Source organism: Pelobates fuscus, chromosome 4 (assembly GCF_036172605.1).
Source record: "Pelobates fuscus isolate aPelFus1 chromosome 4, aPelFus1.pri, whole genome shotgun sequence".
Taxonomy (NCBI): Eukaryota; Metazoa; Chordata; class Amphibia; order Anura; family Pelobatidae; genus Pelobates; species Pelobates fuscus.
Window position 1 is genome coordinate 351,947,256 of NC_086320.1, and position 72,089 is coordinate 352,019,344.

At 42.2% G+C, this 72,089-nt stretch overlaps 1 pseudogene; it reads right to left on the bottom strand.

Moving 5' to 3' along the window:
• Positions 1–24,985: 24,985 nt before the first annotated feature.
• LOC134609476 (patched domain-containing protein 3-like) lies at positions 24,986–39,200 on the bottom strand (annotated as a pseudogene).
• Between the last annotated feature and the right edge of the window lie 32,889 nt (positions 39,201–72,089).

Genomic DNA, 72,089 nt, shown 5'->3' on the forward strand with positions numbered 1-72,089 from the left:
TCCTCCCCCTCCCCTCCCATAGTGTACTTTCCTCCCCCTCCCCTCCCCTCCCATAGTGTACTTTCCTCCCCTCCCATAATTACTTACCTGTCCTGAAGCGTGGGCCGGCTTCACACCGTGCACCGCGGAACAGGAACTTTAATTTAAGGTTCCGGTTTCCGGCGGGACTGAAAGGAAGTGTGCACACTATTGTGCACACTTCCTTTCAGTCCCGCCGGAAACCGGAACCTTAAATTAAAGTTCCTGTACCGCGGTGCGCGCTGTGAAGCCGGCCCACGCTTCAGGACAGGTAAGTAATTATGGGATATCGGCGTATAACACGCACCCATGATTTTTCCCCTATTTTCAGGGGAAAAAAGTGCGTGTTATACGCCGATAAATACGGTACTTCAGCGTATATACGCAATTCAATTTTATTAATTTGGACAGGAACAGATAGACATTTAAACATTTTGGTTTACTGCTAAAAAGTACCATAACAACTTGGCGCCCAACGTGGGGCATCGGGCTATGTCCGGCCGGTGAGCCGTCCTAAGGAAGACAAGGGTGGACGGAGGAATCCAGGGGGAAGGAAAGGAGATTGATCACCTCCAGGTACACGGTAGAGACTTCTGCAGAGCCACCGGTATGTTCCGGCCCCTTTGATTGACCCGTCCACGTGTCTGTGACTGCTTCCCGGGAGGACATCAAAGACAGGTAATATCTTGCCCGGTGTCTCGTTACTCACTTGTTTACCTGCATTTTAGTCTATCTGTTGCCTGGGTGTGTTTGAATTGTTTGCCTGTTTCCCCATTTTGAGATAAAGGGGGGTGGACCTGCAGGGGATTTGCCTGGGGTTCTCTGTTTTGCTTGTTTTCCCCTTTTTGGGATAAAGGGGGTGGACCTGAGGGGACTTGCCTGGGTCTTCAGTTTGTCTGTCTATCTGTTTGTATTTTACCCCTTTTGGGATAAAGGGGGGTTGACCTGTGGATGCGTTCCTGGGGGTCTTCTTTGCCTGTTTACCTCTTTTAGGAGCCTCGTGGCTGTGGCTGTAAGGAAAAAGGGGATTGTTGGAACTGTGGATTTTGTGTAGACTCATAATTTCCTGTGATCCTTCTTGTGACACTTTGAGAGTCCAGCTAGCCTCATTGTGCACGTGGTAACCCACAGCTTCGAGTGCTGGGGCTAGTGGAATTCCAAGTTTGGTAACCACTGCCCCGAGTACTGAGGCTGGGGGGATTCCAGTTTTGGTAAACCTCAGCTTCAGCTGGGGGGATTCCAGTTTTCTTTTGGTAACCACAACCCCGAGCGCTGGGGTTGGTGGAATTCCAGTTTTCCGTTTATTTGTGGTAGGGGACTTAGTCTTGTGGCAGGGGACTCTGTTTCCTGGGGGGATTCAAGTAGGCATTGCTTGTTTTCCGCATCACGTGGTAGTGAGACTTATAAGCGGGTTTTATAGGGGCACTACGGGAGTGATGATAGAGGTGGCCACATTCTTGTGGACTGCTGAGTAGAGGGAGGCTGACGGAATTCGGACCGGTGTCAGTTGTTTTCCGTGGCCGCTGGTAGTGAGACTTATGAAAGTCGTTCTCCGAGCGGAGACACTACGGGGTTGAGGGAGGTGACTTTGGAGTAAGCACACGAGTAAAGGAAAGGGATTATTGTTGATTTCATTTGAACTGTGATGCATGCACTGTATTTCAATTGTATTGTTGTCTTGTCTGTTTAATTAGGAGTCTCATGAACTCCTGTGTCTGTCTCTAAGGATTTTCCTTGCCTTTCATCTTTTCTACACTTCCTATATTATTATACTATCCACTCCCATTTCTCTTAAAAGAGAAGTGATTGGTCACACACTTCTCACCTCGCTCCAATCTGTGTCTACCACCCCGGGTAGGCGGATTCAGTGACTAGTCTACGTTTTGGGAAGACGCACCTGAGAAAGTCCCACGGTTCTCGGGTGGCAGTCGAGCATTGTAGACGTTCCTGTTCAATTTTCTCTCTCTCTCTCTATATCTAGGACGCTGGTATAGGGGTAAAGGGACTATGGGACAGGATTTAGGTAAGCCCAGTAAGGGCTGGTTAGCATGTGATTTGGTAGAAAACAGAGAGGGTGAGGAGATGGTTAAAGGTGTTGAAAAGATTGCAAAAGTATGTAAAATTGCTGTACCGACATGTGGAAGATTGCAACCAGAAAGTTGGCGCAAGTTACTGGCAGAAATGAAAGGCAAGCTTACAGATAATGATTTATTAAAGACTGCTGAAGCATGGTACAGAGTAGCGAAGGCTATTCAGTTAGAAGGTTGGGTTGAGGAAGAGATAAATCACAAAGGTGTGAAATTGTTTGTGTATCATAAGAATTGTGTTGCTGGGGTTTACCCTCAGCCAGCGCCCCAAAATGGCGCCCAGGGGATGTCTATCCCCAAGGTTCAGTCAGCAGTAGGTGATAGCCAGCTGACTATGTTCCCCACTCCCAATCCTCCCGAATCCCATCCCATCACCTCCCCTGTCTGCCCGGTCCTGAATTCTGATGGATCTTTCTTTACCCCTTCCCCGTCTCTAACAGTCCCATCATCCTCATCCATCCCCACGCTACCTTCCATGCCTAATCCTAACATTTCATCTGCCATTTCCTCCCTGCAATCCCTCTCCGTAGCTAATCCCCTCCCATCAGCATCCACCCAACTAACTACCCCTCCTTCCCTTGCTCCGACTCCTCCTTCTGCACCCATCCCTACCAATCCCGTCCTGTCTCCTCCCATAACCGGCTCCACCCCAGTCCAATACCCTACCTCCTTAAATGTACCTACCCACCCTACTCTACTGCCCTCCCCTGCCTGGCCCTACCCCTTCCCATATCCCATGGCCCTGCCCTACCCCGGTTACCCTCCCTTTCCCCAAGCCACTCCCCAGGTTCCGGTCATGCCCAGTCCGGCTCAGTCTGCCCCGGAAGTGCCCATATCAAACATGGCCGCCACTTCTTCCCTTAATCCTAATGCAACTCCTTTTCCCGCCTCCAATATGGCGGCCCCCAGTTCAGCCCTGATGCCGGTAATCCCCGGTGACTACCTGTCCCCAGGTTATGACTCGCTAGCCACCCCTGCATCTGGGGCTCTTTCCCATCCCCCGATCCTTTCACCTCACGCGGGCCCTGCACCACGTAAGAGAGCCAATATCATAGAATTCGATGACGAAGAGGAGGACAGGGTGTCCCATGTCTCATCGGAGGTTGCTGCGGGAGCCTCAGCTCATCGTTCTATCGATGACCCCTTCGGCCACAAGGGTCGGGGAGAACGGGCCCCTCCTAAGTATGTTGCTTTCAACCCCACTCAAGCTAGTGCTCTAATGAAATCACTCCCTGACCCAGAAAAGAAGCCTATGCCCTTTTACCGAGGGATAGTTCAAATTCAAAAGACTTATTCCGCCGCATGGCGTGATCTACTCAGCATTTGTGCTATTAAAGCAGGGGATGCATATTGGCCAAGCATGGCCCGTCACCTCAGTACAGATCTGCTTTCCAGTGATGTTGATTACCCCTCCGGGGTAACCTTTTGCACCCAATTAAGAGAATGGGCTAAGGACAAACTTGCAGATCAGGCCGCTGGCCTTACTGATGTTATTCAAGATAAAGGAGAATCAGTGGAAAGGTTTCATGCAAGACTGTATCAAATGTTTACAGATTTGGGGTTTGATCTTACTGACAAGATTCATTCACAAATGCTGTCAGGTGCGTTTGTCCAAGGTGTTAAAGACTCTATACGCAAGGGAATCATTGCTGCACGCCCTGAATATAAGGTTGTTCCCCTGGATACCCTGCTTTTAGTTGCTAGAGGTTTGGAATCTGCTCAGACCCCAAGGAGACCCACTTCAGCTCCTCTCATGGTATCCCGCTCCACTCCAGTCCCAAGAGGTACCAGACCGGACATTGCTTTAATTGTGGAGCAAAGGGGCACTTTAGAAGTGACTGTCCAGAACCAAAAAAGGAGCCAAGGGAGCCCAGAAAGCCATCCAAGCCTGCCCCGGCTCCCAAAGCCACCAAACAGGTTCCAATAGTTGAGGAACCCGATGAATAGGAAGTTGGCAAGCCTGTGTCCGTAACCACTGTCATGGCAGTGTCTACAGGGGATAAGGGGGGGCCACTTGCCACAGTGACTTTGCCCATTGAAGGCCACCCTACCACATTTCTAGTTGACACAGGTGCTGCCCGTAGTGTTCTGCGAGAACAAGACCTGCCAGACCCATCCTTCCTGTCAAATATTGATGTCTCTTGTGTTGGAGTGGATGGCCAGCTAAGACATAGCCCTTTAACAACTCCACTACGAGTTGGCTCTAGCCTGCTTGCTCGCTTTGTGGTATGCTCCACATGCCCAATTAACCTGTTAGGTGCTGATGTCCTCTCACGCCTGCAAGCATCCATCACCTTCACCCCAGACGGGCAGGTAGAAATGTCTACACCTCTATCTGAATCAGACACCTCAGCCCTGTGCTCCTTGCCTCTGATGCTGCATTTAGAAAAGCCCCGTGAGGAAGCAGCAGAATTAAGGTCTAATTTCCCAGAGGTATTAAAAACACAGGTGCCCGCCAAGTTATGGTCCTCAGGCCCAGAGGACATAAATGTTCCCCCTGTGGTGGTAAAGCTTATTCCAGGAGCTAAGTTACCAAGAAAGCCACAATATCCATTAAAACCAGCACAGGCTGCTGCCATTTCTATCCACATCAAGGCACTCTTGGAGAAGGGTGCCCTGGTAAAATGTAAATCTGAATGCAACACCCCATTATTCCCTGTGAAAAAGAAAACTCCAAAGGGTGAGCCAGAGAAGTACAGGATGGTTCAGGATCTCCGTGCTGTCAATGAAGCTACCGTCCTGGACACCCCTCTTGTACCAAATCCCCATACTCTGCTCTCTGGAGTCCCACCATCTGCAAAATTTTTCACAGTCATTGACCTAGCCAATGCCTTTTTCAGTGTCCCACTGGACCCATCCTGCCAATACCTGTTTGCTTTCACCCATGAGATGCAACAGTATACCTGGACTGTCATGCCCCAAGGGGCACAAAATTCTCCAAGTCAATTTGCAAAGGCCATGGCCACCATCCTTGACCCATGGCAAGCCGAGCACCCAGAAGTTGTTCTGCTCCAGTATGTGGATGATTTGTTGCTCTGTGGAGATGATATACCCACTACTGAAAATTGCTCAATTAGTCTCCTTTGCTATTTGGCAGAACAAGGATGTAAAGCTTCGCTCATCAAGCTCCAATTCTGCCAACCTTCAGTAATTTTCCTTGGACATTGCCTATCTCAAGGTACCAGACATCTTACTCGGGACCGGGTAAGAGCTGTACTGGACATTCCACCTCCAAGGACTTCAAAGTCTCTTCATGCCTTCCTAGGCCTCATTTCCTACTGCAGAGCATGGATCCCAGAAGCCTCTCTGCTTATGCAACCTCTCTATGATGCTCTTAAGTCTGACCCATTCTGTTTGACCAATGAAGCTCTGGACAATTTCAATGCTCTAAAACGTGCCATTGCTTCTGCTCCTGCCTTGGGCCTACCTGACTACTCCAAACCTTTCAAATTATTTGTCTCCGAAAGACAAGGCCATGCAACAGGAGTTCTCACCCAAACTAATGACTTAAGAGGCCGCCAGAGGCCTATTGGATATTTCTCATGTCAACTGGACATTGTGGCCAGAGGGACTCCCTCCTGTCTCAGGGCTGTTTTTGCTGCAAGAGAGCTCATAGAAAGAACCTCAGACCTGGTCCTTGGCCACCCTCTGGTTGTTTTGGCCCCTCATGACATTTCTGCCATCATCAACCAAGTCCAGCTCAAGCACGTGTCTCCAGCCAGACACCTACGCCTACAGTGCCATCTTCTTCTGCCTGACAACATTTCCATCCAAAGATGTCAAGTTCTTAACCCGTCCACTCTTCTTCCACTCCCTGAGGGGGGTATCTATTATGGATTTATCACGGATGAAACCTACATTTACCTGCTCTGTGGATGTATCAAGAAAGTCATGCATCCACATTTGACATTTTATGAAGATGAGACACCTCTTTGTGAAGGCCCGGATTACGCCTTCTGTACCATGTGGTACAAGCCGAACATTACTCCTGAACCTTGCTATGAAGATGAGCTTTACCACTGGACTGATGTAAAGCTCACTGCTCAAGATTTCTATTGTGACTCTGAAGGCAATAGCATGGTCTTGGTCCAACTACCTCAACAACTCAACTACCTCTACCGCCATTGGGATACTGCTATCCCACATATTCCTGTTACCAAATTGAAGACAAGGTCATGGAATGATCTTGGGCCCATGGCAAAGCTATGGGCCACCATGGATGAAGAACAGCTACAGGAAAATGGTATTGTCAAATACCCAACAACTGACCTTCTGGAAGCATGGCCACGCCACTTCCTAGAAAAAGAATTTCAAGATCTGGTCATAGTGAATGATTATGACCCTGAAACACCTCATGACTGTTTTGAACAGATGAAAATGGAGACAGTGCACCTACCAACTGTGCATGAGAATCCGTTACCAGATCCAGATTTTACCCTGTTTGTGGACGGTTCAAGATATGCTGATGAAGAAGGAAGATATCATACAGGATATGCCGTAACCACAACAGATGAAGTTATCAAATCATCACCCTTACCGCCAGCAATGTCTGCGCAAGAAGCTGAATTACAGGCTCTGACTTCAGCATGCAAAATTTCCGAAGTAAAACGTTCCAACATCTATACAGATTCAAGATATGCTCTGGGCGTGGCACATGACTTCGGCCTAATTTGGAAGACAAGAGGATTTCTTACCACCGCCGGTACACCAGTCAAGCATAGTACTGCAATCAAGGAGCTAATGGATGCCCTCCTACTCCCTAAAGAAGTGGCCGTTTTGAAGGTAAAGGCCCATGGGAAATTGGATACAGATGAAGCAAAGGGCAACCATTTGGCTGATCAGGCTGCTAAGCTAGCGGCCAGGGATCTGCAGGAAGTGGATGAAGAAGTGTCCGGACAAGAAGAAGAAGCCCCTATTTTTGCTCTGCAAACTCTTCCTACTGATTTGCGAATTTTGCGAGAACAGCAAGCTGCAGTCACTCCTGAAGAAATCCAGAAATGGAAAAAGAAAGGAGCTGTCCAAAAGGACGGAGTATATTACAACAACTTCAAATTTTGTCTTCCCAGAAAATTATATCCAGCAGTTGTCCAATGGGCACATGGGCCTGCACACCTGTCAAAAGAATTGATGACCGCCCTCATACAGAAGTATTATGAAGCACCTGGAATTACAACATTGATCAATAGCTTCTGCAAGGCCTGTGTCATTTGTGCAAAATGCAATCCAGGAAAACCAATCAAGGTGCCTGCAAAACACCTGGCGAAGCCCATGTACCCCTTTCAGAGAATTCAAATTGACCACATCCAAATGCCCAAGAGTGGGCCCCATGAATATGCACTAGTTATAGTGGACATGTTCTCAGGCTGGCCAGAAGCCTACCCAGTGGCCAATATCACTGCAAAAACAACTGCAAAGCGCCTACTTACAGATATTGTATGTAGATTCGGACTTCCAGAAGTCATTGAGAGTGATCAAGGCCCAGCCTTTACAGCAACGGTGACTAAAGAAATTTGGACTGCTCTAGGGGTGACTCTAGCCTTCCACACCCCTTACCACCCACAAAGTAGTGGTAAAGTGGAGCGCATGAATGGCACTTTAAAAACCAGAATGTTAAAAATGTCACAAGAAACAAAGATGCCCTGGCCAGAAAGCCTGCCAATAGCTTTATTTAGTGTTAGGCACACACCTAGAGGGAAGCATTCACTGTCCCCATATGAGATTCTATTTGGGACAGCACCCAGACTAGGTTGTTATTATCCGCAGCAGTTGCAGCTCCAATCAGATGTTTTAGTAGATTATGTAACTGAACTTGCAAGTGCCTTAAACAAAATACATGCCCAAGTTTTCTCTTCAATTCCAGATCCCGATTTGGATACAGGTACCCATAACCTGCTCCCCGGAGATTGGGTTCTGGTCAAGAAGTTTGTACGGAAAAATACCCTGGAACCAAGATTTGACGGCCCATTCCAAGTTCTCCTGATTACCGCAACCTCCGTCAAACTGGCCGGCAGGCCACATGGGATCCACGCTTCCCACTGCAAGAAGTCTCCTGCCCCGGAGGAAGCAAATACCGTACAAACATGTACCTCTGGTACACCTTCTCCCTAATTAGCCTAATAAAGGCCCAGCAAGTAGCCATCACCAAATATATTAGTGGGTATACCTTCTGGTACAATTCATCATGCACCCATGTGGCTACTTATACCTTTGACTATTGTGATATTGTAGAATGCCCATTTCCCACCTCACAAATCCAGAGTATCTATAGAGATATCCCTCATTCAAAAGACCCATATGTTTGTGTAGTTGACAAGCAATGGGGGCACAATTGTGACCATTGGGGGGCGGCGGGATGGAATGCCGGGCCTGCCTGGGGTTACAAACCAAAAAGTGCCTTATCTAAAGTAGATGATCATGGTAGATCCCTTCTCCAGAGAATGACTTTGAGAAAGCCTGGGGGGGGGGTACACCAATGAAATTAATCCTTAACATTGAGCATCCAAGCCCCACGGATGCAGACCAGTATGTGATGGGAATGTATTGGAAAAAGGGTTCCTACCGTAAATTAGGGCATTTCTACCTCAAAGATATGTGCAACTCTTCTGAGTGGCAAGGGGCCACCCATATGGTCCCCAACCCATTAAAACCTCATATCCAGACCTTTCAAGACATGATGGCCATTGCTAACCCCACCTTTGAAGATACCATGGCCGCTGAAACAGGTTTTAATGATGTTAACCTATGGTTAGAATGGATGAAATACAATGCTAATAAGCATAACAAAACCGCATGCTATGTGTGTGGCGGTGCCCGGCCTCACCTGGGTACTGTGCCTTTAATCCTGCCAGTAGATATAGAAGAATGTGTTCTAAGCCTTTTTGCCTATCACTATGATTTTAACAGGTCCATATGTATAGCATGGACAAAGGAGTATCCTCTCCTAACTAAGGATGTCAAACCCCCAGATGGTATTACCGTGTATAAAGGTAATTACACTTGTTATGCTAATTATGATGGAATTGGTAAATTCTTGGGTAACTTCGCTAAGGGGTATTGTGCTACATACAGAAATGTCTCTATGAACTTGTTGCAGTTTCACACCAGGTCATTAGGGGATATTTACTGGTTGTGTGGGGATTTATAGCTAAGATCCAGAATGGACAAAGAGTGGTGGGGGGAGTGTACTTTGGCTAAGGCCATTATGCCTATACATATCATCTCTGACACACACCTCGTCACCCATGAGTCCAGGCACACTAAGGTTAAGCGTGACGCCCCAGTAAAAGGAAGTTTTGATCCTCATGTGTATATTGATGCCATTGGAGTGCCTAGGGGGGTGCCCAATGAGTTTAAAGCAAGAGATGAAGTTGCTGCAGGATTTGAATCACTTTTTGCCATAGTTACCACAAACAAGAATTTAAATTGGATAAATTACATTTATTATAATCAACAACGTTTTGTTAATTATACCAGAGATGCCCTCCAGGGGTTGGCCGAACAGTTGCAGGCCACATCCCAAATGGCTTTCCAGAATAGAATGGCCTTAGATATGATCTTAGCCGAAAAAGGAGGGGTTTGTAAAATTTTGCCCGACACCATGACATGTTGTACCTATATCCCAGAAAACACAGGCCCTAATGGTAAAGTCACATTAGCCATAGAAAAATTAAATGACCTGTCTGAAGAGTTAAAAAGGAATTCTGGGATAAAAGATCCCTGGGAAAGATGGTTTGGTTGGATGACAGGATGGCAAAAGGCTTTAATGCATATTGGTATGGCTATACTAATTTTTCTTTTTATCTTTGCTCTTCTCTTTTGTTGTATCCTCCCATGTCTGAGAAAATCCCTCATGAAGACTGTTGACCAAGCGGCACCCACTTTCACCCATCTCGAAGTTGATGACCAAGATTTCCAAGACATCAACTCACCCTGTCTGCCGCTGCAAACAATCCCTTTTGTTGATAAAGTGCAGGAATTCTAGGAAGGGACTAGCTTAGGGACAGCATCTGTCAGTGAATGGTAAAGGCACCGTGTGGAGAAGTGGTGGGTTAGCTGCCATGGGACACCCATGGGTGTGAAGTGTTCGAGAGCCATACTGACGGATGAGTTAGCCTATCAGGGTCAGATCTAGGGACAGTCTTGCACTTTGCATTAACACCTAGCTAGCGGCCACGGGGTTTCTGTGCCTTTGGGTTAACACGTCTTCCTGGTACTAACTTAATAAAGGTTTATCTCTTAGAATCTAACATTTCATAGGGGGGACTGATGTGGGATTATTAAAAAATCCTTATTGTACTTATATTCAATTATAGCACTAACTCCATTTTAACCTCATATTGTGAATCCTCCATTTTGTCCTCCTAACCTGACTTCTTCATTCCTCCATTTTGTCCTCATAACCTAACTTGTTCATTTTAAAACTACCTTACTTGACAGAATTTCCCAGCACATCTAATACAATAAGACAAAGACTGTATGTTCTAACAAAGACATGATTAACACAGGAATTGCTGACTTTTCCTTAACTTGCAACATAGTATAATTTGAAGGCCATGAGAACACAGTAGTAATGAAATGTTCTATTCATAAGAGACCTTGCACCTGGCCACGAGGCCTGAGATCACCGACTGTGTAAAATGACGCTCAAGACCCCCTTGTCCCCACCCGTGTCCAGAACAATCCCACCTCTTGGTGGGTGGGCACGGGACTAACCACTTAGTTTTTTAGCCAATTAATAATATTGATAGGAGGACACTAATCCCGACACTTAACAATTAATCCAATTAATGATGTTTATTTGCTGATAATCTAATAATCAATGATGACGTAAAATGCCTCTTAAAAGGGCCTGCGCGCCCGCTTTTTAATCACTTGCCAATAAATTTTCTCGAAGTTATTTTAACCTGAACCTTGTGTGTCAGACTTAATTACTTCAGCGTATATACGCAATTCAATTTTATTAATTTGGACAGGAACAGAGAGACATTTAAACATTTTGGTTTACTGCTAAAAAGTACCATAACAGCTGTACTAAGACTCCCTGCAAAAGAAACAGAGAGTGCATCGTTCCTGATAGCTGTACTAAGTCTCAATGTAAAAGAAAGAGAGAGGGCGTTGTTCCTGATAGCTATATTAAGTTTCCCTGCAAAAGAAAAATAAATTGTTGAGATATAAAAGATATAATAATTATTTTATTTATTAATAAACGAGAAAACATTAACAAAAGTGTGTTTTGTTGTGATCATTGGTTTGAAATGCTATTACAATCTGTTGTACTCTTAATAAACCTTCACACATCGTGTCTGTCTGGCCATTTACCTGGGGACACTTTACATCTGTCCACTCACCCTAGGAATCTTCCCATTCAGTCAGTCTGCCTATTCCCTCTGAGTCTCCAAGGATTTGCTTATTCAGTCTGAGAATAAATCCATTCAAGGAATGCTGAGATTTCAACATCCCGTCTTTGCCCCCACATATCTCTGTAATTTGCGCTTTCATCTCTCAAGGCCTAAGAACCTGTGCAACTCTCCTGGAGCCAAGCAAATCTGTCTGTCCAGTCTTTTTTAGTAGCCACTTAGTCACAAACACTGGCCACAGTTAGCATTCATATTTGTTTGTGTGTTAAAAATGCAAAAAACAATTATGAACGCTACCTTTAGCCAGTGTTTGTGACTAAGTGGCTGCTAAAAAAAGGCTGTACATACCCCATTTACAATACCTTGGGTAATCTTCTTTTGCAAATGGTATGCCATCATGGGGGTAATTCTCATTCCTGGGCTACCATAAGCTCTTAAAGGCAACATAACCAATATCTGCAAATTTCAATGAAAAAAACCCAAAAGTAAAATCAAGCCTTATATTTGACCCTGTAACTTTCAAAAACACTATAAAACCTCTACATGTGGGATACTGTTATACTCGGGAGACTTTGCTGAACACAAATATTAGTGTTTCAGAACAGTAAAACCTATCACAGCAATAATATCATCAGTGAAAGTGCCGTTTGTGTGTGAAAAATGAAAAAAACGTCACTTTCACTGACAATATCATCGTTGTGATTTGTTTTACTGTTTTGAAACACTAATATTTGTGCTCAGCGAAGTCTCCCGAGAAAAACAGCACCCCCCATGCACAGGTTTTAGGGTGTCATAGAAAGTTACAGGGTTAAACACAGTGCTAGCAAATTAAATTCTCTGGACTTTTGCAATCAATAAAATGACATAATTATGTAAAAATATTACATAAATATGCACATATAATTTAAATATATATACATATTTATATATTTGAAGTCCACGTGTATATTTATGAAATTATTTATGTGATTATGTATATGGACATATGTATATTTCGTATTGTTTTTATTTATTTATATATACATATATATCATTTCATTTTAAGTATATTTTGATATAAAAATATATATTAATATTAAAATACTGTTAGAATAAAATTACACACACATATCTATATATATATATATATATTTTTTTTTTAAATTAGAAATTATTTTTACATTTTTTTATTTACTTATTTATATTTTATAATAATAAATATACATGTATTGTATCTATATATAATATGTATCTTACATAATGATTTTTTTTTACACAGATTGCTTTATTTTATTTTATTTTACACATGTCAGTCCCCTTCAGCACAGACAGACCCCTGCAGGCAGATACACAGGCACCTATTGCGGCTGGGGGATCCTAATTTGCTGTGGGGAGACTGTCTGGGCAGACAGGCAGTCCCCCCAAGACCAGGAGAAACACCGATCACCGCCGGGGGAACAGCAGTGATCAGGTAAGTACCTAATACCGTTATGACGGTTCAGGACCGTCACCGGTCCTCAAGGGAATGTTTCCGATGACGGTCCTGAACCACCATCAGTCCCTAAGGGGTTAAAGAGACACTCCTGTAGCGGAGCTCCTATATTCTGACCAAGTACCTTTACCAAGTCAGCTTCCTCACTGCCACCAGGGGATTCTGGAGCACTTTAGGCCCAGTCTTCAAAGCTTAACTGGGGACCAGCCAAGAGGTCAGAAAACACTGTTACTGGAATTCTTGAAGAAACCAAAGAGAACACACAGTCCCCAATGGAACTAACACACACTACTTTATTTAGCCTTAGTGACTTGTCCTAAAAAATGTGGTGAAATATATAAATATAAACAAATATGTATACCTTAAAGAGCAAGAAACATAATAATGCCTCAAATATAGAACACATTTACAACTTTCCAAACTATGAAAAAAAACTGCGATATACAGGTGCAACTGTATTTTTAATTTCCTAATTTTCATATTGTAATTATACAAATCAATGCCTTTTCCAGTTTCACCATCAGAAAGCAAGGGAAAGTCATCACAAGAAAATAAAAAATCCCTTTACAACAACAGTGGCAAACCCAAAGCAGGGGAGAAAGCAGCTCGAAACCCCCCTGTACATGCCTTCCTATCACGAACGTGTGATAACCCAACACGCAGTATGTAAACACACAGAAAACCCAAACACGTATTACCGAACCTTAGAATGGTCGGGTTTAACGTAGGTAAGAAAGAGCAGTCAAAGAATAGCCAGAAGTCAGGATACCAGAAATCAGGAGGTCAAAATACAAGCAGAGTCAGGGAACCAGAAAACAGGAAAGTCAAAAGCCAAACTGAATCAGTACACAGAAAATACAATATAAACACACAGATAACTAAATAGCACTACGGGGAACTCAAGGAACCACAATAGGGCAAGGAACAAAGCAAAAGACGCCCCTTTTATAACAGAGCATCTTTTGCTTTAAGACCACGCCCCCAATACGTTCTGGGCCGGTATTATTGACACAGGGTCGTATGTGCCGCGTCATGAAAATGGGCGTGATTCACAGTCAGTGGAAAGGATGGTAACCTGCAGTCCTCCCCAAGTGCAAAGGTAATGGAAATTACAACTCCAGACCCCTAAAGCACGTCAGCTTGTTGAAGTGCTTCATGTGCGAATAGTATGTCCTCTTTTTTTCATTTTACAAAAAGTGCATTTTTCAATGAGAACTGCAGAAAACCAGTTCTGTTACTTCCTGGTTTGGTTAGCTCATTGGAGCTAAATTCAAGAGGCAGGCAATTGCACAGATCCCCTGCCTTGGAAAGACTTTACATTGTGCTGCATTGGAAGTATGTGATTGGACAGCCACAGAAAGTCTGGGCGGGTTTAGAAAGCAAAGGTTTGCAAATGCCGCAGACAAGAGATCTGTAGTTCTCGCAAGCTGATTTTAGAAATATTACAAATGAAAAAAAAATGCAAAATTAAATGTATGCAATGTATGTTTCATTGGGGGTATAACTACTAACGCGGAACCTCCTCGATAGCAGGAACTATTTCAACCGTAGGACTTTCTTTTTGGGACAACGTGAAACAAAAGTTGTGGAATCCTTGTTGGGTAGCTTTCATCTGTTCAGAGTTACTCACTTCCTGCTGCAGAGAACCAGCATCGCATTGTTGAAGGTTCTGCACTGCCATGTTCCCACGGCCGGCGGCTATCTTAGGTAGGTTCTTTCAGATTAGGCTATAGGCACTCTAGTAAACTCAGGTAATCTCTTAAACCACTCCATGTGGGGACCAGAATTACCCCCACAGATCCAAAGGGGTGGATGAATAGGGCACTAAAATGTCGTCACAGGAGCTCAGTTTGCACCAGGATGTGAGATCGGCCGCCTCTCTCGTTCACGCCACGCACTGTGCATCACTGTATACAGTGAATAGCTTCGTCAGTCAGTTGTCAACTATTAGGTAGAACCACTCCAATCTCTGTAAGAGGGCTAAACAAAGCGGAAAATAGCAATACAGATAGGTTGGCAAGGAGCTCTTTTACAACATGTCTGTTCAGCATTTATTATTTAAAATGTATTATTTAAACATACTCCATGTTTAATGACCAGTAAATGATTAGAAGCAGGAGCAATTATTTTCCTAAAACCAAACATATAATTCATCATAATGTAAATCACACACATGCTGGGTGTCCTCATTCCTCGTCCAAACTGACAATTATGTAAGAGTTATTCACTAAGCTCTGCAATGTCCCTGCATAATTTTTTTCCAAATTAGCAATTTGAACCTGGATTTTGCCATTCAGGCATGTAATTCACTACAATTCAGAATCCAATCAACAACTTGTTGCGTGCGTATGTTTTACACACACATGCAATATATCACCATAGGCTTGATATGGTAAAATAGGTTTATTTAACCTACATACATATATTTATTGAGTGTGCCCTCACCACAAATTTCCTATTTTGTCTTGATAGCTACCAGACACTCAGCATCTCAGGGCTATCTGAGGCTTGTCTAGTATTTCAACATATACATCTAGTGGCTACCAGGAACCCTAGTGATAAAAATCCCTATGAATCTCCCCTTATAAATAGCACAGACTACCCACATAGATCACTATCCGGCAAAAACTATATTTAAAGAAGCTCTGTAGCGTTTGGATATCTGCCCCTGCAAACTTTTGTTTTAAATCACTTTTTAGCCCTCAGCACGTCAGTCACGACATGGCCGCCCCACCTCATTTGCTGAGAGCATCCATCTTGACAATATCAGACAATCCAATGATTCCCCATTGGGCACATGTGAGTGGGTGGAGCTCAAGGCCCATCCAGCTGTGATAGGGCCACACTACTGACTAGCCTGTCAGTCTTGTAGCTGGCTCCTCCCTCTCCTGCTGACTGAGCTCAGAGTAAGCTGAAGAGCAGCCAATCAGAGCGCATGTAGGAATGAGGCTTGTATGGGCATGCTGCTGGAAACTGCAGGGGGGAGAGACATACAGCTGTCACATGGTACGTTAGAGAAATAATTACTACTACATATTCTTTACATTATAAGGCTCGCTCACCTGCTGTTATCTACACTGTCATCATGATGAGCCTGAATCTGGCTGAGATTAATGAGAGTTGCAAGCCAAATGAGATGCACCGGATTAGAGTTACCTTAAATTAAAATATGATGGGAATGACAAGTTATGTAAATATATGGAATTAAGAGTGTAGGACTACAGAGCCCCCAGTAATGTACAGCGTGTACTGGGATATTACAGAGCCCCCAGTAATGTGCAGTGTGTACTGGGATATTACAGAGCCCCCAGTAATGTGCAGTGTGTACTGGGATATTACAGAGCCCCCCAGTAATGTGCAGTGTGTACTGGGATATTACAGAGCCCCCAGTAATGTGCAGTGTGTACTGGGATATTACAGAGCCCCCAGTAATGTGCAGTGTGTACTGGGATATTACAGAGCCCCCAGTAATGTGCAGTGTGTACTGGGATATTACAGAGCCCCCAGTAATGTGCAGTGTGTACTGGGATATTACAAAGCCCCCAGTAATGTGCAGTGTGTACTGGGATATTACAAAGCCCCCAGTAATGTGCAGTGTGTACTGGGATATTACAGAGCCCCCCCCCCCAGTAATGTGCAGTGTGTACTGGGATATTACAGAGCCCCCCAGTAATGTGCAGTGTGTACTGGGATTTTACAGAGCCCCCACTAATGTGCCGTGTGTACTGGGATATTACAGAGCCCCCAGTAATGTGCCGTGTGTACTGGGATATTACAGAGCCCCCAGTAATGTGCAGTGTGTACTGGGATATTACAGAGCCCCCAGAAATGTGCAGTGTGTACTGGGATATTACAGAGCCCCCAGTAATGTGCAGTGTGTACTGGGATATTACAGAGCCCCCAGTAATGTGCAGTGTGTACTGGGATATTACAGAGCCCCCAGTAATGTGCAGTGTGTACTGGGATATTACAGAGCCCCCAGAAATGTGCAGTGTGTACTGGGATATTACAGAGCCCCCAGTAATGTGCAGTGTGTACTGTGATATTACACAGCCCCCAGTAATGTGTAGTGTGTACTGGGATATTACAGAGCCCCCAGTAATCTGCAGTGCCAGTGTGTGCTGGGATATTATAGAGCCCCCAGTAATGTGCCTCGTGTACTGGGATATTACACAGCCCCCAGTAATGTGCAGTGTGTACTGGGATATTACACAGCCCCCAGTAATGTGCAGTGTGTACTGGGATATTACAGAGCCCCCAGTAATGTGCAGGGTGTACTGGGATATTACAGAGCCCCCAGTAATGTGCAGGGTGTACTGGGATATTACAGAGCCCCCAGTAATGTGCAGGGTGTACTGGGATATTACAGAGCCCCCAGTAATGTGCAGCGTGTACTTGGATATTACAGAGCCCCCAGTAATGTGCAGCGTGTACTGGGATATTACAGAGCCCCCAGTAATGTGCCTCGTGTACTGGGATATTACAGAGCCCCCAGTAATGTGCAGTGTGTACTGGGATATTACAGAGCCCCCAGTAATGTGCAGTGTGTACTGGGATATTACACAGCCCCCAGTAATGTGCAGTGTGTACTGGGATATTACACAGCCCCCAGTAATGTGCAGTGCCAGTGTGTGCTGGGATATTACAGAGCCCCCAGTAATGTGCCTCGTGTACTGGGATATTACAGAGCCCCCAGTAATGTGCAGTGTGTACTGGGATATTACACAGCCCCCAGTAATGTGCAGTGTGTACTGGGATATTACACAGCCCCCAGAAATGTGCAGTGTGTACTGGGATATTACACAGCCCTCAGTAATGTGCAGTGTGTACTGGGATATTACACAGCCCCCAGTAATGTGCAGCGTGTACTGGAATATTACAGAGCCCCCAGTAATGTGCAGTGTGTACTGGGATATTACAGAGCCCCCAGTAATGTGCAGTGTGTACTGGGATATTACAGAGCCCCCAGTAATGTGCAGCGTGTACTGGGATATTACAGAGCCCCCAGTAATGTGCAGTGTGTACTGGGATATTACAGAGCCCCCAGTAATGTGCAGTGTGTACTGGGATATTACAGAGCCCCCAGTAATGTGCAGTGTGTACTGGGATATTACAGAGCCCCCAGTAATGTGCAGTGTGTACTGGGATATTACAGAGCCCCCAGTAATGTGCAGTGTGTACTGGCATATTACAGAGCCCCAGTAATGTGCAGTGTGTACTGGGATATTACAGAGCCCCCCAGTAATGTGCAGTGTGTATTGGCATATTACAGAGCCCTCAGTATTGTGCAGTGTGTACTGGGATATTACAGAGCCCCCAGTAATGTGCAGTGTGTACTGGGATATTACAGAGCCCCCAGTAATGTGCAGTGTCAGTGTGTACTGGGATATTACAGAGCCCCCAGTAATGTGCAGTGCCAGTGTGTGCTGGGATATTACAGAGCCCCCAGTAATGTGCAGTGTGTATTGGCATATTACAGAGCCCTCAGTATTGTGCAGTGTGTACTGGGATATTACAGAGCCCCCAGTAATGTGCAGTGCCAGTGTGTGCTGGGATATTACAGAGCCCCCAGTAATGTGCAGTGTGTACTGGCATATTACAGAGCCCCAGTAATGTGCAGTGTGTACTGGGATATTACAGAGCCCCCAGTAATGTGCAGTGTGTATTGGCATATTACAGAGCCCTCAGTATTGTGCAGTGTGTACTGGGATATTACAGAGCCCCCAGTAATGTGCAGTGTGTACTGGGATATTACAGAGCCCCCAGTAATGTGCAGTGTCAGTGTGTACTGGGATATTACAGAGCCCCCAGTAATGTGCAGTGCCAGTGTGTGCTGGGATATTACAGAGCCCCCAGTAATGTGCAGTGTGTATTGGCATATTACAGAGCCCTCAGTATTGTGCAGTGTGTACTGGGATATTACAGAGCCCCCAGTAATGTGCAGTGCCAGTGTGTGCTGGCATATTACCGAGCCCTCAGTAATGTGCAGTGTGTGCTGGGATATTACAGAGCCCCCAGTAATGTGCAGTGTGTATTAGCATATTACAGAGCCCTCAGTAATGTGCAGTGTGTACAGGGATATTACAGAGCCCCCTGTAATGTGCCTCGTGTACTGGGATATTACAGAGCCCCCAGTAATGTGCAGTGTGTATTGGCATATTACAGAGCCCTCAGTAATGTGCAGTGTGTACTGGGATATTACAGAGCCCCCAGTAATGTGCAGCGTGTACTGGGATATTACAGAGCCCCCAGTAATGTGCAGCGTGTACTGGGATATTACAGAGACCCCAGTAATGTGCAGTGTGTGCTGGGATATTACAGAGCCCCCAGTAATGTGCAGTGTGTACTGGGATATGACAGAGCCCCCAGTAATGTGCAGTGTTTACTGGGATATTACACAGCCCCCAGTAATGTGCAGTGTGTACTGTGATATTACACAGCCCCCAGTAATGTGCAGTGTGTACTGGGATATTACAGAGCCCCCAGTAATGTGCAGTGCCAGTGTGTGCTGGGATATTACACAGCCCCCAGTAATGTGCCTCGTGTACTGGGATATTACACAGCCCCCAGTAATGTGCAGTGTGTACTGGGATATTACAGAGCCCCCAGTAATGTGCAGTGTGTACTGGGATATTACAGAGACCCCAGTAATGTGCAGTGTGTACTGGGATATTACAGAGCCCCCAGTAATGTGCCTCGTGTACTGGGATATTACAGAGCCCCCAGTAATGTGCCTCGTGTACTGGGATATTACAGAGCCCCCAGTAATGTGCAGTGTGTACTGGGATATTACAGAGCCCCCAGTAATGTGCAGTGTGTACTGGGATATTACACAGCCCCCAGTAATGTGCAGTGTGTACTGGGATATTACACAGCCCCCAGTAATGTGCAGTGTGTACTGGGATATTACACAGCCTCCAGTAATGTGCAGTGTGTACTGGGATATTACAGAGCCCCCAGTAATGTGCAGCGTGTACTGGGATATTACAGAGCCCCCAGTAATACGCAGTGTGTACTGGGATATTACAGAGCCCCCAGTAATGTGCAGTGTGTGCTGGGATATTACAGAGCCCCCAGTAATGTGCAGTGTGTGCTGGGATATTACAGAGCCCCCAGTAATGTGCAGTGTGTACTGGGATATTACAGAGCCCCCAGTAATGTGCAGTGTGTATTGTCATATTACAGAGCCCTCAGTAATGTGCAGTGTGTACCGGGATATTACAGAGCCCCCAGTAATGTGCCTCGTGTACTGGGATATTACAGAGCCCCCAGTAATGTGCTGTGTGTACCGAGATATTACAGAGCCCCCAGTAATGTGCAGTGTGTACTGGGATATTACACAGCCCCCAGAAATGTGCACTGTGTACTGGGATATTACACAGCCCTCAGTAATGTGCAGTGTGTACTGGGATATTACACAGCCCCCAGTAATGTGCAGCGTGTACTGGAATATTACAGAGCCCCCAGTAATGTGCAGCGTGTACTGGGATATTACAGAGCCCCCAGTAATGTGCAGTGTGTACTGGGATATTACAGAGCCCCCAGTAATGTGCAGCGTGTACTGGGATATTACAGAGCCCCCAGTAATGTGCAGTGTGTACTGGGATATTACAGAGCCCCCAGTAATGTGCAGTGTGTACTGGGATATTACAGAGCCCCCAGTAATGTGCAGTGTGTACTGGGATATTACAGAGCCCCCAGTAATGTGCAGTGTGTACTGGGATATTACAGAGCCCCCAGTAATGTGCAGTGTGTACTGGCATATTACAGAGCCCCAGTAATGTGCAGTGTGTACTGGGATATTACAGAGCCCCCCAGTAATGTGCAGTGTGTATTGGCATATTACAGAGCCCTCAGTATTGTGCAGTGTGTACTGGGATATTACAGAGCCCCCAGTAATGTGCAGTGTGTACTGGGATATTACAGAGCCCCCAGTAATGTGCAGTGTCAGTGTGTACTGGGATATTACAGAGCCCCCAGTAATGTGCAGTGCCAGTGTGTGCTGGGATATTACAGAGCCCCCAGTAATGTGCAGTGTGTATTGGCATATTACAGAGCCCTCAGTATTGTGCAGTGTGTACTGGGATATTACAGAGCCCCCAGTAATGTGCAGTGTGTACTGGGATATTACAGAGCCCCCAGTAATGTGCAGTGCCAGTGTGTGCTGGGATATTACAGAGCCCCCAGTAATGTGCAGTGTGTACTGGCATATTACAGAGCCCCAGTAATGTGCAGTGTGTACTGGGATATTACAGAGCCCACCAGTAATGTGCAGTGTGTATTGGCATATTACAGAGCCCTCAGTATTGTGCAGTGTGTACTGGGATATTACAGAGCCCCCAGTAATGTGCAGTGTGTACTGGGATATTACAGAGCCCCCAGTAATGTGCAGTGTCAGTGTGTACTGGGATATTACAGAGCCCCCAGTAATGTGCAGTGCCAGTGTGTGCTGGGATATTACAGAGCCCCCAGTAATGTGCAGTGTGTATTGGCATATTACAGAGCCCTCAGTATTGTGCAGTGTGTACTGGGATATTACAGAGCCCCCAGTAATGTGCAGTGCCAGTGTGTGCTGGGATATTACAGAGCCCCCAGTAATGTGCAGTGTGTACTGGCATATTACAGAGCCCCAGTAATGTGCAGTGTGTACTGGGATATTACAGAGCCCCCAGTAATGTGCAGTGTGTATTGGCATATTACAGAGCCCTCAGTATTGTGCAGTGTGTACTGGGATATTACAGAGCCCCCAGTAATGTGCAGTGTGTACTGGGATATTACAGAGCCCCCAGTAATGTGCAGTGTCAGTGTGTACTGGGATATTACAGAGCCCCCAGTAATGTGCAGTGCCAGTGTGTGCTGGGATATTACAGAGCCCCCAGTAATGTGCAGAGTGTACTGGGATATTACAGAGACCCCAGTAATGTGCAGTGTGTGCTGGGATATTACAGAGCCCCCAGTAATGTGCAGTGTGTACTGGGATATGACAGAGCCCCCAGTAATGTGCAGTGTTTACTGGGATATTACACAGCCCCCAGTAATGTGCAGTGTGTACTGTGATATTACACAGCCCCCAGTAATGTGCAGTGTGTACTGGGATATTACAGAGCCCCCAGTAATGTGCAGTGCCAGTGTGTGCTGGGATATTACACAGCCCCCAGTAATGTGCCTCGTGTACTGGGATATTACACAGCCCCCAGTAATGTGCAGTGTGTACTGGGATATTACAGAGCCCCCAGTAATGTGCAGTGTGTACTGGGATATTACAGAGACCCCAGTAATGTGCAGTGTGTACTGGGATATTACAGAGCCCCCAGTAATGTGCCTCGTGTACTGGGATATTACAGAGCCCCCAGTAATGTGCAGTGTGTACTGGGATATTACAGAGCCCCCAGTAATGTGCAGTGTGTACTGGGATATTACACAGCCCCCAGTAATGTGCAGTGTGTACTGGGATATTACACAGCCCCCAGTAATGTGCAGTGTGTACTGGGATATTACACAGCCTCCAGTAATGTGCAGTGTGTACTGGGATATTACAGAGCCCCCAGTAATGTGCAGCGTGTACTGGGATATTACAGAGCCCCCAGTAATGCGCAGTGTGTACTGGGATATTACAGAGCCCCCCGTAATGTGCAGTGTGTGCTGGGATATTACAGAGCCCCCAGTAATGTGCAGTGTGTGCTGGGATATTACAGAGCCCCCAGTAATGTGCAGTGTGTACTGGGATATTACAGAGCCCCCAGTAATGTGCAGTGTGTATTGTCATATTACAGAGCCCTCAGTAATGTGCAGTGTGTACCGGGATATTACAGAGCCCCCAGTAATGTGCCTCGTGTACTGGGATATTACAGAGCCCCCAGTAATGTGCTGTGTGTACCGAGATATTACAGAGCCCCCAGTAATGTGCAGTGTGTACTGGGATATTACAGAGCCCCCCAGTAATGTGCAGTGTGTATTGGCATATTACAGAGCCCTCAGTAATGTGCAGTGTGTACTGGGATATTACAGAGCCCTCAGTAATGTGCAGTGTGTACTGGGATATTACAGAGCCCCCAGTAATGTGCAGTGTGTGCTGGGCTATTACATAGCAGTAATGTGCAGTGTGTACTGGGATATTACAGAGCCCCCCAGTAATGTGCAGTGTGTACTGGGATATTACAGAGCCCCCAGTAATGTGCAGCGTGTACTAGGATATTGCAGAGCCCCCAGTAATGTGCCTCGTGTACTGGGATATTACAGAGCCCCCAGTAATGTGCAGCGTGTACTAGGATATTGCAGAGCCCCCAGTAAAGTGCAGTGTATATAATGAAGCTGAGACTGGTGTATGTTACACATATATGTACATACATAAAACATATTTTACTCCATCATATAGCTACAATAGACACATTCAGGCTCTTTCTAAAAGGGAGATACAGAAAATGTTTATCAGTGTGCAGTGCATGCTGACAATAGACATAAATAAGCACAGAATTGACTTTTGGGAGTCTGGATCAGAGTTCACAACTGCCAAAGTCACTTGTGAGGAGTGTGTAATTAGCTCCCTGCACAAAAGTGCAAATAACTCTGTATGTGTAGTGTTTAACCCCTAAACCAAACTTCTGGAATAAAAGGGAATCATGACATGTCACACATGTCATGTGTCCTTAAGGCGTTAAGGATACATGACATGTGTGACATGTCATGATTCCCTTTTATTCCAGAAGTTTGGTCCTTAACCCCTTAACGCCGTTACGGCGTTCCATGCCATCGCGCTTTCAATGGGCTTTAAAGCTGTAGATTAACCCCTTAAGGACACATGACATGTGTGACATGTCATGATTCCCTTTTATTCCAGAAGTTTGGTCCTTAAGGGGTTAAAGCAGAAATACTGCTCATCCAGATTCCTAAAAAGCAGAGGCATTCATTGATGTTGGAATAACCCTTATTTGGGCTGAACTGCAGCCTTTTTCAAACCCACTGTTATATGTATGAAAAACAAACAAAAAAACTTTTAGATGTTTTAAGTGAACAACTTGAAAAATATTTTTTTTTTCCTGTCCAAGTGTATATAACAAGTAATCCATTCTTAGTAAAAATAAACTTTTACATTTATAAAATAAACAATTTGTTATAAAATAAATGACAAATTGCAATATGTCAGGTGATATTTATCAACATGTTAATGGCTGCCAATGAGCTTTTAATTATGTTGAATCGTTCTCTTACCATCGCTAATTTTCTCTGCACCAATCACAAAACCAGTATAAAAAATAAATAATTACGTTATTAGTAACTGGGAGTTAGATATACGTTGGGAAATGTTACATTCTTATGACCTAGTGAGAGGAAGGATAATAAAATATAGTAAACCCCAAAAAATCATAAAAAGTTAATTAAAAAAAAACATTAACAATTTATATAACAGTATTTACTGTCCTTTTATTGTAAGTTCTGGTTTAGTTTCTTGTTAAAAATTACAAAGCGTATGGAATATGGAAATTGTGAATAAGTTGAACACCATCCATCACAGCTCCTGGGATATACATAATAACACAGCTGTCTGTTTTTTGTTTGTTTGTTTTATTAAGTAGTTTACATCTTATGCAGAGTTAATTCTCCTTTACATTGTGAATCTTAACATTTTTTTTTTTTTAAACCATTTCCATTTACCATACAGATAACAGACTAAAAGAACTGAATAAAGAACATAGTCCGAGTAAATCCCTGTAAAACAAGCCCTTTACTGGCCTAAACTTTACTTAAAATGATCATTAATGATTTTGCGCAATCACATGATACGATTAAAATGTTTACTTTTACCCTATTTTGATAGGACATTATTAAAAAGTCAACATTTTAAAAGTGAGTCAAATCTCAGATGCTTCTTAAAACATGTTGATTCCCAGGGCCTAGCTATCAAAATATTTCCTCAAATATATACAAGATCATTTAATATTGCTAACTTTACATTTTAGGTAACAAGGCAATTGCGTAAATATGCAAAAAAGTGACCTTCTTATTCAATACTATGCTATGTTATAGTTAAAGGTATTACACAAAAAGGTATGAAACTATGAGCAATCAGGATCTGAATAGAACCGATTTTGTAAGTCACTATTCATATTATTGTACATTTTACTCTGATAGTTCTCAGAAAAATGTATACAGTTTGCATTCTTTATGGTGCCAGGACTTGTTTGATGACTAGATTTCTTTGCCTTTTTTCTGTCACAGCATTTATCGTCAACATTCCCAAAGAAAGTTAAAAAAACTGGCAGAAAAATCAAGCCGTGGAGCATTCCAAACCCAATAACAAGAAATATGATCTTAAAAAATGTTCTAAAGATGTAACTCTCAGATGTTGAAAGTATAATCACTCCCAAGATAGTCGATAGACCTCCTTGCAAAATGGGATAACCGACGGACTGCAAAGCATCGATAATTCGGTCATTTGCATTCGGTTTCTTTTTGGAAACATAAGCGTATGAAATATGAGCTGAGAAGTCAACTGAGAACCCGATACAAATAACAAGGTTGATCATTGATATGCAATCTAAATTCATTCCCCAGAAAGTCATAAAACCAGTGACGCCAACTATGATAGAAGCAATTGCAAAAGTCACCCACAGTGCACAGAGTGGATTTGGAATTAAAAGTAACGATATAACAAACATAACGGCGGCAGCCACAAGGATATTTTGAATAGTGTTTTGCATAATGACCGTGTACTGGTCAAAGTATATAAATGCTGAGTGATATACCAATAATGGAATATCGCAGTCCTTCGCAATGTCTCGGAGATGGTTTAACATATTTTTTTCATCAACTGCAGTGGTTACATTAACAGTTTGGATGAAAAAACGTGATGCCTGAACGACATCTGACTGAATCTGAATATCTTGTTGAAAATCTGGGGAAGATCGAAATAATATGTGCAGATTACTCATAAAAGAAACACGATGATCAATGTTAAATCTTAATTGATCTGCAATAGTAACGTATACATTAAGCCATGACTCAGAAAATGTTTTGCTAACATAGGAATTGTTTGTCTTCAGTGACCGCAACCATAACTCTAGGACCATATTCTGAAAAGTATTCTCTCTTTTTCATAAAATGGAGCTACATAAGAATTGTCAGGGGCTAAATTACTCAGGTTAATTCCTTCCTTTACTTGAAAACATCTATAATTGCTAATGGCTAGATATCCACCATAGAGTATCACCACAATACCTTTGGTCCAAATGTTTGTAAGGAATGGTCCATAATATCTATAAAAGAAGCTGGTAGCAGGGTGTTCTCTCTCTTTACCCGTGGTTTGGTCATATGCTCCCCCAACACAGCATGCTCTGTATAGAACAGAACTTTCATTGTTCACACTTTTTTCTACCTTTGTGCAAGCTAACCAATGTCTATTGCTCTCTTCTCGCCTGCCATTGAGAGCCAAAAATGCCCCAAAACATGTGATATTATAGATGAAGCAAAATAATATGGCAGTTCCAGTATAAATACAAAAAGACTGGACCGATCCAAATGTTGTCATAATTCCTATGTAGAAAGCAAGAACATCAGTTAAAGTAGTTATAGTTATGGAGACTGCTGCTTCTGCATATGTGTTACCCATTCTTTCTTCAAGTGTACTCTTAACGTTTGTTTGAATCCAACTGGAAATCATTATGAACATATCATCCACTCCAACCCCTAGACAAAAAAAAATACATTTTTAAAAATATGATACATATGGTAAAGGTATAACTTTACACTTCAGGGGGGCGGAGCCTGGCTGTGGAGCGGATCAGACGTGCACAGCACGAGCTCCCGTCTGAACTGCCAATCCACACCGAAAATAACCCGGTATACAAGCCACGAACTCCACAAAACTGCACCACCTGAGAAGGGGAAGCAAAGGAGCACACAACGACACCACGCACATGACTCTAAGCCACCGGGAACTCGAGAAATAGAGCTGGGGCCTACTGCGAAGCTCAATCCTGCGGTCTGGGTAGAGACAAAGGCGAGGATGAGGCGGCCGACCACCCAGCCCGAGACTCCCTGGAAACTGACCCTAATGATGCAGAGGCCTTCCTCTCCCCCCCCCCTGCCGGTGAGGGATATCCCGGCACCAACAACTCACTTGCTGCAGACAACGTACGCCCCAAAGACTGCTCACCCGCAGACCTCTGACTCCAAAATGGCAGATGCCGAGGGCCGGTCGACAAGCGTGGGGATCAGTGGAGATCCAGAGACTCAAATTATGACCAAGCTCGACAAACTCTTTGCCGCCTTCTGGGCTCGGATAGCAGAGAGGAAGCTGCACTCCGCACTAGCTAAACAGACCTCCCCTGTAAGTGCAGCTCCGGCAGCCATTAAACCTAAACTCAAACGAAGAGTAATCACTGCCAGCGGCTCCCCCAAACGGCACCGACAGCGAAACAGGCAACACAAGCGGCAACAAGGAGCCTGCTCTCCGCCCAGCACCCACCTCCACTTTAAACCACCACGCTCTCAGACGGGTCCAGTAGCAATCACCCCACATGAGAACCACGGACCCCTCCTAAACGCACACTCCTACCACCAACAGCCTGATGCCTGGCTCCAGTACACATCTACGCCTTGGATACAGCAGGAGATGGAGGCTCAAGGAGACCGCACTAGGCGTCCGGAGGGGATCGGATAGGAGAGACCACGAGACTGGAACCTGTCGGATGAACCACGCGGTGACTGGACTCCCTCTTTATGCCTCGAAACCCACGAACTTAGCTCATCTTGGATAGCACTTCATGGACACTGTATGTTTTAAATAGGAACAGAGTGCAGTCTAGGGTTTGGCAAGCTTGCTTACTTATTGTTTATTTTTCTCTTCATCTGCTAAGCGGAGTTTATATAATCTTTAGTTATCTGCAGGTCACAATTATTTGTTTATCATTAAACATAGCACTTTGGAGGCGTGTAGCCCACATCTTGCTTAGTATGTCTACCTTCTAACATACTGCACGCGAAAAGCTCAGATTGTGTAAGCGTTAATTACTTACTCTCACTTAAAAGTTAGCCCTAGCCTGTATTAAACCGCTTGCATGTTAATATATAATGATTGTAAACGCCTAGCTAACCAGAGAACGCAATATTACTTAAAACATAAAAAGAAGCAGACACTCATGTGAGAATATATCGATGTTGTTGTTTACTGTACTCATGTGCACATTTACAGATATATATCTCCCTTTCTTCCTTTCTGTAACGTTCCCATAATGCTTCAATAAAACAAAGATTGAAAAAAAAAAAACTTTACACTTCAGTTGCAGATTCATGAGGCATATTAGGGCAAATGAACCCCCAAGAAGACTAAGAACTGCCTGGCTGGTAATATGGCAAAGGTTGGTTGCAGGAACCGCACTCACTCCCAACGGCCAAGGGTGCTCTGGAACAGGACCAGCAATCCCAACACGATAAGGCAATAAGAAAAATTCACAGGCACTCCAAATGTGAAAGCCGTAGGCAGATTTTTTGCAACAAAATGCACAGCAACGTTTCGACCTAACAAGCTTGACAAAGACCTCTTGTTAGGTCGACACGTTGCTGTGCATTTTGTTGCAATAAATCTGCCTGCGGCTTTCACATTTAGAGTGCCTGTGAATTTTTCTTATTGGCTGGTAATATGAGCTGACTCAACTTCCATCTCCCATACCTAAAGCAATATGGTATTATTGTGATTAGGAATAATTATAATTGTATAAACATGTTTCTTTTATATAATGGCACATGCAATCTGAGATGCATTTTGGCTTTCACAGTCACAAATATTAAGAATAAACAGATTTAAAGGGGCAGCATCTCCTTAATGGTACTCTCTATGCATTTCTTAATCATGATGTCATGCACTTACCTAGAATAAGGAATGGGGCATTGGGGACACCACACAGTAAGAGCAAGCCAAAACTGCTCAGAACGGCTAACCCTGATGAAATTACTCCAAATGCAGCAACACATACTTTGCTTCTTACACAGTCAAGTCTATAAAAAGGAGACATCAAACAATATACAGTGTGTTAAAGGTGTTTTTAAACCATTCAGTTGAGGACAAAAGGCATACATTTCTTACAAGAAAATACAAACGGAGGGCAAGGAGTCTGTTTACCTTCTTCATACATCCCAACATTGGTAAGTGTGGATGCAGAACTGGTGGTGGCGGTGCCACAAGAGGGATGTTGATGAAGCGCTCAGCTGCCCTGAAATGGGACAGGCCCATAAGGATAGGGGAGTTATGCCGGCCTGGTGAGCATGCATGCAAGGCTGACAGACAGTCTCTTAGATGAACTCACTTAAGGCAGGCTATTAATGAAATCTAATTTTCTCAATGCCCTGAAGTTCACTGCTTGAAGATCTTTATATTCCTCTGTTTGATCAGACAGGGAACTGGAGTGGAGGAGGTGGGAACTGAGCCTTATATACAGCCACTCTGGCCACTTTCTGTGTGCTACTCAGAACTCCCTGTCCGATCAGGAACTCCACCTCCAGGAATATGCTGTCCTCATGAACAGGAAGACCCTTTGAGCAGGCTCAGTCCACTGTCTGGTTATTCTGAGCCTTTGACTAAGGTTAACTGGTCCACAGCTCCTGTTCCTGACCCAGAACCAGATTGTGCACTTGTTCCTGCAATGCATACCTGGTCCTACCCTGCTCCCAGCATTAATGGATCTTCTGGCTACTTGAACTTGGCTTGGTTTACCCATTATTTACTTTTTTTCTGCCTACCCTGACATTGGACCATATCACAATTTTTTTCTGCTCCTCTTGAACACCTCTCTTAGATTTTGTTTACTTGATAAAGCCGCAATGCCACCACAGATCTCCTAGGATCCTACCCTTACTTCCAGCTTTCCCTAAAGTAGTGCTTGTAAGGGTGTATTGTTTGCTGCTTTGGGGTTCTAGCTCCTAAACTGCTTTCCATGTCAGTGACACATAAAATAATTAAGGAGGTGGTTGAGAGACAATCAAGGGAAAAGAGGGTTAAAAACATGCAGGGGGTAAGAAGGGAATTAGGAGTAACAAAGGATATGGGGGAGTTAAGACACACTATGTATAAGAGTGGGTTAAGAGATGTACAAAGTGTTAAGAGGGGGATAGAAGACACACACAAGAGGAGTCAGGAGATACACACAAGATGATATGGATGGTGCAGAGAAACACAACAGGAGTAGACTGATACACAAAAAAATCCCTTCTCGGGTTTCAAATAACCTTGGTACGACTCTGGTCTTTGTTGCTCCCAAGGCTGGCAAGAGGATTTACCCATTTCTTAATTGACATTGTAGGTAAGTCTCAATATAAAATAGTAAGTACGGGTATGGGGGGTCATTCAGCATGAGAGGGCTAGTAAATTTGGGCTGGAGGACAAGTAAAAAAAATTGTATTTTTTGGTATGGTGCACAGATGTTAGGATGTATATGAGGTACCCAGTGCTCTTCTATAAAGAGCATTGTATTGGACCACACCATGGGAGGAGGAGAGGTAAGCAGCAAAGAGAGAGCCCTAGAACTAGAGAAAAGTAAGTAAAGCTTTCTTTAAAAAAAAAACAAAAAAAAACACTTTTACTGTCTATCGGGGGGAGGAGTAGGGGGAGACCTGAATACTCTTTAGTTTTCCGTTAAGGTTATATTTATCCCTTTTTGTTTTAACTTTTTTGCTGTGCCCCCTACATATAAAACAAAAAGTTAAAAGTCACAAAATACTTGTCTCATGTGACTAGTGATCTCCTAAGGGAGCAAGGCCCCAGAGACCCAATAAAAAAAAAAGAATCTGTTAAAATTTCAGTTTGATACATTGAATTTTGCATGTTCCTATTTTGGCCATATAGTCATTTTTAAAACCCAAGAAACTGCAAGCTGGAGAAATAACTAAACTCATTTGTTTCTTCTGTAGTTACACATAATCAGTGAAATAAAAAATAACAAAAACCACAGTCTCACAAGACAACAATTTGCACTCTCTAAAGCTTATTAATGGAATATGCTTTCAGAAAACTATAGTTACCTGAGGCATGATATAATCGAAAACGTTATAGTGACAAAATATGTGATGGGATATAAAGAGATCACGGATGTTGTGGAGCCTTCAAATTCTTGCTGCCTGGACACTAAGGTGAAATAGGAAACCTGGTTTAAAAAAAATAAACAAATGTATATAAAGGGTTATTTGCCTATTTTTCCATTATACACTGCAGCATATACGTTCAAATATTTATATAGCCTTTGATTTAATTTTTCAGCTCACAATTTCACTTTTAAAAATGATTTTATATTTTGAAAAATTATTTTTATAATATTTTGACATTTTATTTATATATATTTTTTTATATTTTAATATTTTGAAAAAATAATTTTGATAGTTTATCCAAAGAATATTAAATGATTTGAAAATCTTATCCAAAATATGAAATTGATAGCAAAGGCATAGATTATACAGAAATTTTACTTGTCCAAGAGCTGTTCCTGGGGAGGTTGTGGAACAGGTGCTCTGCAGATAGGCAGGGCGTGCAGGGCTCAGCTCCAACCCCTCAGGTAGATCCCACCTCTCTTGTTAGACCCCACCCCCCAGTGGGGTTGGGGGCATGGCCAAATGAGATCAGTTGGCTATACCTGGGTGGGTGGAGCCTATCTATAGGGCACCTGGACAGTCCGCATCCACCCAGGATCGGCTCTGACGAGTCTTTATTTTACAGTCCATGCATGTAGGGGTAACGAATTTTTGTACAGCATGTATATAAAGAAAGGGTGCTAAAGGTATCTAACCCACTATAAGTGGTATTCGTCACAGTTATATGCTGAATACCCGCACTCCTGTTATCAATATATATAAAAAATTATCTTTACATGATCAATGTATCTAAAAAATTATGTCAATCTATATACACCAGTAATAGTATAATCCATAAATGAAAAAAAAATCAATATAGATGTAATGCATTCATTTACATAGTATCAACAATAATCATACAAGTAAATTATATGTATATACACTGCTCACTTATATACACTGCTCACTTAAACAACACAATGTAACTCCAAGTCAATCACACTTCTGTGAAATCAAACTGTCCACTTAGGAAGCAACACTGAGTGACAATCAATTTCACATGCTGTTGTGCAAATGGGATAGACAACAGGTGGAAATTATAGGCAATTAGCAAGACACCCCCAATAGAGGAGTGATTCTGCAGGTGGTGACCACAGACCACTTCTCAGTTCCTAGGTTCCTGGCCGATGTTTTGGTCACTTTTGAATGCTGGCGGTGCTTTCATTCTAGTGGTAGCATGAGACGGAGTCTACAACCCACACAAGTGGCTCAGGTAGTGCAGCTCATCCAGGATGGCACATCAATGCGAGTTGTGGCAAGAAGGTTTGCTGTGTCTGTCAGCGTAGTGTCCAGAGCATGGAGGCGCTACCAGGAGACCGGCCAGTACATCAGGAGATGTGGAGGAGGCCATAGGAGGGCAATAACCCAGCAGCAGGACCGCTACCTCCGCCTTTGTGCAAGGAGGAATAGGAGTAGCACTGCCAGAGCCATGCAAAATGACCTCCAGCAGGCCACAAATGTGCATGTGTCTGCTCAAACGGTCAGAAACAGACTCCATGAGGGTGGTATGAGGGCCTGATGTCCACAGGTGGGGCTTGTGCTTACAGCCCAACACCGTGCAGGACGTTTGGCATTTGCCAGAGAACACCAAGATTGGCAAATTCGCCACTGGCGCCCTGTGCTCTTCACAGATGAAAGCAGGTTCACACTGAGCACATGTGACAGATGTGACAGAGTATGGAGACACCGTTGAGAACGTTCTGCTGCCTGCAACATTCTCCAGCATGACCGCTTTGGCAGTGCGTCAGTAAGGGTGGCATTTCTTTTGGGGGCCGCACACCAGCCTGGAACGCACGCCGCCGGTGAACGACTTTAAGAGGAATTATTACGGGTATAAGAAGCTCTTCTATCAAAAGATACAACATATATCCCTGAAGAAGTCCCCGATACTATTTGGACGAAACGCATTGGATATTGGCCTCTTTGTTATATTTATTTTTTATGTACTTCTTTTTTCCTGCGGCCAAAGTTGGAATTTTTCCCAGGTGCCAGTTTCCACCACGCTGCGGTTTAGTTCCACTTGGAGTGGAGATATGCCTGTTTACATCCTTCTGTTTGTAAGTGCAATCAAACAAATATATTTTGTATTTTTCTTACATACTTCACCATGTATGGTTCTTTTTATCCATTCCTTTGAAGACATCCATATTACTTGAATCTACTATCAAGTTTACATTATCACATATACCCCAGGGGGGTGAGAGGCCTGATTTCTGTTTTTGTTTGTGAGTTTGCAACTAGCACCACATTTCTCACTATTATTATACTGTGTTACGCTATGATTTGTATTTTTATTATTCTAGATTCACTATTATTCTTATATAGAATACTTCAGCTCTGTTTTTTATTCTCCAGGTTGTAGCTCAATTTTGTATGCTTATTGGATGTGGTTCCCACTTTTCTGTTTCACTGTTTACTATTTTGGGTGTTAGTGAGGTACACCTGGGACCCCTTCAATTTAGCAGATTAATTATTTTGTTCTTAGTGTGTATACTATTGTTCTATCACTTTGGAAGTTTGACATCGCCTGTAGCAGAAAATCTGGGTCTGTATGCAGGACCACTCTATCCAGATAAGACACAGTATAGTGCTCTTCCGGAGAAAAGGCTTGAATTTCAGAAACCCTTCTGCCTAAAGGGACTGCAAAAATAATGAGGCATTTAAGGGTAAGCGGTTGATTCGTAGTTTCTTGTAAAATTTCAAATGGTGGAAGAGTCAAAGTCTTTAAAACCAAAGGTAGATCCCAAGGTGGAGAAATGAATCTAATAGGAGGCTTCACTTTCTTGATGGCTGTAAGAAAACGGGTTACCATGCTATGCAATGCCCACCTAGTTCCAGTAAGGGCAGATAAGGCTGAAATCTGTAAATGTAAGGAACTTAGATGAGACATTTATCCAAATCTGTTTTAAAGAAGTTCAGAATATTGGAGACTATAGGAGAAAAACAAGAATCTTGTACTATTTAGCCATTCCAAAAATACAGTCCAGATGTGAAAATATGCAGAAGAGGTAGATTTTCAACAAGGTGTTAATTACTGACAGGAAGAAATCCTTAATAGCCAGGCTCCTCCATTTAGTTTCCACTCCGTCAAATGAAGGTTGTTTGGAGATATGCGTACTGTTGGCCATTGAATTAGAAGGTTCTGGATCTTTGGAAGTTTCTATGGGTGGAGCGATTGCCAGGGACTTGAGTAGTGGAAACCAAGGTCTGTGAGGCCAGAATGGGATTATCGCTATAACCTGAAGACGTTTCAGCTTGATTTTCTTTGAGGTTTTCCAGATGAGAGGAAATGGAGGAAAGACATAAGCTAGACTGAAAGACCACCTGTTGGACAGGGCATCTGTAACCAAAGACTTGGAATGGAAGGTTCAGGAGAAGAAAGTTGGAAGTTGAGAATTTGATGTAGTTATCATTGGATCCACCTCTGGAGTGCTCTAACATTATATATCGTTTGGAGGAAGATCTGAGGATTCAATTGCCATTTCGTTGGGATCTACATAATGACGACTGAGGAAACTGCCCTCAAATTTTCTTCGGTTGGAACATACACAGCTACCAGCCCCAATATCATCTTCTGGGCCCATAACATAATGGGTTCTAGCTCCAGAAGGATGGCTTTGCTTCAGATACCTCTTTGTTTGTTTATATAGGGCAGTCATGATTACTATATGACCCAGCACGTAGAATTGTGTTACACAGATGACTAATAGGTAACATATTACCGGGCCTTAGAATGGCCGGACTAATGTACCAAAGAATAGTCAGGGTGCTAGCTGAGGTTAGGGGACACAGATAGGGACACATCAATAAAGGAAAGCCAGAGGTCAGGGATACCAGAAATACAGGGAAGTCAAAATCAAAGTAAAAAAAAACAGAAGAAACTTGAATCAGGAATGCGCTCTCGGATAACCACTAGGGAAACCACGACAGGGCAATGAGGAAAGGTAATTCTAGGTTTTTATACCTGCTTTATCTTTCCGATTGGCCGGGATCGCTCTTTGACCCCAAAACGTGCGCGCGCGGTGCGTGTGTGACGTCATGTGCCCGCCAACGTTGTCATTCACGTGAGCGGACGTGGGGGTATAATTGGCCGTGGATCCGCAACGGCCGACGTCCATTAACATGTCGCAAGTGTTAGTCATGCAGACGCACGGCCGCTGATCGCAAGGTGAGGAAGAATATGTTACAGGCAGTCCGTTTGTCTATTCTAATCTTCACCCGTTTCCCCCTCAGAACTTTTTGAAAAGTAACTGCGCGTAGTTCCAAAAGGTTGTCCGGAAGGTGGGAGGCTTTTTGTTTCCATTTTCATAGTGTATTCCACTGTAGGCTCTGCCCACTTTGTATAAATAGGCTTATCTGCAAATTTAGGCCCTCTAGAAACTTACACAACAGATTTGTGCTAATGCACATGCTCAGGAGGGAATAAAGGACACCAGAATCTAAATTAAATAATTGCATTAAAATTTGAGCTTTAGGAAACACGAATAGCTATCGAATGCACATTCATTCGGACCCCAATATTCACTGTATTTGAATTATTCATGCCTATTACATTTGCATCTTTGAATTCAGAGAATCGAATTTGCCTTTGGAAACCGAATGCGCAAAGGAGCAAGGTGAATTCTGCCAAACGGAAGTAGAAATCATAAAAGTTCGCCAAACAGGATGGCGAATTGGTGTGAAATGCGGCAGAACATAAAGCTGGAAGCAGGAAAGAGGTAATTAACTAGAATGTAATAATGATAAAATAAGGTCCCCCATATAAATTAAATATTGGAATGTATCTAGAATTAAAAAGAGTACATTTCTACATCGTTTTTAACATGAACCAAGCTAAATTTAAGAAAAAAAAATATTCTTCTAAATATCTTATAAATACACTCCAAAATGCTCCACATTTTATACCGCTACCCAAAGGATCATAGCAGAATTATGTTCCCAAATTGCTTAGGTATCACTTAAAACAATGCTACCCATAAGATCACAGCAAATATTTAATTTCCAATGCTGAATGTGTACTACTTAATGCACTGGATTTTACGGGGTTTCTGTAACTAAGGATATTCTTTCCCTCAGGAGCTGTTTCTTAAACGGGCTACATACTGGGGGCTTACAAGAGAGAAAAGCTTAACTCTCCTGGGTTTTGCTAAATAAAAATTAGCCGAGTTAAACTAAAATAAAAATGTATATAGGTAATGTTTTGAACTGATGCCTTGTCCACAACCAAGAGGACAGGAAAAAAGACTAGAGACTTAGAGAGGGTATGTCCTATTTATAATTTATTTCCTGTCCTAAATAGCCAAGTTGGGGGAGCTAACCCTAATGTTATGCTGCCACGGATTAGCCGGAAATATGAACATAAAATGTAAAATAAAAAATGCAACAAATGTTTCTAAAGTGATACAAAAATGTATGAAGTCCTCAAAAAAATCTAATCCTTTTTTTGGAACTAAATGCATTTTTAGGCAAACTAAAAGAATGAGGTAACCAGGAACACAGCATAAAACACTATTAATTTAGTTTTATAAATCCATACTAATTTAATAGTAAGCAAACTATCTTCTCACTAGAAGACAGCTTACTAAATCAGTTTGTATTTGATCACTTTTGTTGCATATTTTTCGGCGATGGTGATTTTTGTCGGTTACTTCTACTTAAATGTCATTTTAAAAAAAATTGTCAACAAACATTTACAATTCATTATGCGCCTCTATTAATTTGACATTACTATTTGTTAATTTGACATTACAGAAGTACATCATCAATGATCATTGTAAAATTTTAAATATTTACTCTAGCAAAGTTGTGCAAATATGTAATATAAATTTCAGATAATATAATTGTATGCATCACAAATATACAGATAATAAAAAAAATATTCCGTGCATGTGTGTACCATATTTATTTATTTTTTTTAAGGACAACTGTTACCTCAAAACTATGTTTTAATATAAAAATCATTCCACCAACTTCTGAAAAGAAATAGATTTTTTCTAAAAGAAGTATATGTAGAACAAAAAAAAAAACCTAATTCCTACCTCTGTCTAGCATATATCTGTGCAGAAGGTGAAGCAGGGAAGACTATAGAGACTGTCGGTTTTCAAATACAGTCTCACCCAAGGTTCATGTATATGGCTAAATGATCCTGTGATATACCAAAGATAAGAATACATTTTTTATAATTTTTTTTACATATACTTCATTGAAAAAAATAAATCTATTTCCTTTAAAAACCTCAAGGATTATTTTATGAAAAACAGTATTTATGTGACAGTTGTTCCTTAAGATAATGGTGTTTCTAAATTCTTATTTCCAAAAATAACCTTACCTGTACATCTTTTAGATGTAATGCTTTTAGTTCATTAGGAATGGATGTGATGAAGTGGTCGATCCATAGCAAGCTGTTATCTCTGTCTTGATCACTGTCCTCTCTCAGCTAATAAACTAATCTCATTGCAATGGCTCTCTGTACAATGTGTTCTGGGCTCAGTGTTACTCCTCCAAGATACGTCCCCAGAAATGTCGTATTCTGGAACATTGGATAGGTCACGTTGATGGTCTCTATCTTGTTGGGGTTACCTTGTACTGCAGCTAACAGCGGGTTAGATGGGAGACATTGATCGCCAGACCTCTGCACACAGCTGGTGAAATTTGAAGTTAATATCATGTCCTGCCTCTGGCATTGTAATAGCCAAAGTTCTCACCTTCTCATCCAACATCAGGAGCTCCACAAATGTGTTTGCATTCATGATATTATTAGATAAGGTGACTGCAATCAAGGAGACAAAAGATCCCTCTGTATAAAGCCGCTGAGCTGAAAATTGCCCAGTGTCATTGACTGGAAAATGCCTTTTTATAAAATCTTGCTCTGATTTAGCAGGACCCCTGATGGGTGTAAACTGATCTTCTATATTGCTAGTTTCTCTTTGTGGTAAAAAATAAAAAAACGTGGGCGGGGCCTGACAGCCAATATGGCCAGTCGCACATCCTAAGAGCTCCTGCTATAACTAGCATAAGTGAATCGAAACCGAGAGACAGGAACATGTTAGCAGCACAGGGTGACCGGGAACAAACAAGGAGCACCAAGCTAAACAAACCGGTACCTGTCCGGCACCAGTGCGACGCTGAGAAACCTCTACCGGTCATGCGGCCTAAATCAGAGCGAAGCCTGAGGCCCAGAGAAAGGCGGCCAACCCCCCGGCACGGGACAAGCTCGCAAAAGAGAACCCGCTACAGCCCTACAGGTAAGAGAACCTCGATGGGGCACATACCCCACTACGCGAGCAAAGCCACTAGACAAGGCATCGGGTGAAAATCAACGGACTGATCCACACAGAGGCCCACGGCCTACGACCCTGTTTGAGACGCAGGGATCATTACCTCACGCAGACTCTCACTAAAAGGACTCTGTGCTTCTCCTAGTCATTTTCTTTGCAGATTACACCGGCTACTGCTGATTCCCCTGGCACTAAAGAGAGGAACATAGAAAAGTATCCCCTTTGCATTGCTCTCATGTGTAAGCTTACACATAACGTTACAACATACAAATGTGCATTGTCTTTTCCTATTGTTAGATGTACCAGTTCACTCTTTATTACTAAGCAAAATGTGCTAGCATGTCTATACAGTTTCTTCTTGTATCTTAGTAACTAGCATGTACAGCACCCACTAGGCAGCAACTCAGTTAGATTGCTACTAAATAGTCGCTCAACCTACTTGTTTGTTAATTGTTAAATGTACACGCACAAGTTACACCAGCATGTTTTATGTCAAGCACTCACATACTCATTCATGTCTATGTATTCCACACCAACCACGAATGCTACTGTACTCAAACCCAAACGTGAACCTAAACTACTGTTCTAGAGATCATATAACTATTATAAAAATGTGCCTGTATATCAAATGCCATAACATGCTATACCAATGGTCACCTATTCTACCGGACGTCACTTTTGTGGCACACGCCGGCTGCTTTGTTCATTCTGTGCACAACCAAAATAAAGAATAAAAAAAAAAAAAAGCTCCTAGCCCAGCAGACATAACAAAAGGAATCAACAGAAACCACCAGGGGTATCTAGCAATGAGCTTCCCAAGTTGGTAGAACCCACGAGAGAGTGGTCTCTCAATACAGTCTGTGTGACAGCGAGCCATTCTCCATTCCACATTACCAGCTTCGTTATACAAGTAGATTCTTGAGATTTAGATATTTTTGTAAGGCAATTGTTATTATTGTTATTAACCAGTTCCACAGCATATTAGACTGAACCCACCCATAGGGCAGTCCAGAATGAAAATGCCAGCAAAATCTCTCTGCGTGAGAGATACAGAAACCCTGGACAATCGATTCTGCATTCTTTGGGCCTCGTCAGCCATGTATAGCCTGTAGGAAGTGAGCACGGGAACCATGTCTGGATTACCCTTTTAACTATGTGAGATCCAAGTTCGTGCAACAAAAACAAAGAATATGAGAACTATGAGAATGGACAAAAGCTTAGAGGAAGAAACTATAGCTTCCCAGGTGCGAGGGAATTATTTGTTTCATTGGTATTCTAAACAGATTAAATACTTAGGCATTCGGGTACCTGCTGACCTTACTTTGTTGTACCAATTGAACTTTGCCCCCTTATTGAATCGGCTGCAGGTGGATCTTAATGCACGGTCTATACTACATATATTGTCTTTGGGAGGTGCAGTGCAGTTTAGATGACTCTACCACGTGCATTATACTTGTTTCAAACAATACCTATAAAGATTCTGAGGGCCTGCTTTGCTGCACTGACACCTGCTATAATTGCATTTATCTGGAAAGCCTAGAAACCTTGGGTTAAAATTTCTTAGCTGTTTTTTCCTAAAGTGTGTGGAGCTAGGATTACCTAGCCTACTTAGTTACTACCAAGCTGCTCACTTGACAAGAATAATTAAATGGCATGCATCCGAGGATACGGTCGGTGATGGAGCTTGAGGGGTCAGGCAGGACAAACCCGAATATGGTATGGCTCGATAGGCAGGGTTCGTTGCACTCTGTTCGCGCATCCATTGAGGCTTTAACCATGTCACCATGTTAATGAGTATAATGAAATAAAGTAATAAAACCCACCAACATTGGATAAATGATCTAAACTGCCTTTACAAAAATTGTGCAGGAAAAAAGATAACATCTTTCTTTTTGTTGCGCAAGAGATGGCCTTACATTTGACTCTAGAATACTTTGGTATACAAAGGAGTTCATGGTCTACTCAATGATTGAAATTTTCCCAAGTCCTGTGGCTGCAAAACAAACCCAAACCATCAAAACTTGACAGTTGGTATGAGGTGTTTGTGCTGGTATAGACAAAGAAAACAGGTTGCATCTTGCGGGTAGAAGTGCGAATAACAGAACTTTTATAAGTGGATATAAAACAAATGTATGATCAAAACCCACACAAATCAGATAAATAACAGTGCAAATCACAAAAAGAATAATATATGGTATGGTATGGCTTCACTTTACCTACAACCCAAGAGAAGCTGAGAGTAAAGGTGGTGGTGTAGGATTTCTGCTTTCACCCCACTGCGCCTTTAATACCCTGCCCACCCCCCTTCCCTTTCTTTCACAAGCTTTGAAATTCACTCAATTCGTCTGTTCAAACCCATGTCTGCTAACATAGCTGTTACCTATTGCCCCCCTGGTTCCCCTAGTCTGTTCCTTGACCATTTCTCTGTTTGGCTTCCCTACTTTCTCTTAAGTAATATCCCTCCCTAAGTCTTGGGGGTTTCAACATTCCCATCAACCTAGCTTCCAAACTCCTTTTTATTACCTCCTCCCTTGGCCTGAAAAAGGGACCTGAATTCTCTTGACCTCCAGCAACTCTCAACTGATCTCCATTCCAAACTCTCCTTTATCCCCACTTTCATCCTGTCCCTCTTTGGCTATCTCCTCATATAATGCTACCCTTACCTCCGCCCTGGATGCTGCAGCCCCGCTCCAAAGATGCACCTCAAGGAAGATGCGCCTCCAACCTTGTTTGTAGCATCATACAAATATATTCGGGGCCAGTACAAACCATTATCTGAAAATCTCTTCACAAACAGGACTATACATAGGACACAATGTCACGCATTAAGGCTGGAAGAAAGGAGATTTCATCTAAGGCAAAGAAAAGTGTTTTTTTTTACAGTAAGAACTATAATTCTCTGCATGAAGAAGTGGTTTTAGCAGAGTGCATACAGATGTTTAAACAGCAATTGGATGAATACGTCCAAAAACAAAACATACAGGGATATCATTTCTAATTAGTGGGGTAATAGCTGCTTGACCCAAGGAGATATCTGACTGCCATTTTGGGGTCAAGAAGGAAGTTTTTCCTCTTTGTTGCAAAGTTGAAAGCACTTCAGACTGGGTTTTTTGCCTTCTTTTGAATCAAAAGCAAAAAAAATGTGAGGAAGGCCGAACTTGATAGGCACAAGTCTCTTTTCATCTATGTAATTATGTAACTATGTCACATTTATTGTTACATTTCCTGCCTTTCATAATATTATATAGAGCTGCAGAATTAGTTGGTGCTATATAAATACCAATAACAATAATAATGATGGATTTGGCTAAATCTGATATTTCACACGCCTTAAACTTTGCTTTAAATTACCCAATTTTAATTTGGTTAATTTTAGCCCCCACAGAAAATAAATAAAGGGCAAAGGAAATATACATTACTATAAAAAATTCAGATATGATGATAAGTTGCGCTTCTTTCCATAAATATACTATTGGCCTATATATAGAAAAACAAACAACTGAGAAAGACGGGGAGAGAAGAGAAATAATAAATATTACCATCTCTCCTTTTCAACACTACACAACCTCATCCTCATTTCTTACACTAGCTCCCCTTTCCTTAAAACTTTTATTTTTCTTTTCACATCACCTTTTGCTATAGTGATTGAATTTGTTGTTAAATATAGAAAAATATTTTGAATAAAAATGTGAATTATTCACAGATTCCAAAAGAATTCAATACATTTGATGATTAAGAGTAAAAGTTGAACAATTAATAAAAATAAAATTGGTTTATTGGAAAATAAAGACATGGAGACACCATTGACTGGTTTCTCAGATGCTGTTGTCTCGTGTGCTTGTATTGTGCAGACAATGTTTAATTGAGGGAGTAACACCAAATCTAACATAAAGTAACATAGATATCAGATTAATTACAAAATACTGCTAGTTAGTAAAGCATTAAACTAAATCAACAGTGTTAAAAATGTAGCCTATATATAAGGCCCTAAGTAGCTGACTATGACATAGAAGCGTCAATGATGTCATGATGAATGTGGCATACATAGCAGGGTTAATGATGTCATGATGAATGTGGCATACATAGGAGAGTTAATGACATCACAGCAGGGTCAATGACATCACAGCAGAGTTAATGATGCATTAATGAATGTTAGAGACACCTGGGCTCATTTCTTCTCAGCTGCCAAGCAAGGAGAAAGCTTTGAGTAGTTTGAGATACATTGCTTTGTCATATAGCATCTAAAATGGGACGTAAAGTCTACAAAAAGAATGGACGAAAAGGCAAAAAGAGATCTATGCCTGAAAATAATGAATGTTTAAGGAAAAGACAAATAATTAGCAGTTCAGCTACTTCGCGGGAGAATCCAATGGAGACATCAAGACAACATCAGGTAGCAGACAAAAAAAGTCCACTGATGCCACCCATTGACTTCCTATGCAGACTGCAATTGTTCTGTCAAACTGTTGTTGGAAGAATAAAAACAGGATTTAACTATATTGGTGAAATAGGAAGAAAGGGCAAGAAGAGACCTATCTCTGAACGTTATGAATGCCCTAAAAAAAGAATAAAAATGAGCTCTCCATCTAAAGAGCAACAAAGGGGAATGCTCCCCAAAAAAGCAAAGAGATCTTTCGATGAGGTCGACAGCACCGAGAACGCTCATCCATGTTCAAAGAGAAAAATGACCAAAGTTAACTGCTCCAAACACTCGAGGGTGACAGCCCCGACATCTCTGGACAGGTTTTCCTTTCATTGTGAACTTGGAAGAGGAAGCTTTGGACAGGTATATATGGCATTCCTGAATTAGGTTCTATTATCAAGCATAGTTATTTATTATAGAAATGGGAAATACAAATAGGGGTTTCATGGATAGTTACGTATGTAAGATTTATAGTGGTTTCCAGATATGTATTTGCATTTACTATTCTATGTAGCTCATTCAAACATGTTTATTTTATAAAAACACCCTTATAAAGCAGGCTTAATCTAGTATACTGCTAACACTCTGCTTGCCATGACTCACCTCTTATTTATGTCTTTTCCAGGTCCTACTGGCCACAGATGTCATCAGCAAACAAAAGATGGCTGTAAAAATGGTAAAAAAGAGATGCCTCTTAAAACAAGATAAGGAGGCTATTCATGTTGAGCGTCGGGTGCTGGAGGTCGCTAGTGGGAGTCCATTCCTTACCCATGCGTTTTCCACATTCCAAACCAAGGTACTAGAGTGACTTATCATCCAAATTATCCTCTTTGTTGCTAGTTAATAAAGCTAGGCATGCTACAATATTACTAGTCATTCTGTAAACATTACATAATTTGAATGTAGAACTAACCACATGTGCAATCAACTATTTCTTTTTTAATATTTTATATATTTTTATATGTATTTTGTACAAACAGAACAGCATCTGCACACACAATAGCACAATAGCACAATAGTGCAAAAATGACACTTGGCTCAACCTGACTTTATTTTACATGTCATATAAAGTACTAACCTGACCAGATTAGACTTGCACATCCTTAGAGAGAAGTCCCTATCTTAATGATATCAATGAAGACTATTAAAATCAAACTTCCCAGCACATTTAAATATGATAACTTAATAATACAAAAAATCAAAAAAATATATATTGATGAGTCTATTCATATTTGGATTATAACTCTATCACATTCGTGTATTCTTTAATACAATAGCTAAGCAGCATTGCCGATTATTATTTTGTAACCGACTGAGGCTTTATTAAGTTTAACATATGATTCTGCATTAAATACATTTTACATTGAAAGTAAATAATCACTCTTTCAATCTCCACACATAGCTAGAAGAATATCCTATCTCCATCAGTGTGCTAAACTGTCTAATCTAATCCTTACCAATCCTTGCCTGTTATCATTTCACAATTATCTCTCCTTGCTACCTGAAAGGGCTGCATTAATTGACACAAGGAATATGTGCATTAAAGGGCTTCGATACTGCCCCATTGATCACAGCTTTTTACTAAGTATTCCTAATCACATTTCTAACCCAATCACCTAGGAAAATAACATGACAGTAAAAATCAACTGTGCCCATATTGTAAACTGTACCTTTTTTCCTCAAACAGGACTATCTTATATACGTCTTGGAGTATTTAAGTGGAGGAAATCTATGGAATTTAATATCTGAATATAGTCCACTTATAAGGAGCGCCACAAGGTAAGATGTTAAAACTGGAATATATCATTGGTATGAGAGGTAGAATGAGAGATCAAGACCTCATGTTCAAAAATATATTTATTTGTCACCATTTTCTCCCAATTTCTCATTCTTTAGGTTCATAGCTGCAGAAATAGTTTGTGGGCTGAAGTTTCTCCACAGCAAAGGCATCCTCCACCGGTAAACACTTAAATTCCTTTCCTTAATTCACGTTTTCTGAACACTCTTATTGCTGCTGCTAGTTTTCTGTCCCTATTGTTTATTTATGACCTATAAATCCAACTTTATCCTCTCCATGGACAAAGATGGACCTCTTATTAAAAGTGGAGTTCTCATACAACGTAGATGTCCAGCACTCAGTTTCTCACAATCTGTCTCCATTTTTAGCATATCTATATTAGTAATCAGTGCGCCATTAGAGTGGTATAGCTGGAACCCCATATATAGAGCTTGTCTGCATGGCCTGCACCGCTCCAGAGGCCCTCAGGAGATGAATATAAGCAATATGCATTGTATCTCTCTATTCACTCTGTTGTAGAACAGCATTTGGGGAACACTACAACAGATGCCAGGATAGGTACCTATTGGCAGGGGCCTCATCATTACTGTTTCAGCATGCATTACCGTGAATTAGAGAAATAGGAATATCACTGTGACAGTAGTCACCATCACTAGTGGACGAAGATGGACACTTTATGTAGATCCCCAGATTACTCTTATGTTTATCAAGTGCCCATTATAGGTGCAGGGTGTGCACGATGTAAATTGTTAATTATTGAATTTTTTGAGCGCTCTCCTGTTCTGCTGATTCTCTCAACCAGTTAGGTAGATTTGGCTGGGAAGCCTGTACATGGCCATCTGTTGGTTGTAAGTATCCTAAAACTGCGATATGCTGAATAGCAAGGCTTGTTCATTTGCATATTCTGGTAGATTTGTATATTATGAATTCTGTAGGCAGAGGAGATATTTCTTGTTAGTTATTGCCTTCCATAGCCTCTTAAAAATATGTTTATGTGTTGTGAGTTCCTGTATGTTTTTTCCATGTGATTTGTTATTTGTATTACATTGAGTTTGTCACAGCAAATATAATGTTATGCACATATGGGCTAGCCCAGAGTAAAAATTAAGCTGTGAGTTAGTTCCTTTTAGAACTGTGTGACCTGGTTGATTTACTCAGGGATCTCAGTAACAGAGTTTTCGGACCTGTTGGCTGGGTGCTTGGTCCCTGAATCCCTGGACAAGTTAAAAAGAACTAGGCCAAAGAGCCACAAGTGCCTTTGCAATGGCAGTAGCTGGTCATAGTACAAGCAGAGTTGTAGATACCTGCCGAGGAAAAGAGACGAATGGCAAAGGCAGAGACGATGATATCTGCCTGGAAGGAAAAAGCTGCAGCCTGATCGGGTGAAAGAGATCCTGAGAGAGCCCAGTCAAGCTTTGGCGGCTGGGTCTGAAGTGTTCCAGAGTCCCTTATGGCAGTGAGGAAGTGGACTTGGCTGAGGCACTCGGTTGGACTATGGGAGGTCTGTCACAATTTTCACCACATATCCCTGCTCCTCCGTCAGACAAAGCCCTGCATGCCTATGGTTTTCGTTTGAATGAGCATTTTCAGTCCTCGTTTTTAACATCTTGCTGTGGTACATCTACGGGATATGTTGGGTAGAATGGGGAAAGACATAGCTTTCATTTAATTTCTCTATTTTTAATTTATATTATTAATATTATTAAAAACTGTCTACACTGATGTTAAGTCTTCTGTATTGAAATCAAACTATAATGAACATCATATGATTCTCTTTGCAGGGATATCAAGCCAGAAAACATTATGTTAGACGGAGAGGGCCATGTAAAAATTGCTGACTTTGGGTTAGCATGGACAAATGTGTTTGGTGAGAGCACAAAGAGTAGCGTAGGTGGAACCATGGGATATGTTGCACCAGAGGTGAGATACAAACAGTAGAGTTAATGTCTATTTGTCATTACTCTCGTAGTCTATGATACTATCATGTTTCTTTATGGACAGTATGACACTTTAATTTCTCCTACTGTTTTCTTGGCAGGCATTCTTAGGCATGAATCTTAGCGCCTCTGTTGACTGGTTTGCTTTTGGTGTGGTTCTGTATGAAATGTTAACAGGCAATTCACCATTTGATGATGGAGTCACAGATGAACGTAAAATTGTAAGATCAGTGGTATATGGCACGCCAAAATATCCAGAATGGCTGACTGCAGAGGAAAAGGATATCTTACAAAAGGTGGGTATGAGCGGGCATTATACAGTTAAATGTTTATTCATCCAATTAACAGTGTTTTCATAAAAGTTGTTTTTTTAATGAAAAAGTAACTTTTTGTGGCATGTCCCCCCCCTCAAAAAAAAAAAATAAAACGATAAGAAAAGGAAAAGAAAAAGGGAAGCAAAATAAACTTACCTGTGATCCGGCACTGAGTTCGATTTCTACCTGCAGCCCAATCCTACTACCTGCATGGGGAGGGATATCCATGAGGACAGGCAAAGGAGAACTTGGGGAGGGGAGAACATGGGTGGTCTGGAGCGGGGATCATGCTTTATTGATTGACTATTATTCTGGGCTGGGCCAATGGTGGAGTTACAAGTCTGGTAGCAAAGGACTTTAACTCTGTATGTGCAGCATTTCAAACTGAAACACTGCACATACAGGCTTCAAGGTGATATCATAAGATGAACAAAATATAGTAACAAAGAGAAAGAAACAATAGAAGGTATAGGAGTTGATGTTATCTGAGGGCCTTTCCAGGTAAGATTACTAGAGCCTTTGCCCTTTGTACATGAAGATATATTAGAAAATATATCTGGTACAGAAGTGGTAAATAAACAGGATTTATTCTTTACAAATTCCATGTAAGAAATTATTTGTATCTATATCAAGGACATATGTACTACATAAAAAATATGATAAAAATATGCAATTTCTGGAAGTACAGAGGTTGTTGGCAAACTAACACCATATTGGGCACCACCGTAGAATGTCCCAGGACAGGGGCAGCAAGTAAATAATAAAAACCATAATGTCATCTGAAACAAAAACTGAAGAGTGCCCTACTCAAATGCACTTACAATCTAGAATACTATGACCCAACTCTTGTTATGTACACCAGTCATGCTGTTAGTACATGTTCTCTTATTACTCTATTAGAACAACATTTGAACTTTGTTTTATTAATGTCAGTGTTGCACAACAAGACACTACTGCAGCCCGGTGTCTGATACCATACGCTCAACTGTGGTTTAGCATGATAGTATGCAGCCTGATAAATAAACAGACCAGTACTTTATATATCTGTTGGAGGGTATAGAGTACATTGTGTGGAGATCATTTTAGAACACCAAATACCCATACGCTAAGGCTGTTTTGGCTTATAAGTATCATCTACACCACATCCAACCAAACATCACTATATACAAATTATAACCGGATTCATATATATGAGCATTGAACTTTTTAAAAAATATAAAGCTTTCTTAACCGTTACTTTTTAGTTGTTCAATATATAACTTTGTTTGTATGTATATGTACATACCAAAAGAGTTGTGGTGGGGAAAAAAGTGTGGATGTACTTCACTATTAATGCCAAGCCTCCATAGCAAGCCAGTAACCAACCTCATGCTGATGAGTTGCATTAACAATGAAACAGCTGTCCATGAGTGGTTCACTGGCTTTGCTCCTCTTCCTGAGTTGTGTTTCGAAGCTGTTGTATACAGCAGACACATACTCCAAGGAATCCATGTATGAAGTATTAAAAAATATATCTGGTACGAATTAATAGGCTTTATTCTTTACAATTTATATATATTTATAATTTGTATCTATATTAATGTCATATGAACTATAAAATGATAAAAATAAGCAATTTATATATCTGTTGGAGGGTATATAGAGTAAAAAGTGTGGAGCTCATTTTAGAACTCCAAGTAACCCTAGGCTCTGCAGGGACACACAAACACAGTGGAGTAAAATACATTATAGCTAATCCACAGAAACGTGAAATCATTATGAATTATTTCAGTGATGAATAACGCACCTTGCTGCCTTCTGTTTTGAACTGTATTTTTAGCAAATTATATTTTTCAGTTTATTTCCCCCAAAAATATAAATCTTATATTTACTAAACACTTGCTATTATTTCTTTTTTTAGCTCTTGTGTAAAGATCCGTATTTCAGACTTGGAGTGGCCTCTAAAATTGAGTCACATCCTTTCTTAAGCTCAATTGACTGGAATGAAGTTCAGGCCCGGAGAGCCACCCCCCCACCTGAACTACAAGACGTGAGTATATACATAGCTACGATATATCAGAATGGTAGAAAGGGCCAACAAATTCAGGATACCTTCCTAAACAGCATAACGTGGGACAGGATCGTTTAATAGACTATCAGGGATATTTACTAAAGTGAGAACGTAAGGTGAATTTAAAGTGAGTATAACATTTAGGCCAGAGTAACTGAATGGAACCCATTGCTGATTTAGAAAATTATTTCCAGTCCGGCTACTTTGACTTTAACTTTGTAGTTCAATCCACCTTAAATTCTCACGTCAGAGAATAACCCCGTAAGTCTTACAGGTCACTAAAGAGAGAATTTAAAGTGAATTCATAGTGAAGTTCAAATTTCAGGTCAAAAGTCAGCTGTGATTCCAATTCAGCTACTTTGTCCTTAAATGTGAAATGTACTTTGAATTCTAGCTGTATTGAATAACCATGCAAGTTGACATATATACGACCTCACACATAAACACACACATCCCATACAGGCACACGTTCCAAGAAACACAGACATACGTTGGTGAAGTAAGAGCAGGAATGATCAGCATTCGATCGCTCCCATGTGTCTAATTGCATAAAATCAGGTATTCACATAGTGAAACAGAGCTTAACCTATAGAATCCACCCTTGTCTATGTGCTTATTGTTTTGTACAGTACCTTCTAAACTTGGTTTTTACATTTATTGGTTTTCAGTTTTGCTTGGATCTTCAGACGAACGGCGCAAAGAAATTCAGTGAACATATAAAATCACCGGGAGACTCTGCATCACAACCCATGCTTTCTGGAGACCAGTGGCTTCTCAGTAACTTTTCTTTTCAGACGTCTTTAACCCCTTAAGGACAGAGCTTCAGAAGCTTGACTTACGCTTAATGACACAAGCAATTTTTGCATTTTCTTGCTGTTTGCGTTCAACTGCAATTTGCATCTCTCTCATTTATTGCACCGACACATATTATATACTGTTTTTTAAAGGACAGAAAGGGCTTTAATTTGATATAACATATATATATATAAATGCTTACTTATTATAAAAAAAATACAGAAAAATGCAAAAAAAAGAAAAATATTGGTTTTTTTTTACAGTTTTTGCAATCATAATGTGTGCATAATTAGTGCAGGTTAAGGAAAGTAATTAAAAATAAATTCATTTATTTGTTCTGATTTACAGAATATATAATGTGTCTGGGATTTTAAGTTTTTTTTGGTAGTTACAGGTCACAAAGCACAAGGAGTAAAATAAAATTTTAATGTGGAGCGATTTTAGAATTTGGTATGTTTGTCTTGTAAGCCTAATAGCCATAAAATAAAACAAAATTGCCACACAAAAGTATATATTTATATAAAGTAGACATCACAGGCTATTTACCTAAGGTTGTTTTAACACTTTCTACGTAGCCATTTTACCGCCAACCTCTGCTAAATATTGGAGTAAAATTGTGTTTTTTGGGGGTTTTCGCACACAAACGTATAACAAAGAACGTCTCATGTGTATTTTGTAAAGTTGGTGTGTGCTATTCCTGTACAAAGTTTTATTATGTGTTCAGTTACTTCTGCTGAGTACAACGGTACCCCCATTGTATGTCTTTGGCACTATTTCGTGAAGCTACAGTGCCATATAGGAGACCTGTCCTTTTCAGTATTCACAGTAGAATTTTGAGAGACGGATTTAATGAGCCTATGCTTCCATTTGGGGTATTATAACAGTTTGACTGTTCAAAAACCCCCACAAAGGCCTACCATTTGTAAAAGTAGACACTCCACGGTATCTCATAAGGTGCATATTGTGCCTTAACATGCCCCCATTTTTTTACCATTACATGCCAAAGTATGTGGTAAAACATAATTTTGTGCATTTTTTACATACGGATTGCATTTTTGCTGGGCATTTTGTATATTTCATATGTGCCACTAAGTTCAAACCCCCCAAATTATGCTCAGCTAAGTCTTCTGAGTAAAAGGACACCCCCATTGTATGTCTATGGCACTATTTCGTGAAGCTACAGTGCCATACAGGAGACCTGTCCTTTTCAGTATTCACAGTAGAATTTTGAGAGACGGATTTAATGAGCCTATGCTTCCATTTGGGGTATTATAACAGTTTGACTGTTCAAAAAAAAAAACCACAAAGGCCTACCATTTGTAAAAGTAGACACTCCAGGGTATATCATAAGGTGCATATTGTGCCTTAGCATGCCCCCATTTATTCACCAATATATGCCAAAGTATGTGGTAAAAAATAATTTTGTGCATTTTTTGACATACGGATTGCATTTTTGCTGGGCATTTTGTATATTTCATATGTGCCACTAAGTTCAAAACCTTCAAATTATGCTCAGCTAAGTCTTCTGAGTAAAAAGACATCCCCAATGAATGTCTTTGGCACTATTTTGTGAAGCTACAGTGGCATATTGGAGACCATATCAGTTTTTACAGAACTTTGAATTTTGACGCTGGACCTATGTGCAATTTCCAAGCATCTTCGTAAGTTTTAAATTCAAACTACCCCACAAAGGCCTACCATTTCTTAAAGTAGACACCCCAGGGTATTTCAAAAGGCATATTTTGAACCTTAGCGTGGGATAATTTTTCCGCTAGCTTGTACCAGGTGTAGTGGTAATAAGCGTTTTTTCTGCCTTTTTGACACACAAAGTGAGTTTGCACAGTATATTTTGCAAACCTTATGTGTACCACCACTCTATAATACTTCATATGTTGCTCAGCTATGTCGGCTGAGTTCAAAAATACCCCCGTATGTACCTTTGCCAGGTATATGTGGACATCGGAGGGGCACATTTGGGACACAGCCATTCCATTTTTTTTCAAACTTTACATTTTTACGCTGTGCCCATGTCCCATTTTAGAGTATTTTACCAGGCTATATAATCCAAATACTCCATAAAGCCATACCATTTCTTAAAGAAGACATCCCAGGGTATTTCAAAAGGCATATTTTGAAAATTAGTGTGGGATAATTTTTCCGCTAGCTTGTACCAGGTGTAGTGGTAATAAGCGTTTTTTCTGCCTTTTTGACACACAAAGTGAGTTTGCACAGTATATTTTGCAAACATTTTGTGTACCACCACTCTATAATACTTTATATGTTGCTCAGCTATGTCGGCTGAGTACAAAAATACCCCCGTATGTACCTTTGCCAGGTATATGTGGACATCGGAGGGGCACATTTGGGACACAGCCATTCCATTTTTTTCAAACTTTAAATTTTTACGCTGTGCCCATGTCCCATTTTAGAGTATTTTACCAGGCTATATAATCCAAATACCCCATAAAGCCATACCATTTCTTAAAGAAGACATCCCAGGGTATTTCAAAAGGCATATTTTGAACCTTAGCGTGGGATCATTTTTCCGCTAGCTTGTACCAGGTGTAGTGGTAATGAGCGTTATCAAATGTATTTTTTTACTTTTTAAAACTTTTTTTACTTTTTAAAACTATTTTTTAAACTTTTGTTTTGCTTATTCATTTTTTTAAAGTTTCCTAAACTTTCGTAAAACTTTTTTTTACAGATTTAACATTTTTCTAAGCTTTTTCTTTTACCGTTAACCCCTAACTAGCAGTAAGCAGCACTAACAGTAAATTCCCCATTTTCCCATAACTCCCACCCACCCCAGCTAGCAAAATATTGAATTATACAATATTTAAATTAGTTAATTAAATTAATTTACCCCCTGAGGGTTAAAAAATAAATAAAAGTTAATCGTCAGGGGTTAAAAAAAAATTAGATCACAGTATAATACTGTGATCTGTATTTTGATCACTGTAGGCAGTGATAGACTGGCAGGCAAGGGGTTAATTTTTATTTGGACTGGGTAAAGGGTTTATTTTTTTTTTATTTTTTACTTAAACGTTATTAAAACTTTTTTTTTACTTAATTTTTTAACTTTTAAAAGCTTATTTTAAAACTTTTTTTAACGTTAACCCCTAGTTAGCCTAACACTAAATCCCCCAATTCCCCACTAACTTCCACCCTCCCCAGCTAGCTAAATTTATAATTTTAAAATATTTAAATTAATTAATAAAATAAATTTAACCCCTGAGGGTTAAAAAAAAAAAGAATTAACCCTCAGGGGTTAAAAAAAAAATCAGATCATATTAAAATGTAATCCCTGCCAATTGATCACTGTAGTCAGTGATCAATTGGCAGGGAAGGGGTTAATTTTTTATTAATATGGGTAAAGGGGGGGTGGGATTTTAATTTAACTTTTTTTTTTAACAGCAGGGGGCAGGATCACTGAAGATCCGTCTCCCTGCACTTCACACTGAACCCGGAAGTGCAGGGAGGCGGAGGTGAGTATAGAGAGCACATGTGCCCGCTCTGGCATGCTGTCAGAGCGGGCACATGTACTCTGACAGCCCGATCCGGTGCTCCCGGTCTGCCTCTAATGCAGAGGCAGACCGGAGCACCATTAACCCCACGATCGCCGCGATTGCGGCGATCTGGGGTTAATTTTACCGCGTGACGGACGAGGTCCGTCACCCGTCGTTAAGGGCATCCCCAGGATGACGGACCTCGTCCGTCACCCGTCGTGAAGGGGTTAACACTCACCACTCCTACCCCTAGAAAATCTCCATGTAAAAGAAAGAGAGAGTGCATCGTTCCTGATAGCTGTACTAAGCCTCCCTGCAAAAGAAAAAGAGATTGCGTTGTTCCTGATAGCTGTACTAAGCCTCCCTGCAAAAGAAAGAGAGAGTGCATCATTCCTGATAGCTGTACTAAGCCTCCCTGTAAAAGAAAGAGAGAGTGCATTGTTCCTAATAGCTGTACTAAGCCTCCCTGCAAAAGAAAGAGAGAGTGCATCGTTCCTAATAGCTATACTAAGTCTCCCTGCAAAAGAAACAGAGAGTGCATTGTTCCTGATAGCTGTACTAAGCCTCCCTGCAAAAGAAACAGAGAGTGCATCGTTCCTGATAGCTGTACTAAGTCTCCATGTAAAAGAAAAAGAGAGTGCATCGTTCCTGATAGCTGTACTAAGCCTCCCTGCAAAAGAAACAGAGAGTGCATCGTTCCTGATAGCTGTACTAAGCCTCCATGTAAAAGAAACAGAGTGCATCGTTCCTGATAGCTATACTAAGTGTCCCTGCAAAAGAAACAGAGAGTGCATCGTTCCTGATAGCTGTACTAAGCCTCCCTGCAAAAGAAACAGAGAGTGCATCGTTCCTGATAGCTGTACTAAGTCTCCATGTAAAAGAAAAAGAGAGTGCATCGTTCCTGATAGCTGTACTAAGCCTCCCTGCAAAAGAAACAGAGAGTGCATCGTTCCTGATAGCTGTACTAGGCCTCCATGTAAAAGAAACAAAGAGTGCATTGTTCCTGATAGCTGTACTAAGCCTCCCTGCAAAAGAAACAGAGAGTGCATCGTTCCTGATAGCTGTACTAAGTCTCAATGTAAAAGAAAGAGAGAGGGCGTTGTTCCTGATAGCTATATTAAGTTTCCCTGCAAAAGAAAAATAAATTGTTGAGATATAAAAGATAGAATAATTATTTTATTTATTAATAAACGAGAAAACATTAACAAAAGTGTGTTTTGTTGTGATCATTGGTTTGAAATGCTATTACAATCTGTTGTACTCTTAATAAACCTTCACACATCGTGTCTGTCTGGCCATTTACCTGGGGACACTTTACATCTGTCCACTCACCCTAGGAATCTTCCCATTCAGTCAGTCTGCCTATTCCCTCTGAGTCTCCAAGGATTTGCTTATTCAGTCTGAGAATAAATCCATTCAAGGAATGCTGAGATTTCAACATCCCGTCTTTGCCCCCACATATCTCTGTAATTTGCGCTTTCATCTCTCAAGGCCTAAGAACCTGTGCAACTCTCCTGGAGCCAAGCAAATCTATCTGTCCAGTCTTTTTTAGTAGCCACTTAGTCACAAACACTGGCCACAGTTAGCATTCATATTTGTTTGTGTGTTAAAAATGCAAAAAACAATTATGAACGCTACCTTTAGCCAGTGTTTGTGATTAAGTGGCTGCTAAAAAAAGGCTGTACATACCCCATTTACAATGCCTTGGGTAATCTTCTTTTGCAAATGGTATGCCATCATGGGGGTAATTCTCATTCCTGGGCTACCATAAGCTCTCAAAGGCAACATAACCAATATCTGCAAATTTCAATGAAAAAAAACCAAAAGTAAAATCAAGCCTTATATTTGACCCTGTAACTTTCAAAAACACTATAAAACCTCTACATGTGGGATACTGTTATACTCGGGAGACTTTGCTGAACACAAATATTAGTGTTTCAGAACAGTAAAACCTATCACAGCAATAATATCATCAGTGAAAGTGCCGTTTGTGTGTGAAAAACTGACAATATCATCGTTGTGATTTGTTTTACTGTTTTGAAACACTAATATTTGTGCTCAGCGAAGTCTCCCGAGAAAAACAGCACCCCCCATGCACAGGTTTTAGGGTGTCATAGAAAGTTACAGGGTTAAACACAGTGCTAGCAAATTAAATTCTCTGGACTTTTGCAATCAATAAAATGACATAATTATGTAAAAATATTACATAAATATGCACATATAATTTAAATATATATACATATTTATATATATGAAGTCCACGTGTATATTTATGAAATTATTTATGTGATTATGTATATGGACATATGTATATTTCGTATTATTTTTATTTATTTATATATACATATATATCATTTCATTTTAAGTATATTTTGTAATACTGTTAGAATAAAATTACACACACACACACATATATATATTTTTTTTAAATTAGAAATTATTTTTACATTTTTTTATTTACTTATTTATATTTTATAATAATAAATATACATGTATTGTATCTATATATAATATGTATCTTATATAATGATTTTTTTTTACACAGATTGCTTTTTTATTTTATTTTACACATGTCAGTCCCCTTCAGCACAGACAGACCCCTTCAGGCAGATACACAGGCACCTATTGCGGCTGGGGGATCCTAATTTGCCGTGGGGAGACTGTCTGGGCAGACAGGCAGTCCCCCCCAGACCGGGAGAAACACCGATCACCGCCGGGGGAACAGCAGTGATCAGGTAAGTACCTAATACCGTTATGACGGTTCAGGACCGTCACCGGTCCTCAAGGGAATGTTTCCGATGACGGTCCTGAACCGCCATCAGTCCCTAAGGGGTTAAAGAGACACTCCTGTAGTGGAGCTCCTATATTCTGACCGAGTACCTTTACCAAGTCAGCTTCCTCACTGCCACCAGGGGATTCTGGAGCACTTTAGGCCCAGTCTTCAAAGCTTAACTGGGGACCAGCCAAGAGGTCAGAAAACACTGTTACTGGAATTCTTGAAGAAACCAAAGAGAACACACAGTCCCCAATGGAACTAACACACACTACTTTATTTAGCCTTAGTGACTTGTCCTAAAAAATGTGGTGAAATATATAAATATAAACAAATATGTATACCTTAAAGAGCAAGAAACATAATAATGCCTCAAAAATAGAACACATTTACAACTTTCCAAACTATGAAAAAAAACAGCGATATACAGGTGCAACTGTATTTTTAATTTCCTAATTTTCATATTGTAATTATACAAATCAATGCATTTTCCAGTTTCACCATCAGAAAGCAAGGGAAAATCATCACAAGTCTGAAAATAAAAAATCCCTTTACAACAACAGTGGCAAACCCAAAGCAGGGGAGAAAGCAGCTCGAAACCCCCCTGTACATGCCTTCCTATCACGAATGTGTGATAACCCAACACGCAGTATGTAAACACACAGAAAACCCAAACACGTATTACCGAACCTTAGAATGGTCGGGTTTAACGTAGGTAAGAAAGAGCAGTCAAAGAATAGCCAGAAGTCAGGATACCAGAAATCAGGAGGTCAAAATACAAGCAGGGTCAGGGAACCAGAAAACAGGAAAGTCAAAAGCCAAACTGAATCAGTACACAGAAAATACAATATAAACACACAGATAACTAAATAGCACTAAGGGGAACTCAAGGAACCACAATAGGGCAAGGAACAAAGCAAAAGGCGCCCCTTTTATAACAGAGCATCTTTTGCTTTAAGACCACGCCCCCAATACGTTCTGGGACGGTATTATTGACACAGGGTCGTATGTGCCGCGTCATGAAAATGGGCGTGATTCACAGTCAGTGGAAAGGATGGTAACCTGCAGTCCTCCCCAAGTGCAAAGGTAATGGAAATTACAACTCCAGACCCCTAAAGCACGTCAGCTTGTTGAAGTGCTTCATGTGCGAATAGTATGTCCTCTTTTTTTCGTTTTACAAAAAGTGCATTTTTCATTGAGAACTGCAGAAAACCAGTTCTGTTACTTCCTGGTTTGGTTAGCTCATTGGAGCTAAATTCAAGAGGCAGGCAATTGCACAGATCCCCTGCCTTGGAAAGACTTTACATTGTGCTGCATTGGAAGTATGTGATTGGACAGCCACAGAAAGTCTGGGCGGTTTAGAAAGCAAAGGTTTGCAAATGCCGCAGACAAGAGATCTGTAGTTCTCGCAAGCTGATTTTAGAAATATTACAAATGAAAAAAAAAAGCAAAATTAAATGTATGCAATGTATGTTTCATTGGGGGTATAACTACTAACGCGGAACCTCCTCGATAGCAGGAACTATTTCAACCGTAGGACTTTCTTTTTGGGACAACGTGAAACAAAAGTTGTGGAATCCTTGTTGGGTAGCTTTCATCTGTTCAGAGTTACTCACTTCCTGCTGCAGAGAACCAGCATCGCATTGTTGAAGGTTCTGCACTGCCATGTTCCCACGGCTGGCGGCCATCTTAGGTAGGTTCTTTCAGATTAGGCTATAGGCACTCTAGTAAACTCAGGTAATCTCTTAAACCACTCCATGTGGGGACCAGAATTACCCCCACAGATCCAAAGGGGTGGATGAATAGGGCACTAAAATGTCGTCACAGGAGCTCAGTTTGCACCAGGATGTGAGATCGGCCGCCTCTCTCGTTCACGCCACGCACTGTGCATCACTGTATACAGTGAATAGCTTCGTCAGTCAGTTGTCAACTATTAAGTAGAACCACTCCAATCTCTGTAAGAGGGCTAAACAAAGCGGAAAATAGCAATACAGATAGGTTGGCAAGGAGCTCTTTTACAACATGTCTGTTCAGCATTTATTATTTAAAATGTATTATTTAAACATACTCCATGTTTAATGACCAGTAAATGATTAGAAGCAGGAGCAATTATTTTCCTAAAACCAAACATATAATTCATCATAATGTAAATCACACACATGCTGGGTGTCCTCATTCCTCGTCCAAACTGACAATTATGTAAGAGTTATTCACTAAGCTCTGCAATGTCCCTGCATAATTTTTTTCAAAATTAGCAATTTGAACCTGGATTTTGCCATTCAGGCATGTAATTCACTACAATTCAGAATCCAATCAACAACTTGTTGCGTGCGTATGTTTTACACACACATGCAATATATCACCATAGGCTTGATATGGTAAAATAGGTTTATTTAACCTACATACATATATTTATTGAGTGTGCCCTCACCACAAATTTCCTATTTTGTCTTGATAGCTACCAGACACTCAGCATCTCAGGGCTATCTGAGGCTTGTCTAGTATTTAAACATATACATCTAGTGGCTACCAGGAACCCTAGTGATAAATATCCCTATAAATCTCCCCTTATAAATAGCACAGACTACCCACATAGATCACTATCCGGCGAAAACTATATTTAAAGAAGCTCTGTAGCGTTTGGATATCTGCCCCTGCAAACTTTTGTTTTAAATCACTTTTTAGCCCTCAGCACGTCAGTCACGACATGGCCGCCCCACCTCATTTGCTGAGAGCATCCATCTTGACAATATCAGACAATCCAATGATTCCCCATTGGGCACATGTGAGTGGGTGGAGCTCAAGGCCCATCCAGCTGTGATAGGGCCACACTACTGACTAGCCTGTCAGTCTTGTAGCTGGCTCCTCCCTCTCCTGCTGACTGAGCTCAGAGTAAGCTGCAGAGCAGCCAATCAGAGCGCTTGTAGGAATGAGGCTTGTATGGGCATGCTGCTGGAAACTGCAGGGGGGGAGAGACATACAGCTGTCACATGGTACGTTAGAGAAATAATTACTACTACATATTCTTTACATTATAAGGCTCGCTCACCTGCTGTTATCTACACTGTCATCATGATGAGCCTGAATCTGGCTGAGATTAATGAGAGTTGCAAGCCAAATGAGATGCACCGGATGAAGAGTTACCTTAAATTAAAATATGATGGGAATGACAAGTTATGTAAATATATGGAATTAAGAGTGTAGGACTACAGAGCCCCCAGTAATGTACAGCGTGTACTGGGATATTACAGAGCCCCCAGTAATGTACAGCGTGTACTGGGATATTACAGAGCTCCCAGTAATGTGCAGTGTGTACTGGGATATTACAGAGCCCCCAGTAATGTGCAGTGTGTACTGGGATATTACAGAGCCCCCAGTAATGTGCCTCGTGTACTGGGATATTACAGAGCCCCCAGTAATGTGCAGTGTGTACTGGGATATTACAGAGCCCCCCAGTAATGTGCAGTGTGTACTGGGATATTACAGAGCCCCCAGTAATGTGCAGTGTGTACTGGGATATTACAGAGCCCCCAGTAATGTGCAGTGTGTACTGGGATATTACAGAGCCCCCAGTAATGTGCAGTGTGTACTGGGATATTACAGAGCCCCCAGTAATGTGCAGTGTGTACTGGGATATTACAGAGCCCCCAGTAATGTGCAGTGTGTACTGGGATATTACAGAGCCCCCAGTAATGTGCAGTGTGTACTGGGATATTACAGAGCCCCCAGTAATGTGCAGTGTGTACTGGGATATTACAGAGCCCCCAGTAATGTACAGCGTGTACTGGGATATTACAGAGCTCCCAGTAATGTGCAGTGTGTACTGGGATATTACAGAGCCCCCAGTAATGTGCAGTGTGTACTGGGATATTACAGAGCCCCCAGTAATGTGCCTCGTGTACTGGGATATTACAGAGCCCCCAGTAATGTGCAGTGTGTACTGGGATATTACAGAGCCCCCCAGTAATGTGCAGTGTGTACTGGGATATTACAGAGCCCCCAGTAATGTGCAGTGTGTACTGGGATATTACAGAGCCCCCAGTAATGTGCAGTGTGTACTGGGATATTACAGAGCCCCCAGTAATGTGCAGTGTGTACTGGGATATTACAGAGCCCCCAGTAATGTGCAGTGTGTACTGGGATATTACAGAGCCCCCAGTAATGTGCAGTGTGTACTGGGATATTACAGAGCCCCCAGTAATGTGCAGTGTGTACTGGGATATTACAGAGCCCCCAGTAATGTGCAGTGTGTACTGGGATATTACAGAGCCCCCAGTAATGTACAGTGTGTACTGGGATATTACAGAGCCCCCAGTAATGTGCAGTGTGTATTGGGATATTAGAGAGCCCCCAGTAATGTGCAGTGTGTGCTGGGATATTACAGAGCCCCCAGTAATGTGCCTCGTGTACTGGGATATTACAGAGCCCCCAGTAATGTGCAGTGTGTACTGGGATATTACACAGCCCCCAGTAATGTACAGTGTGTACTGGGATATTACAGAGCCCCCAGTAATGTGCAGCGTGTACTGGGATATTACAGAGCCCCCAGTAATGTGCAGTGTGTACTGGGATATTACAGAGCCCCCAGTAATGTGCAGTGTGTGCTGGGATATTACAGAGCCCCCAGTAATGTGCAGTGTGTACTGGGATATTACAGAGCCCCCAGTAATGTGCAGTGTGTACTGGGATATTACAGAGCCCCCAGTAATGTGCAGTGTGTATTGTCATATTACAGAGCCCTCAGTAATGTGCCTCGTGTACTGGGATATTACAGAGCCCCCAGTAATGTGCTGTGTGTACCGAGATATTACAGAGCCCCCAGTAATGTGCAGTGTGTACTGGGATATTACAGAGCCCCCCAGTAATGTGCAGTGTGTATTGGCATATTACAGAGCCCTCAGTAATGTGCAGTGTGTACTGGGATATTACAGAGCCCTCAGTAATGTGCAGCGTGTACTGGGATATTACAGAGCCCCCAGTAATGTGCAGTGTGTGCTGGGATATTACAGAGCCCCCCAGTAATGTGCAGTGTGTACTGGGATATTACAGAGCCCCCAGTAATGTGCAGCGTGTACTAGGATATGGCAGAGCCCCCAGTAAAGTGCAGTGTATATAATGAAGCTGAGACTGGTGTATGTTACACATATATGTACATACATAAAACATATTTTACTCCATCATCAGAGTTCACAACTGCCAAAGTCACTTGTGAGGAGTGTGTAATTAGCTCCCTGCAGAAAAGTGCAAATAACTCTGTATGTGCAGTGTTTAACCCCTAAACCAAACTTCTGGAATAAAAGGGAATCATGACATGTCACACATGTCATGTGTCCTTAAGGCGTTAAGGACACATTGATACCGGAGAAACTGACGGAAGCGAAGCACAGAGAGATGGACACAGGTTTCTTCAGGAAGGAAGAGATTCTTTATTGGATCACCGATCGGGACTCAGAGGGACTAACGTCACCAAAATACCACAAGTTCTGAGCCCCGGACAATAGTGCAGGCTCCTTATATAGGCACATAACTCCTCCCATATTAAGCTCCACCCGCACATTCTCTTGACCAATCAATACAAATAAGAATTAACTTCCTGCTTGACCGCATGGCTTGTCCAGCACAATGGAGGAGGGGAATACTACATCCTGTATTCTTGCACATGCTCCGTACACTACTGATCGTATCTTGCCTCGTGCAACCAACTGATCGATACGTCAGCATATGCACGTACACATGCCACGTGGTAATCTCGGCCTACTAAATTTATTTTTACCGAGATTCCTCCACATTCCCCCCTTTGATGCCTCTTGATATTTCACAATTACTTGAGGCATCACTTAACCTTGGTTTGCATACACCGCAAGTTACCTTGAACCAGACCAGACTTATCTTATGATGTGAATCTTAAACACTCATCTTCCTGCATTGGTTCTCCCTGATCTAGAGCCTCATATTTATAAATTGCCATTATCTGTGCAGCAGCCTTCCTTTCTGCTATATTTTCTATCAGGCTTTGCACAGACCTAACTACTAAGGGTATAAGACACGGCAGGAGTAGACACAACATTAAAATCAGTAGGACTCCACCTACCACTGCCTTAAGCCCTCCAAACCACTCATACCAGCTACCAAACCAACTACTTGGATTGTACCCTTTCCATACCTGAGTAGGCACATGCGCTAGTTTAACCATATGGCTAGTAAGCTCAGCTATTGCTTGCCCTTCGTCATCTATTTGAAGACAGCAATTGCTCAGGTTAAACTTCCCACATACACCTCCCTCTACTGCCAAAAGGTAATCCAAGGCTAATCTATTTTGGTAGACTGCTGTCCTCATCCTGGTATTATGCTTCGCTAGAAGATTGAGCGCTTGTGATGTCTCGTTAGTAATAATCTCAACCACCGCCTGTAATCTTATAATACGGTTGAGCATATAAATAGGGGTTCTATAACCAAAGGTACCATCTTCTGCCCACGTGGCTGGCCCATAATAATCTATAATACGCTGGGGAGGCCATTCATTATCTTCCCAGGCGCCTATCTCTATGGGTCCCCTTTTCTTTCTATGATTCACATCATACACTTTAACACCTAAAGTCTCACCTGTTTCAATAGGTAACAAGAAGAAGGATGGTTTGAGCATACCCAACACACATGCCCCTTCCCAGTCCTGTGGCAACTCCGAATAGGCTTTCTTACCACAGATCCAGTACAAATTTGCTGGGGCTCTCCAGGTAGATGTGATGGATAAATCAAACCACACATCCTTTAAATTGGCGTATCTAGCAAACGGGTTAGATGGTTCTGAGACATTTGAAGCCGACCACCAAGTTGTATTCTTTGTATCATCATCATAAGCTTTTTGCCCTAGACAAGTTAATTCTCCCACAGAAGTATTATACATTATTCCTTTCCTTGCTATGCAAACATAACCTATGATGGAGGTCTTTAATCTCCACTCAGATTTACCTCTAACACTCATATGATAATCGGCTTGTGTAGATATTAATTGGTCAACTGCCTCAGAACCGGACATTACCTCCTTTGCTTCCCAAGGCCATTGGTCTCCCATGTTAGTACCTCCACACACATAGCAGTTGGTAACATTAAGACTACCGGCAATACTTTCAGCTAAATCAATGAACAGGTTTTTAGCATTATGGGGGATCTTATTATCTATACTCATCTCTTCATAAAAGGAATGGTATACTTGATGAGTTTGGGAGGATACCGTATCAGTCTCTATCCCTATAAACAATACTGTCCCAGGATCTAAACCCGTCCCATATATTTGAAACCCAAATAAATTACCATATTTGTCTAAGAACTTGTCGGGGTTATTTATAAGTATATGGACTGGATTGCATTCCATAGACTTACAATATGGGCTGGTAGGCAACTTAGTCACTATCATGTCTTTGTCTACTGTCTGTCCCCAAGTTGCCCACCCCACACAAGACCAATATGGGCAAAAGTTATAATCTCTATTTGGGCATCTAGGACTCACATATTTATTTTTACAACTGGGACAAATATATTTATCATTAGACCCATACGTCCTCTCCCATCTAAGATCCCCACATACATTCCACGGCTTTCTACCACTTGATATCGCTTTACACGCATCAAATAGCAGAGCACCCGAAGAATGTACGGATTCTAACACCGTCTTATTAATTAGGGTCCCCTGAGGATCTCCATTCCTGAGAGTCAACCAAATTATACGAGGTTGATACTCCGGACTGAAGCACTTAGGTTCTCCTACTCCTAAATGGCACACACTATATTCTATATTAAGGTATCTACATCTTGATACATCTCCTTTACACTCGTATTGTGAATGCCAAATTAGGGTTTGGGAAATATGGTTACCTGTTCTTGTAGTCTTAATGCATACCTCACAGCTAGGAGTGTCGGTACCTCTACCTTCCTGAATATAAAAATACACATAAATAAACATTATCAAAAACACATCTTTCGCCGTCATCCTCAGTCTTCGTCCGTGCGAAGGCACCTCAGCTTTATTATGGCCCTCTCACTCACGCACCAAATCCCTGAAACAATAAAATTTTGTAATCCACACAAGTTCCTCGTTACTCCGACTGAGTCGTGCGTTTTAACCGGATCTTGCAGGGATTCTCTGGATCTGCTGTAACTTGCCAAGAATCGACTGCTGCTGGTTTAACCCTGGAGTGATGTATCCACGGAGTCACTTCGGCTACTTTTATCGCTGTAGGGGTAGACAAAAGAACAACATAAGGACCTCTCCACTTGGGCCCTAACGGTACATTATTCCACTCTTTAATCCACACTTGGTCTCCTGGATGGTAACTATGAACAGGGGGATAAATATTCACAGGTAATCTATCTTGTACCCATTTCTGTACCTCCTCCATAGTCTTACCCAACTCTACAACCTGCTGCCGGGTAATTCCTTCTCCCAACTGACTCAAGTCCCCTCTTAAGTTACCAAGTACGGGAGGTGGTCGCCCATACATGATTTCAAAAGGAGAGAGGCCCATCCTTCTGGTAGGGGTACTGCGGATTCGCAATAGAGCTATGGGTAAGAGAACGTTCCACTTAAGTTGGGTTTCCTGACACATTTTAGCCAACTGATTCTTAATAGTTCTATTCATTCTCTCTACCTTACCAGAACTCTGGGGTCTATATGCTGTATGAAGCCTCCATTTTATACCAAGCATATGAGTCAGTTGTTGTAGGCACTGATGAACAAAAGCTGGACCATTGTCCGATCCTATAGAGCAGGGTAGTCCATATCGGGGTATTATTTCTCGTAGCAGGAATCTCACAACTTCTCCTGCTTTCTCTGTACGAGTAGGACATGCTTCTACCCAGCCTGAATAGGTGCACACAATTACCAACAGGTAACGATGTCCACCCGATTTAGGCATCACTGTATAGTCAATTTGTAAATCGGACATGGGGAGTCCCCCCATAAACTGGACTCCTGGTGGCTTTACTGGTCCTTGTCTTGCATTATTTTTAGCACACGTTACACATCTTCGTACAATGGCCTGAGTCAAGTTGGACAATCTTGGTATGTAGAAATGTTTTCTGAGAGATTCTTCTGTGCTGTCTCTCCCAGAATGTGTCCCGTTGTGATAATTTTGGACAATTTCTACCGCTAGTGATGCTGGTATGACTATTCTTCCATCTTCTAGCTGATACCACTTGTTCTCCAAATACTTTCCTGGTTCAGTCTTTAACCACTCCTCTTCTTGAGCTGTATAAACTGGAGTCCATTGAGACAGTGGAGTTGGTATAAGGGCAGCTATATGCCCCACATATTCCTGTCTTCCTGATTCAGCGGCACGCTTAGCTGCACTATCTGCCATCCGATTTCCCTTGGTTACATCACCATCTCCTCTCAGATGCGCTCGACAATGTATGATACCGACTTCTTTCGGCTCCCACACTGCTTCCAATAGTTGTAGGATTTCAGCTGCGTACTTGATTTCTTTGCCTTCTGAATTCAATAGTCCTCTTTCTTTATACAAAGCTCCGTGGGCATGAGTGGTTAAAAACGCATATTTGGAGTCCGTGTAGATGTTCACTCTTAAACCTTCAGCCAATTGTAACGCTCGTGTCAGTGCTATCAATTCTGCCTTTTGTGCTGATGTTCCTTTCGCCAGTGGCCGAGCTTCTATCACCTTGTCTATTGTTGTTACTGCATATCCTGCATAGCGGATCCCTTCTTTCACATAACTACTGACGTCGGTATAATATTGAACATCGGGGTTCTGGATGGGAAAATCACGAAGATCTGGTCTACTTGAGAATACTTCATCCATTACTTCCAAACAATCATGTTGACTTTCAGTAGGTTGTGGCAAAAGGGTAGCTGGATTTAAGGTGTTTACAGTCTCTAAATGCACTCTTGGGTTTTCACACAACATTGCTTGATACTTAGTCATACGGCTGTTACTAAACCAATGATTTCCTTTGTAATCCAACAACGTCTGTACTGCATGTGGGACTCGTACATAAAGTTCTTGACCCAGAGTGAGTTTATCGGCTTCAGCTACTAGCAGGGCGGCTGCAGCTACGGCTCTTAGACAAGGTGGAAGTCCGCTGGCCACTGCATCCAATTGCTTAGACATGTAGGCAACAGGTCTTTGCCATGATCCCAAGTACTGTGTCAATACTCCCACAGTCATTCTTCTTTGCTCATGTACATACAGGTAGAATGGTCGTGTGTGATCAGGTAGACCTAATGCTGGGGCACTCATCAAAGCCTTCTTCACATCTTCAAATGCCGTTTGCTGTTCTTGAGTCCATAAGAAGGGGTCGTGCTCTGTACCTTTGATAGCTGCATACAGAGGTTTTGCCAGTATCGCGTAGCTGGGAATCCATATCCTACAGAAGCCTGCTGCCCCCAAGAATTCTCGCACTTGTCTTCTATTCTTGGGTATCGGTATTTGGCACACAGCTTCTTTTCTCTCTGGCCCCATAATTCTTTGACCTTCAGAGATATGGAATCCCAGATATTTGACAGTTGGCAAACACAACTGAGCCTTCTTTCTAGACACCTTGTATCCTGCCTTCCAGAGAATGTGTAGTAGATCGTGCGTTGCTTGCTGACAGATTTCCTTTGTAACTGCTGCTATCAACAAGTCATCTACATACTGTAACAATACACACTCTCCTGGGATGGACTCGAAATCCAGTAGATCTTGACTTAGAGCTGAACCAAATAGGGTAGGTGAATTTTTAAACCCTTGGGGCAGTCTTGTCCAGGTCATTTGGCGTTTTGAGCCCGTTACAGCATTTTCCCATTGGAAAGCGAAAATACATTGACTTTCTGCGGCAATTCGGAGACAAAAGAAGGCATCTTTGAGGTCTAAGACTGTAAAGTAAGTAGCCCCGCCCGGAATTAAAGCAAGCAGGTTATATGGATTGGGTACAACTGGATGTATACTAACAACCGCATCATTGACTGCTCTCAAGTCCTGCACAGGTCGATACTCATCTGTACCGGGCTTTTGAACAGGCAGCAATGGGGTGTTCCAGGGGGAAGTACAGAATTTTAGGATACCATACCGTATGAACTTATCCAGATAAGATTGGATGTTCTTCTTAGCCTTCTGCGGGATGTGATATTGTCTTAGGCTCACTGGATAAACCCCAAGTTTTAGTTCAATTTTAATAGGTGGACTATTGCGGGCCAGTCCTGGTGGGTTGTTCTCTGCCCAAACTCCTGGTATGTTGAATAAGGACTCATCACTCCTAGGGTTTTGGCTAGTCAACGCTGTATAAAGTCGCCACTCTTCTTCCTTTGGTACGGATAATGTCATAATACCTGAAGGTCCATTAAACTTTAAGGATGTTGTTCCATTTGGTAGGAACGTAACCTGCGCTTGTAATTTAGATAGCATATCACGTCCCAGCAATTGGACTGGACATTCAGGCATATAAAGGAATTGATGTTTTACTACGTGGCCTCCCAATGTACAGAGTCGACTTTTAAGAACCGGTTTTTCAGCACTTCTTCCAGTTGCTCCTATTACAGTAATAGTCCTTCCAGATGGAGGAGCAACTAGATTAGTCACCACTGAATGTTCAGCACCAGTGTCGATCATGAACGCACTCCTTTTTCCCCCTATTGATACATCGACCATAGGCTCCGCTCGACCGAGGGGGATGGAGCCCGGTCGGTATCAATAGTCCTCCATGACCGTGTCAGCCAATCCTACAAAGTCCCTGCCTTCTCTATCGCGGGACCTTTGCGCTGCTGGGAAATACCTATCTTCCCTAACACTTCCTCTGTTCCCATTGCTCCCTCTATTTCCATTACTCCCTCCGGGGCCTCCTCTACCTCTCGCTCTGCCTCTAAAGTTTCCATAACCTGCCCTGGGTTGGTCTCTCTCGTACTGCTCTCTTTGTGGACACTCGTTCCTCCAATGCCCTTCTTCCTTGCAATACGCGCACTGATTCCTACTCAAAGGCTCCCTATTCCATCTACTATCGCCTCTATCTGGGCCCCGTCTATCTACGCCTGCGATCGCTACCGCTAGCATGTCTGCCTTTCTACGCATCTTGCGCTCTTCCTCTTTCTTACTTTCTGTTTCCCTGTTCATATACACCTTATTCGCTACCTCCATTAGTTGGGTAATGGACATACCTGCAAACCCTTCTAACTTCTGTAGCTTGCGCTTAATATCTCCGTAAGCTTGGCTGACAAAGGCGGAGTTCACCATTCGGGAATTATCTGCGTCTTCCGGATTAAAGGGGGTATACAAGCGGTATGCCTCCAATAATCGGTCATAAAAGACACTGGGCGCTTCATCACTTTTCTGAATCACCTCAACTGTCTTCGACATATTAATGGCTTTCTTTCCTCCGGCTTTCATGCCAGCAATTATAGCGTCTCTATAGGCTCTGAGTTGAACCATATCAGCACCATTTACATTCCAATCGGGATCGGTGTTGGGATAATGTGTTGCGGCCCATGCTGATGGATTGGCTTGATTCAAAGTACGGGCTTTATCCTCTAGCGCTTTAATGGCCGCTTGATTAATTCTTGTCCTTTCCTCATTGTTAAACAAAGTCATTAATAACTGCTGGCAATCAGCCCATGTCGGGTTATGTGTCTGTACTATTGAGGTGAACAGATCAGTCATAGCTTGTGGTTTCTCAGTATACGAGGAATTGTGGGTCTTCCAATTTAAGAGATCGGTTGTCGTGAACGGGACATATACGAAGACTGGGTCAGCATGTGCCATTTGACCTGCGGCATCGATATAAGCTGACCCGGGATTCAGACGAAGAGGCATCTGATAATGTTTTAATTGTTGGGTACCGGTCAGTTGTCGGGTTAGTATGGGGCTACGTAGAGGGGCGTCAGTTAGAGGTTCCGGTCGGGGGGTATTAGAACATGGGGATATGGGAGCTTGGTTTTGGGAAAAGGTAGTAAATAAAACACTTCGAGCCGAGCTAGAAGAAGCTTGACCGGAAGTCTGAAGTGGCGCCAAATCAGGATATTTGGATTTAATGGGGGTTGGCTCTGGTTCCGGAAGAGGAGATTTAGTACGAGAGGGGGTGGATTCTGTACTGGAGGAGGAAGCGGAAGTGGATGAGGGCAATGAGGGAAGGGGTGCAGGACTTCCTGCATTTGCGTCACTTCCTCTTAACGGAAAGTAAGGGGGCGGCAAAGGGATCTCGGACTCAGGGGGCGTGTCCAAAATGGGCCTAACACCAGTCCTAGTGGACAAACAAGTCCTAGCCACCATGAGGCGACATTGCTCCTCGTGGCATGTCTGAATCCATTTTGGCGAGTCATTTACGGCCTGTCTCCAACAATCAATATAAGGAAACTGCCCGTAAAGTTCAGGCCTACCTGATACAGCCACGTGTAAGCGCTGTACCAGAGTTGGATCCAAACTGCCACGTGGCGGCCATGCCGCAACCAAAGTAGGCCACTCCCTAGTACACAAAGTGACCAAACGTACAGGAGACATTTTAACCCCAAAACCACAAGTTTTGAATCCCTTTTTAAAATTCTTCACCATACAACCTAAGGGATCCGGAATCGTTGACTGCGACGCGCCCATACTTATCAATGGAACGTCGTTGACAACGAATACTATGCACGCGTACTATTCAACAGTCACACCCGTTTCCTCTGGCAACAGCACCACGTGGTACAGTTACCAAGTGAAACGTATACAATAACACAATAAACACTCAGGGAATTCCCGTACACACACAGCTGTTACACCAGTCACTAGATAATCAATATTATGCCCTTTGGCGAAACTATACAGTCACCCACGCTATAATTCTCTATATACGAATTACCCGTCTATAACACACCCCAGTAACATCGTCTTTTACAAATAGCGGTTACAGTACGGTTAGCATAGGTCAAAGCACAATTTAAGGTCACAATACAATTATTAGTGGTTATGGTGTTAAACATGCAATGGACGACAATGATTAGTACTTATATACAGTGTCAGTAAATATACAGGGTTATGGTACCGTGCACTATAATACAGCAACACACTATTAACACTCTCGCTAGACGGCTGAGCTCACGCTATCTAACAAGATATACACTTTACTAACAATCTTTAACACATTTACAATTCCCAACTAAACTATTGGCCAGTACCTTGAATGGACTACCTAAAACTATGTACACCCGTTTTGGTTAGCCACACTGCCCAAGCACCACATATAGCGAGCTAGAGGACCGAATTTACACAGGCGCCTCTTAGTCGATTTCTATCAAAAATCTAGTGGGTTCCAAATTTACACGCCTTCCCACTTAGCCAAGATAGGTTGAGAGCTAGCGAACCGAATTTACACAGGCGCCGCTTAGTCTCCCGGTCCCTCCGACCTAGCGAACGTAATATACACCCTAGAACGCTAGTCTAGACAAGACACCGGTGTCCGGCTAGGGCTATTTACACAGGACCCCGCCTGACTAACCAAATCAAACGGTCTGACTAAAGAGCGTTCGATTGAGCGGTGCGCCTTCGCTCCTTCCCTCCGACAGAGGGGGCAGATTCCATACACAAATAACCCCTTATGGGCCTACCGCACAATCGGTATACCCCTAGTGGGTCTGCCGTCTAAAACAGCAGTTGTCTTACCTCCTCGTTCCTGAACCTGAGTTCACACTCATCGACGGGGACACCCCAGCACTTCTCACGTAGAGGCCGATGATCTCCTGGACAACAGACCAGTGGCGCCGAGACGAAGGGAGGTCCACGCAGAAGTTCAGGGGTGCAGCCGTAGAGAACGTGGGCAAAGATAGACCGTCTCATGCCTCTGCCTCTCAGCTACCGTTGAACGATGAGCTTCCCGGCCAATGCACCAAATGATACCGGAGAAACTGACGGAAGCGAAGCACAGAGAGATGGACACAGGTTTCTTCAGGAAGGAAGAGATTCTTTATTGGATCACCGATCGGGACTCAGAGGGACTAACGTCACCAAAATACCACAAGTTCTGAGCCCCGGACAATAGTGCAGGCTCCTTATATAGGCACATAACTCCTCCCATATTAAGCTCCACCCGCACATTCTCTTGACCAATCAATACAAATAAGAATTAACTTCCTGCTTGACCGCATGGCTTGTCCAGCACAATGGAGGAGGGGAATACTACATCCTGTATTCTTGCACATGCTCCGTACACTACTGATCGTATCTTGCCTCGTGCAACCAACTGATCGATACGTCAGCATATGCACGTACACATGCCACGTGATAATCTCGGCCTACTAAATTTATTTTTACCGAGATTCCACCACAACATGACATGTGTGACATGTCATGATTCCCTTTTATTCCAGAAGTTTGGTCCTTAAGGGGTTAAAGCAGAAATACTGCTCATCCAGATTTCTAAAAAGCAGAGGCATTCATTGATGTTGGAATAACCCTTTTTTGGGCTGAACTGCAGCCTTTGTCAAACCCACTGTTATATGTATGAAAAACAAACAAAAAACGTTTAGATATTTTAAGTGAACAACTTGAATTTTTTTTTTCTGTCCAAGTGTATATAGCAAGTAATCCATTCTTAGTAAAAATAAACTTTTCCATTTATAAAATAAACAATTTGTTATAAAATAAATGACAAATTGCAATATGTCAGGTGATATTTATCAACATGTTAATGGCTGCCAATGAGCTTTTAACCCTTTAAGGACGGAGGACGGTTCAGGACCGTCATCGGCATTTTTGCGTTGCCGACCGGTGACGGTCCTGAACCGTCCTAACCGTCCAATGTACTTACCCGATCGCCGTCGTTCCCCCGGCGGCGATCGGCGGTGCTCCCGGTGTGGGGAGACTGCCTGCAGCCCAGACAGTCTCCCCATGGCGGTTTAGGACCCCTGTGGCCATGTGATCGCCCAACAGGGCGACCACATGGTCACAATAGGTGTCCTAGTCTCTGCCTGCAGGGGGACTGTCTGTGCTGACAGGCAGTCTCCCTGCATGTGCAAAATCAGTGTAAAATCCAAAAAAAAATTTAAGTTATAGTTAATAAAAAAAAAATATATTATTATATATGTGTATATATATGATATATAGACATATATTATACCTATATAATATATGTCTATATATCATATATACAATGTCATGATAAGTGTATTTTTATATTAATATGTACATATATTAATATAAAAATACACTTATAATT